The sequence below is a fragment of the Adiantum capillus-veneris genome, chromosome 14, assembly GCF_014529385.1.
Source record: "Adiantum capillus-veneris isolate H3 chromosome 14, ASM1452938v2, whole genome shotgun sequence".
Taxonomy (NCBI): Eukaryota; Viridiplantae; Streptophyta; class Polypodiopsida; order Polypodiales; family Pteridaceae; genus Adiantum; species Adiantum capillus-veneris.
In genome coordinates, this window is record NC_140944.1 from 83,412,692 (window position 1) to 83,473,639 (window position 60,948).

Sequence of the window (60,948 nt, forward strand, 5' to 3'; positions counted from 1 at the left end):
GTCCCATGAATCGACAATTATATTCGTGGTTCTCGCTATGTCTGCAATAAGATAGGACTGAGGTTAGACACCCATCCCACATGGTTGTCCCAACTTTCCAAGCCACAATCCTCTTCAACATCCACCCAGGCATGTGAGGCTTTCATAAGATTCTTCACTCTTGGCAATGCATGACACACCCTGACTTGCATCTCCTCATCCATCTCAACTTGCGGATCATCAAAGCCCCAATCAAGACTAACATCAGAATCCACATCACTCAAACCAACCTCTTGCTCACAAATAAAATGATAGCTAGTAGGAGACTCACTCCATCAATAGCATCATCAACATCACAATCTCAGCATCCCAAATGGGTCCACATGCCCACAACTTATATGGATACCACATCAACTCATAAGATGGAGGAGCATAAAAATCACGCAGAACGTCAACATGCGTGTCATTTACACCACAAGCAAGAGAACTGATAAGCATGTGATATATATATAGAGAATTATAAAAGACCTCATCTCCACAAGCATTTGTATAGGAAACGAAATCAGCCATGGCATGGCTCTCTTTTCCATACATGCACTCCAAGATATTTTCTTTCACAATATTGCTTGTATGTAAATCCTCATCAATATCTACATCATTAAGAGAGAAAACCTCATCTTCTACATCTAACTCAACCTCATCATCATTGCTACAATCATCACTAGTGACAGAGGAGCTCTTGTGTGAAATGCATGAAGAAGTAGAAGACTCATTAACATCTTCCAACCATCTTCCTTGCTTTAAGAAATCAACAATTTTCTTCACACCCAACAAGTCAATGCAAGAAACTTCAATGCCCAAACATCCTAGAAGGGTACCAATGAACAAGAAATTGTCTTCCTTTGCATCCAGAACCATATCCTTAAGAACCTCTAGCTCCTGCTTTAGAGGAGAGAAAAACGTCATGTAGTGCATGTCTAGCTCTACAATGTTGCTTAGCTTCAACTTCTTGATCATAGCATTCATCCTCAACAACGCATCGCTAAACTTGGCCATGGATGCACTTTTATGTATGAATCACCAACACTGAAGGTAACTTGAAGAAACTCCTCGATGGGGGGCACCAAAACATTGTTGGTAAACAAGCAAACTGGAACACCTCTATAGCGATGTCACCCAAGAGCATTGAAAGGGCACTACAAGAACACCAAAAGCTTTGTAAAAACCCTTTTAAACACCACAAATCCAACAAGAGTTGTCCCCTTGGGAATTTACTGGCCGTCACCCACCCAAGAGACTATGTCACATAGGAGCAAAACCCCTGTCAAAGCATGGATTTACAGCACACGCCGACCAATGCATATGAAGAATAGAGATTCCCCTTTAACAATTGAACATCACAAACCCACAAATTCAACATAAATTCCAAAATTCATAGATACATGCCTCCCAATCTCTCTACACACAATTTGCCACTTAGTCTAGGCTGCCATAGTCATAACCCTGCAGAGAACTAGTCGTAACTTGAAGAGCACAACTCCAATTGGGTCACTTTAAGCTTGAGAGAAATCTTGAAAATTGACTGACAAGAAAGCTGAAGATGACCAAAATTGAATCTACATGCCGCTATATGCAAAATTGACGCGAACAGAGAGCTGTCTCGACACGACTACACATAGAGTAAGGCGAGGGAAAAAACTGCAACAAAAACCATCAAGGAGACACAACAAGATCAAACCTGCAATTTTATAGAGCTTGGATGAACTTTTTAAAGTTTGTACATGAGTTTAAGCTATATACAAGTCTCACCTCAAAAAACTTACTCATGGGCATTTACAGTAGCCCGATAGTTGGTGCTATACTAGTGACTTGCCCTGCATATACATGTGCTTGCAAAAAAAATCATAAAAACCCAAAAGAACATGTACAAAACACTCTAATAAAAGTCTATCTTAAACCCACATGTACAATTTTTACAAAAAACGGGGTTCTCTATATGCGCGCAACAACGTACAACATTGTACTTGGACCACACTCTCTTAGAGAGAAGTACCATAAGTCACATCTTGACCCACCTACCTTGTATGTTGTCTTGACTGCACCAGAGTTACTTAAGTATGGCAGTTTTCCTGTGAATAAACATAAATAAAAAGTGTTTCTAGACATCATTAACTTATTGTATCCTTGACAGGGTAGTTGGCGTTATAGCGGAAGCGTAAACAATACTACTCATTAAAATTTTATCTACCTCACGGGTATGCGATGCATGCAGAGGTGTTGTCCTTGGCGACAATGATGGCCCTATAGATTGAGCCAATACCAGTAGTGTCTTGCACAATCCGGCATGGATACATCACAAGTGGCCGTTGTCTTACGTAAATTGTGAACTTATATCTGCACGTTGCCAAATGCCCAAAATTGTGTGCAGATGTCATTGATTTCAAGTCAACGATAGGGTCTTGGCACGGGTTAGAAGCCTTGCTTCTCATAAATGCTTTCAAAGAACTTTTCTTGGTACAATAGGCCATCTTTTCCAACCGAAAAGTTAAAATTAGAAAAACAAGAAGGCCAAAAATTGTCTAACTTGGTTGCCCAACTGTGGCGAGTTGTCTTGGGTTTTTGAAATAAAAACTTGTTTAAATCTGGCTCATAGCCACAATTGCTGCTCGAGTGAATTAGCCTATGTATCATATATGCCCTTGTGTGATTTAGTGCCCAACACAATTTTTGTAACCACTATCCTTCACACTAGAAGTCATAACATCCTGTAGAAACACAACATTTGTCTACACAAGCCTTGCTCGTGGGGTAGCCTCATAGGGAGTTGTACTCCATAGACAAAACATGATCCATGTATCTTGGTCGTACGGAGCCATGCTCCCAACATATGAACTATCATTGCTGATACACCCATATGGTACCTTTTGTTCAGACTCAAATTTGAGACAAAGGTTAAAGAAAAACCGTGCTTTACATTTTTTGATCGTGTCGAGGAGGACTCAAGATTGGAAGCATAAAATTTTGACAAGAAATAACTCGCTTAAGAACAAAGCGTACCTGTAACCACTGTCAAACACCCTTGGGCATGCAGCTTTGGTGCAAGAAAAGTTTATCCGAGCCAGGAAGGGTGACAAGCAGTGCTATGGATGCCAATAGGTGCATGGCGGTGAGCTAAAGCAGGTGGGAAACCATGGGCAAGCGAGGTGCAACTGAGGTGTATATGTGATGGGGTATTTTAGGCCAAGGATACTCCATGATGACCTATATAGGATGGAGGGTCCAAAATTGTGAAATGCTCTTTTTTTTGTTTGAGGGGGTAGAGCTCAAGATGCTGAGTCAGCTGGTCCAGACGACTCATCAAACGGAGCCCCAGTGTGAAAGATATCAAAGTTCTAATTTAGAAGCCTTTGCAGATCCCCGACGGGCAGGGCAGATGGGGACAGATGGTCAAAGTTGACATCAACATATAGGATTAAAGAGCTCAAATTGTGGAGAATGCCGGTCTTCTCGGATCGCCATTTGGGGCTCTAAAGTGCAAGTTATGGCCATTTGAAAATTTGACGGGGGTTAGTTTTGGCATGGTTTGACCGTCCCATCGGACACACCATCTGGAAGTTTCTTATCCTTGCTAAGGTTCTAGGAGCGAGTACAGTGTGTGGAGCAAGCCAAAAATGACCGTTCAACAATCGGGTTTACGATTAGTGGAATATGGCTCGACAAAGTCTGGTGCAATTTACGAGAAGGTGGGTACGAATAATGCTAGCCCAAATTCTTGGCTTTGTTCGGTGGACCGGGAATAGCCAAAGTGGGGATGGCATGTGCAGTGGAGACCAGCAACCATGGGCCGTGGCTCGGGCGGTGTCACCATGTGCAGTGGAGACAGGCAATCATGGGCCCTGACTCAGGCGGTGTCACCACTGAGGCGGACAAAGCGATAACATGGTGAGCAATTGCGCGGGTCCGTTTGCACAAGGGTATGTGGGCCCTCCCCTAAACTTTTTAAGAAAAAATGAGATACTCAAAGGGAGCAACAACGACACCTTCATCGCCCCTTGAGTATAAAGAAGAGAGAAAGAAGGGTTTGAGAAGAAAAAGGGAGAAGAAGAAAGAACGAGAGAAGGGGTGTTTTCGTCTAAGAAGAAGAGAAGGAAGAAAAGAAAGAAAAAGGAAAGGAGAAGGAAGGAAAAGAAGAGAAGAGGGAGAAGAAAGGAAGGAGTGGAAAAAAAAGGTGAAGAGGTTTTTTCCGAGAGAAGGGTGAGGGCAAAAAAAAAAAAAGATCTTTCGGCCTCTTCTTCTTCTGCAGTCAGCGAAGGGGGGAGTTCAAGTAGTTTTTTTCTTCTTTCGGAAGATGGAAGCACGATGGAGCTTGTCCAGGTGTGCAGCCACAAGGAAGGTGGGAGGAGAGGGACTCCACCATAGTGATGGCATCAGCGAGGGCTGTTGAAGTCTGTTTTTTTCGTGCTCATCGAGGTCGTGCCGACAGGGCTATTTGTACTTGGTTATCTTGAATATTAGTAAAAGCAATCATTGTCCGCTTTCTGGCATGTTTTCCTCTTTCCCCCTCTCTGTTCTGCTGCTCTTGTGCTTGTGTTCGAAGTGTCGGGTGTGTGTGTGTAGGCAAGTGTGCCCCCATCGAACCGGCGGTGTCTTGTGGCAAAGAGAGAGGAAGATGCTTTTGGGTGTGTGTGCAAAGCTAGGAAGTGTGCCATGCGGTGCGTATGTGTTCGGATCGTGATTTGATATAGGGTGATCGACTCGAGATGTGTGTAGGTAGTGGTCTGCTAGCAAGAAAGAGGATTTGAAGGTGAATCGTGTGTTTACCCTGAACTGTAGAGAGTCAAATTTTTTGTGTTCAGGGTGTGTACCCCCTTCCCCCTTTCCATCTTTTGGTGCCTCCATGGAGGAGCACGCTGAGTGCTCCTGTGTTGCAAAGTAAAAATATAGGTATTTGTACTGGTAACGATGGCATCCTGAAGCTATGGTTTGATTTTTACAGGTGAGGAGAATCCAGACAAATGGCTTGCAGATTTTGAATTATACATGTTGTCTTTGCGAATGCCTAATGAGGACAGCAAGATGTAAATGAACATCATTGGGGTGGATAAACAGGATGTCAAAGTGTTGGCCAACAAAAGAGCTAGAGCTGAAAGGGAGATAGAGATTGAGTGGGAGACTAGAGCTTGTAAGGGCAAGGAGAAAGTATACGAGGGGAAAGAGAAGCCTGAAACTAGCAAGAAAAGAAGGCATCGTAGATTAAACAAACAGATTTCCAGCTTGGGCACGGCCATCCAGAGTATGATTTGGTGAGTGATGTCCAAAGTCACCAGGCTGACAAAGGGTAAGGGCAATGTGTAGGCGGTTCAAAATATGCCACTCAAGGTTGGTAGCTCGACGGATGTTCTTCCTTTGGTGGATGTTGTCATTGAGAAAAGGATGCAAGTTCACGCCTATATAGATGGTGGAGCACATGTTTGTGCAATGATGGAAGCTGCGATGAGGGAAACATGTGTTAAACTGGTAGCCAAGTTGAATGTGCGCATGAGGATGGCTAACCATGCTAAACCTAGGTATTTGGGAGTGGCCCAGGATGTAAGAGTGAGAATGATGGGCATAGAGTGCCTGATTGTCTTCTTTGTGATGAAAGTTGGGGATAACACATATCCTATCATCTTGGGTAGGCCGTGGCTATTGACAATAGGTGCCAAATAGGATTGGGAAAGCAAAGTGTTTACCTTGCCTAATAAAGAGAAAGGAAGACAGGTGGTGTTGGATGTGAAGACCAAGGAAAGCCATTTCCATCCTATGGCGGCAAGAGGCAAAGGGGACACCACCATCTAGGAATACAAGACTGAAATGGCCTATGATGAAGTCTATACAGATACGGAGGAAGAAGAAAGCAAGGATGATATGCTCAAGATTGATGCTGACTTGTTTGGGGGCATTGTGGAGGAACCTTGTGCGAAAGAAGAGGTGCAAGCACAGGTGCATGCCATAGGTACTGAAGAGGTGATCAATATGCTAAGTGGAGACTTGACCAAGAAGGAGAAAGAAAGCTATGTATTGTTGTGTGCATCCTTTCCGAACTTATTTGCAAAGGAGTTTAAAGATTTGCGAGGAGCCAAGGGTGTTGAGCACAAAATAATCCTCAAGGAAGGATACAAGCCTAAGGTGTAGAAGTTAAGGAGATTGGGTGAAATTCAAAAGGAAGCCGTTTGGGGCAGGAGATCAATCATTTACTAGATGCAGGTATTATATACCCCGGTAGTTATCACTCTTAAAAAGAATGGGAGATGGCCGGTGTGTGTTGTTTATAAGCCATTGAATGTTGTGACCAAGAGGAATCACTACCCATTGTTGTTTCAAGATGAGATCTTAAATCAGGTGGCTAGCCATGAAAGGTATTCCATTATGGATGGATTTTTAGGTTACTTTCAAATAGATATTGCTCTTGAAGACTAGCTAAAGATGACATTCATATCTCCATGGGGCTGCTTTGCATACCGCAGGATGCCTTTTGGACGGGTAAATGCCTATGCTACATTTCAAGATTGGATGAACAAGTTTTTTGGTCCCTATTTTGGTAGGTTCATTAGGGTTTTCTTGCATGACATTGGATGTTATAACTCAAGGGTGGATCATTTGTCAAAGTTGCAACTGTGTTTTCAGAGGTTGGATGAAGAGGGAGGTCAGTTGAACCCCAAGAAGTGCAGATTAGCATAACTCCGAGCATCATTATTGGGCCATGTGGTGTCACAGAATGGGATTGAAGCGAATCCAGAAAAGTTCAAGCTCTAGTCTTGATGGAGCCTCCATCCAGTGCACAGGCTTTGGCGTCGTTCATGCACATGCTGGAGCATCTGTCAAGGTTTTTTTTTATTTTGTCACAGTATGTATACCCCATTCAAAAGAGGGTGCATCAAGTGCATGGTTTTGAATGGGATGAAGAGGCTCAAGTAGCTTTTGACAGGGTGAAAGAAATCTTGTGTCAACTGCCTATACGGTGTGTCCTCCCAATCATGAAGATGATTTTTATGTTGCTATGACGATAGACACTATAGCCATTGGGACAATACTATTGCAAAAGGTGGGAAGAAGCTATAAACCTATTTATTTTGAAAGTAGGGTGATAAGTCATGGGGAGGCAACCTACACCGAAGCAAAGCTAGTGGACCGTCAACAAGCGTCAAAATTGGCCCTACTCAAGACACTTGGAGCATCAACCTTGTAAGAAATCCACCTTTTCTTACCTCTTAAGAGTTTTTCTTCCTTATTTGTATCCTACATGGATACTCCCATTGTAAATATGCAATTCCATTTGTAAATTAATACTAACTCTACTAACACTAACCCACTATGAAAAGTCCTATCACCTCCATTTCTCTCCTCTCTCTTTCCCCACCAACTTCTTGATAATTCCAAGCAAAAGAAATTAGATAAATTGCTGAAAATCTAACCCAACCATGGTTAGAGGAGTAACCCTAGCCTTCAAAATTGCTATAAAAGGAGGGTGTAGCTAGCACAAAAAGGGAGAGCCATAAGCAAGAGCACTATGCTATAGCTTGAGAAGCCAAGCTCAACCTCTCTAGAAGGAGCTCTTGAGTGGAAGCTCATTGTCTTATGCATGTGCATGTGTTGTAATAGGAGATTAGCAAGGGAACTCTATGCCATTGTAAGAGAGAGAGTGATCACTCAATTGAGAGTAGGAAATCTATCATTTCTCCTACTAGTGTAAGCCCAACATTTGCTGAGTCAAGGAGGGTGGATTTGGACTAAGCTTGGATACTTTGTCTCTCTTCCCACGTGAAGTAATGGACAACAATGATGTGTAAGTGTCGTGGTGTTTTTTTTTTTGTTAAGTTCTTGATAGCTTGTCTCTAGTGTTGTCATCAATTTAGCCATAAATCCCACATACTGTAAGAGGGCGACAGGGTGGAGAGGACTCCCCTGGCCTTAAGACAGTGAGTGGGGTGGCTTTTCTTGTGATGTGTTGTGGTGTAATTTACTCAAGCTATGTTGAACAAATACTAATATCACTTTGATTGGTCATGACAGATTTGTAAGAAGGTATTAGTGCAACAAACACCCCCTCCCCCTTCTCTCTCTTTCTTACATATATAATTGTGTTTGCTTGATCATTGCCGATACGTTTCAAAGCAGCCCGAGCACTATCTCTCTCTCTCTCTCTCTCTCTCTCTCTCTCTCTCTCTCTCTCTCTCTCTCTCTCTCTCTCTCTCTCTCTCTCTCTCTCTCTTTACGCGTCCTAGTTCGCATCCAAAACTAGGTGGTGCCCCAAATTTGTGTAGGGTTAGGTTGCGGGTTTGTGTGTGTGTTTGTTGTTTTTCCAACCCCAACCCAATTGAGCAGCACGGGAGCCTTGAAGGGTGTCTAGAGGTTGCTCTTCTTGTTCCCCGCCCCGGACCGCTTCAATACTTAAGTGCCTATTTTCAAAGGCTAAGAGGAGTACCAACTAATGTTTTGAATTGCCAAAGCATACACTAAGTAAACACATAAGTTTAATTAACATGGCTGACAATAACCAAGAGAGTAGTTTTGCACATGAAAGTGCTAATGATGATGCCCCCATGTTTGTTAATTATCTTGTCACTAGGTTGCAACAAACTATGGGGAACCCCGCTTTGCAAGCCGAAGTTACTCAACAACTTCGTGCTTGCGGGATTTCCTTTCCTCTTCAAGAGGAGAGAGATCTTAGGAGGCCTCTTGATGAGAGCCCTTAAAGAAGACTCTCTCCCATACGAGAGGAGGAATCCAAAGATCAAGAAAGTAATGAATCCCTAAGTTCCTCCGAAGATGTGGCTCCACGAAGATGGCGCACTAAATGATCTCCAACTCCTCCCAAGAGGAAACGGTTAACCCATAGTCCTTCTCCTTGTCACTCCAAAAGGGGAGAGAGGAAACCAAGGAAGAAAAGGGCAAGAAAGAGGTCACCCTCTTCTCCTTCTTCTTCACCTTCCTCCTCTACCGATGAAAGCTATGGTTATTCTCCTAGAGAATACAAGAGGGGAGGACATCACAAATCTTATCCTGCATGGAAAAGGTCACAAAATCTAAAGAAGGTCAAAGAGGGAGAAAAGAGTATCTCTTTTCTCACCTATGATGGCACCTTTGGTGCTACCGACAAAGTATTGGCCTTCATCCAACAATTTGATGCGGCCTTTGGAGACGAGGGCTTCACGGAGTCCTCCAAGCTACGCCATGTAGCTATGCACTTCCAAAAAATCGGCCCGTCAATGGTGGGCTATCCTTCGTGGCAACGGCGAAGCCCCATAGACATGGAAAACTCTACGAGTTTTCATCATAAAGCAATTCCTTGCAAGTGACACAAAGGACAAGGTGCTTACCAAATGGTGAAGTTTAAAGCTTCTCTCTCATGAGTCTATCCACAAATATGTGGCCAAGTTTTGGGATTTACATATCAAGGCTACTATCTTTCAAAAGATATACTTTGCCGAGAAAAAGAAACAATTATGTGTGAGATTACCCAAAGAGATGGCCGAGTATGTCAACTCTCAACGGCCTGGTTCTATCACCAAAGTAATCCACCACACCATGGTTGCTTTGCGTATCAATTGCCAACAAGGGGCTAGACGGAATGTAAAGCCCATGGAAAATAAAGACAAAAGTGATGCCAAGAGAAAAAGCAATGCCCAAAATTCTTACCAAGGCTATTTCAACAACAACAACAATCGGTCCAAGGAGAAGGGAGTTTACAAAGGTAAATATAAACTCTCCCCTAAAGAGCTAGAAGCTTTTCGTAAGGACCACAACTGCTTTAAGTGTGGGGAGCAAGGCCATGGTTATCGTCCTTGCTTTTAGAGAATTGCCCGCAATGAGACTCCTAGAGCCTCTATGTTTGAAGCTCCAAAAGAGGATGCTCATTGCCAAGGATTTCTCCTTCCTATGCTTGGGGACAGATGGAAGAGCATGATGCCTTTAGTTTGTTTGACCCTGGTTAACTCACAACTTCATATCCATGGAGTTGACCACTAAGCTAGGCATAGAAGCCACGAGATGGGAGATGCATTGAAAGCCAATGGAGCTATCAAGGAACAAGACGTCTCAGCTACTTCCTTAATTGGAAAATTAAGGCTTCATGTCCAAAGCTATGTGGACAAAAAGGATTTCTTCATCTCCCCTCTCAAACATGAGAATGTTATCGTTGGGGCACCATGGTTTAACCGCATGGCTTCCAACATGAATTTCCTTGAAAGGAGAATCTACTTCACCTACAGGGAAAAGAGCATATACATAGATGCTAATGAGTCGGGGAACACCATATCCTTGCAATAAAGGGAATCAAGAGGAATTAGATTTGTTTAATTTCCTAAATGGATCCCAAGATGTTTTTCATTGATGACATCCCTAGTGAGCTACCTCTAAAATGAGGGATATGATGACCATGCAATTGAGCTCCTACCAGGGAGCTCACTTCCTAACAAGCCTCCTTATCGAGTTTCACAAGCTCAACAAGAGGAGATCATGAGGCAAGTGCATGAATTGGTGGAAAAAGGGATGGTGAGGTCTAGCTCCTCTCCATTTGGCTCACCATTGCTTTTAGTGCAAAATAAGACGGCACATATCACATGTGTGTTAACTATAGAGCACTAAATAAGATCACTATCAAAAATAGATTTCCCGTGCTGTGGGTAGAAGGTCTTATTGATAATTTACAAGTTTTGGCCTAACAAATGCTCCAGACGCATTCAAACTCATGATGGACAAAAATCTTCTGGCCATTCAAATTCTCTTGAAGAGTACAAGCGACACCTCCAGGTAATCTTTCAAGTTGTGAGAGAGAATAAACTTTTCAATAATCAAAAGCAGGGATTTGATATTCATGCAATTACGTCAAATTTTGTGTGATCACAAGGTCTTATTGACACATTTACATGATCATAGTAAACATGATCACAATAAACCCGGTTAATGGTGACTTGCAAACCCACAAAATTCCCGTCGGGCTTTTTAGTATCCCCGAGCCCGCTGGGATTCATCATTTTCCATGCGGGCCCACCGGGAATACTAAAAATCCCGACGGGCTGTCACGGCATTATATATACGCGAGCCCAATCGGGCCCGTTGGGTGTATTAGCGTCTTGCTTTCATCTCCTGAGAGAGAGAGAGAGAGAGAGAGAGAGAGAGAGAGAGAGAGAGAGAGACAGAGAGAGACAGACAGAGAGAGAGCGCTTGCGACCCCCTTTGCAGGTATGTTGAGAGGAGAGAGGGAGAGAGGGGTCGTGTGGGAGCGTGCTCTACGTCACATTGCCTGGCAGCAGCAGAATACTTGACCACACGATCCGGGTATGTGTTGTGTGTGTGTATGCGTTGTGTGGTAGCGTGCCTTTTGTTGTAGTGCACGACAATAATAAGGTACCTTACCACAATGGGAGTGTGTGTGTTAGTTGTTCTACAGAACAGTGCTTATCACGGGGGCATCACCTCGGTGACGCGAGGAAGATGGTGTCCTTGTGGTAAGTATTGGCTTACTGTCTGGGTACTACGTCGGTAACGCGGTGAATCTAGTATCCTTATGGTAAGTCAACTTCCTTTCCCCTTTCCCAAAAAACATATGGGCATCGATCGGTAACGCGGCTATATGATGTTCGTATGTAGGCCATTGTTTTTCCTTATATTCAGGCGGCACTCGATCGGCAACGCAGCTAATAGAGTATCGTTTGTTAGAAGCATATGTTTTTGCATAAATGTGGCGTTCAGGTCGTTAACCCGGGCGTACGAACGTCATATAATTTGTATGTGCATGTGCAGTTAATTTTTTTTTAAAGTATTAAGTATATGAAATACTTGGTCGGTAACGCGGCTGTGAAGAGTATTTCATATACAAAATGTATGAATTGTTTGATTTTGTTGTTTTTAACTGTTCATTTGAAATTATATACTACCTAATCATATTCAAAAGAATACTTCATTCATCAATCATCGCTATTTTGAATGTTCCATTTATATAGAATACTTTATTCATCAATCATCGCAATTTTAAATATTCCATATATATAGAATACTTTATTCATCAATCATCGCTATTTTAAATGTTCCATTTATATAAATTACGTGTAAAAACGTATTTGCACACAAATTGCATGTTTAATATTAGTTTTTAATCTTTTTAAAGGACTCTCAAGCATTATCGCTATTTTTAATGCTTCATTTACATAAATTCTCTGCAAAAAATCTAAGTGCACACAATTTGCATGTTAAATATTCTTTTGTATCTTTTTAAAGATCATCAATTATCATCGCTTTTTGATTGCTATATTTACATAAATTCTATGTAAAAAGTATGTGAACACAATTTGCTGATCCAATTTGTATACTTCCAATGTTTTAAATGTTTTTGAAGTTTTCAAGTCGGTGTGTGCTTTGTTTGAATTAGTATGTGCGCACGGAGAAAAATATAAGTTAAAAATTCAATATATGCTGAAATGTTAAAGATCGTTAACATGTATTGTTTGATCTAAGTTAAATCTTAAAAACCACTTGTTTGAACTGCTTTTTACACGTGTAATAGATTGCAATTTTAAGTGAAGATTATGTTCAATTTTTATCAATATTTCCTTGCACATTTGTTAAAGTCTTCAAGTGGTGGTTAAGAGTTTACCTGAGATAGTGTTAGAGTGTTAGTGTCATTCACAAACATGAATTTGTATTTGATATGCTGTTTTTGTATTATCCAGTGCAAATATGACGCCAGATCAAAAGAAATATATTATGCGTGCCATTCGTCAAGAATGTATTTTGGCAATCTCATCATGTGCAGCTGATCGCATACAGTAGATTAGTGAAAGTGATGTCTATATCAAAGACATCACTAGCACTATATGGGAGAACACAGAGTGTAGGTTGCAACTTGAAGGCCAATACGAGTTGTTGCGTCCAGCTGGGATACGAGAATTTGACCCCCACCACAAGGTCAGGACAGTGTTGGGCAATATGAAAGTATGTTGCAGAGACTTAAAGGAAGATATCCCACATGCTTGCGACATGTCAAAATTAGAGCTCTAGGATAAATTGTGGGAAGAACAGAAGGTAAAGATGAAGCGTGTGAAAGCGCAAGACCAAGCAGCCTTACCCAAGAGATTGAAGATGGCCCAAGATGCACAAGCAGCTTTGGGAGGTTTATCCGATGCCATCGGCACCGGCACAATCATGCGCACTGCTTTGAATGCAAAGTGCACTTATCTTGTCGGCATCCCTCATGAAGCCTTAGTAGAAGGTATGAGGATTGGAGCAGGCTCCTTCGGTGTGTGCACATTGTACACCATCAAAGGCATCTCATTTTTCCAGACCACATTACATATGTGGAAAAATGTTACAAGGGAGGGAGTGAGGTGAAATTTGACAGCTTTCAGACAGAGCAAGGAATGCAAATGCTTCACCCCTCCATTGTAAGGTACAATTGGTTTACTACAGAAGCTCCTTGGATCACGATATTCCCATACTACAATGGGGGTACCGTGGGTGACATGATGTGTAGCTTACTGTTCGCTCATGGATTGTTCAGACGACACATGCACAGGCTACAACACAGCTGGAGGTCATTGCCTGTAGCAAACAACCTTGTAAGCGAGATAGAAATGGTACAGATCAAAGCAGTGATTGAGCAAATGCCATCAATTTGTCATGCCTTAATCGACGGCGTTGCGGCTACCCACTCGGTCGGTATAGTGCACAGTGACCTGCACCCATTCAACGTAATGTTGGACTTTACTCGCGCCAATAAACCCCGCTTCGGCATCATTGATTGGGGTATGATGCTGAGAGCACCTGCTAAGCGCGTAGCAAATAATTATTTGTCTCCAAGAACACAATCGGATGAAGCAGTTTTGAATGCATAGAGAGCATGGAATGCCAAGATGGCTAAGCAACCGTGGATTGCTCCCGAACTATACGATCCACGATGCGCAGATGCATACACAAAAGCGAGCGACGTTTATGCATTGGGCTACCTATTCGACATGCTGGCAGATTTTTGGAGTGCAGCCAAAAAAATTTATTTTTCAGAAGAAGTTTTTCACCACTCGGACAAAGATGTTATGAGGGCTATTCGAATTAAAGTAGATTGTTGGATGAAGTTAAAAGAGCGGGACCAAAGAAGGAATGCTTATGACGTGTTGATAGTTTTCAAAGAGCATTTAAAGACAAACCCTAACCCTGTCCAACGTCCACTTGTTGAACTTGCACCATCATTTTATCCGATTTAAACATTTCTATGATATACATGTCTTGTCAAGTGTATTCTTTTTTTATTGAAGTGTATTATCTGGTTTGAAGTGGTTCATGTTACCATATACATGTGGTAGTGATGTCTGTGAACACACTAGGACCGCCGGGGCATTTTTTCCCTCTTTAGGATATTTTTTCCCCCGTGCATTGTATATACGCCCATCACTCTAGGGCTATCTATCTTTCCATTCCACACCAAGTAACACACTCTCTATTGTGTGCCTTGAGCTTCCTTCGTCTTCTACAAGCTGTGTGTGTTTCTCTGCAACCCTAATTCCAACAATTGGTATCATAGTAGGTCACGTCCTCCCGAGCTTAGTCGCCAGCTACTCCAGTACACGCCTACTCACTTTCTCCGATTTCAGTGAGCTTTGGAGAGCGTTCACAGGTCGACAAAAATTTTGGGAGCCGCAATGAGGCTAAAATTGCTTTGCTGCGTAAAGAGCTGGAGTCGAAGATTATGCATGAGGAAGATGATATGGACACTTTCCTTGCTAGTGTCAAGGATATCAATGAGCAGCTTATTTCTGCACGTGAAGTCATTTCTTACAGTTCCCTTGTGCAGACTGTTCTTGATGCCTTACCAAATTCCTACCAGACTTTTGCTAGTACTTGGAGACTGATGACCCAAGGAAATCCTGAAGTTGTCAAGTTTGATGCATTATGTACATTGCTCTTGCAAGAGTCACTGTCCAGAAAAAACAGGACTAGATAGCGTCCGTGCAGTTGAACAGGCTTTTATTGCTTCTCAAAGAAAGGGTGGTAACAGTAATGCAGCCACTTCTTATGGTTCTGCTGCGAGCGGCAAAAATTATGTTCCTAATGCTTCTGCTGGCAGCACTTCGTCTGGCAATTCTGGTGATAAGGGCAAAAAGAAGATGCGTTGCCATTATTGTAAATCCAATGATCACTTGATCAAGTCGTGTCCTAAGTTGAAGGCCAAAGAGGCTAAGAAGAAAGAGGGTGGTTCCACTGCAAATGCTTGTTCCACTACAAATGCAGCCATTGTTGAGTCTTTTGTGAAAGGAGACTATAATGCTGATGTTGATGCAGAATGGGCTTTTAGCACAGAGTGCACTTACAATCCTGTTGTCCATGATGCATGCTTGTCAATTGCTGCAGATTCACATGTCTGGTATTTCGACAGTGGTGCTACAAATCACATTACCTCACATTGTGAATTGTTTACCTCTCTCGAGTCTGTCCCTCATTTAAATTCAGTCACTTGTGCCAACAATGCCTCTTATCCAATTCAAGGAGTTGGAAAGATTGTGCTTACTACTGCTAATGGCAGTTCTTTCACACTTGTTGATGCACTTTATGTACCTGGGATCAAGAAGAATCTCTTGTCTGTATCCACACTTGCTAGACTTGGACTTGTAGTCAAATTTATGGATGACAAATGTACGGTTCATGATCTTAGTTTTGGTGATGAAATTGTTGCATATGGGCTTTTGTGTCGTGGGCTGTATAAGCTCACTTTGTATGACAAGTGTGGACAAAATTTTGCAAATGCTGTTGCAGATTCAAGGGCTATTTTAGATGCAAAACTTTGGCATGCAGGTTTTGGTCATCTGAATTTTGCCAGTTTGCTGCGTTTGCAGAAATCTGATATGGTTGCTTCTTTGCCGCCTCTTGAAGCACCTGTCAAACATGTTTGTCAAGGCTGTATTTTGGGTAAGATGCAACGTTCTAAATTTCCAAAGGATGGTTCAGTTCGGGCCACATGCAGGTTGCAGCTTGTGCATAGTGATGTTTGTGGGCCCATGCAAACTCCGTCCTTGGGAAATTACCTGTACTTACTTTCATTGATGATTACTCCAGGCATGCATGGGTATTTCCACTTAAAGCGAAGTCCGAAGTTTTTATGTGCTTCAAATAATTTCTGGCTAATGGCTGAAAATGTCTCGAAATGTACTATGGGCAACCTCCGTTCAGATCGAGGGGGGGAGTATATGTCTCATGAATTTAATGCATTTCTGGAGAATCGTGGGATAAAACACCAATGTACAGTGCCTTATACACCTCAGCAAAATGGTGTTGCTGAGAGGAAAAACAGGTCATTGACGGAAATGGCACGATGTATGGTCAAAAGTCAAGCTTTACCGCATTCTTTTTGGCTTGAGGCCATCATGTGTGCCACTTATGTACTTAACAGGTGTCCTACGAAAGCTTTGCAATCTATTACTCCATATGAAGCATGGCATGCTAAAAAGCCTTCTATTGAGCACATGCGTGTTTTTGGCTGTTTGGCATATGCTTTGGTGCCACAAGTGCAGCGCAGAAAATTGGATGATAAGGCTGTCAAATGTATTTTTGTTGGTTATAGTGCTGAAAGCAAAGGTTACAGGCTGTATCATCCGCAAACAAAACGTATTCTGGTTTCTCGGGATGTAGTGTTTGTGGAAGATTCTGTTCAGCCCTTGCTATCATGTACTAGAGACAGTAATGTAAGCTCACAGGACATTTATGACACTTTGTTGCCTCTTTTCAGTGGTGGAAATACGAATGTAAGTTCCAATGAGGCAAATGTACAGCCTATGGGGGTTTCTGAAAATGTTTTAGATCAGCCTATTACTGATGTAGATGTACATGATGTACTTGATGAGGAAAGGGCTGAAAATGAGCAGGCTAGAGGTATGCCAAAATGGCTGGTGCACACTTTGCGTGACAGTAAATTGGATGCACCTTTGTCTAGTCATACTCGTTCAGGCTCTCGCCATGCATCTTATGCATCAGATTGTTATGCTTTGGTTGTGTCTAGCTTACATGATGTTGAGGAGCCTCTGTCTTTTGTTGAAGAACAGAATTCAGAAAATTGGATGGCTACCATGCAATCAGAATATGATGCACTTATAGAGAATGACACATGACTTTATGTGATCTGCCTCCTGGCAAAAAGGCCATTGGTACGAAATGGGTTTACAAGTTGAAACGCAAGCCGGATGGTGAGATCAATCGCCATAAGGCTCGACTTGTTGCAAAGGGTTATGCACAGCAAAAAGGCATAGATTATGAAGAGACTTTTTCTCCCACTTGTCGTATGACTACTTTGCGTTTTCTATGTGCATTGGCAGCTCATTTTGGTTGGGATGTACATCAATCAGACATTGTTACTGCTTTCTTGAATGGTGACATATTTGAGGAAGTTTATATAACGCAGCCTCGCGGTTTTGTCATAAAAGGACAACAGGACAAAGTGTGCAAATGTAACAAGGCTTTGTATGGGTTGAAGCAATCTCCTCGTGCTTGGTATGAGAAAGCTGACACTCATCTAGTTAAACAAGGCTTTCGTAACAGTCCAACAGAAAGCACATTGTATGTAAAGCGTGAGGGTGATATACTTCTCATTGTGGTTCTTTATGTTGATAATTTGCTGATCACTGGACCAAATGAGAGACATATTGCTGAATTTAAGGCTGATTTGAATGCTACTTTCAAGATGAAAGATTTGGGATTGTTGCATCATTACTTCGGTATACAGTTTAAGCAGTGTGATGGTGGTATTGCCTTGTGTCAGAAAAGTTACATAGAGACATTGCTATGTAAGTTTGGACTTGAGGATTGCAAACCTATTGCCACTCCCATGGAAACAGGTTTGAAGTTGAGTCTACATGATGGTGGTGATCCTGCTGATGTCACTCTTTACCAAACTGTTGTTGGCTGCCTCATTTATGTATGCAACACGAGGCCAGATATTCAGTTTGGAGTCTCACAGGTCAGCAGATTTATGCATAGCCCAGGGTCTAAGCATTGGCAGGCTGTCAAGAGGATTTTCCGCTACCTTAGTGGCACTTTACATCTTGGCTTGTTGTATCCCTAGGAGGGATCATTGCCGCCAGACTTGCATGCTTTTTCGGATTCAGATTGGGCTGGTTGTTTTGACATGCGAGTGTCCACAAGTGGTTTTTGTTTCATGCTTGGCAGTTCATGTATATCATGGTTGAGCAAGAAGCAACCTACTATGGCCACTTCGAGTTGTGAGGCTGAGTACAGGGCAGTCTTCACAGCTACGGTTGAATGTGTATGGCTCAGACGCCTTATGGCTGATTTGGGTGTTGGACAGGACACTGCCAACACTATCTACACTGACAATCAGAGCGCATTGGCAGTTGCGAGGAACCCAGTTTTTCATGCTCGCACAAAGCACATTGAGGTGCATTACCACTATGTCAAGGAGAGGCTCTCAGCAGGAGAGATCAGCTTGGCTTATGTGCCAACACAGGAGAACCTTGTAGATCTTTTCACAAAGGCATTGTCTCGTGAGAAGCTTGAAGCTTTCCGCAAAGCTTTGGGCTTACTCCCCTTTGTGGGCTGATCCTGTCCTCAGGGCATGGCACTTCCCTTTACTCATGTGCCAGCTCTCGTTCACCGCATCACTCCAAGGGGGATTTGTTACCATATACATGTGGTAGTGATGTGTGTGAACACACTAGGACCGCCGGGGCATTTTTTCCCTCTTTAGGAGGTTTTTTCCCCCGTGCATCGTATATACGCCCATCACTCTAGGGCTATCTATCTTTCCATTGCACACTAAGTAACACACTCTCTATTGTGTGCCTTGAGCTTCCTTCGTCTTCTACAAGCTGTGTGTGTTTCTCTGCAACCCTAATTCCAACAGTTCACCTAATTGAGTCAATTATCTTTAGTCATTTCAAATTTTCCATTTAACTATCAGTATTTCAAATTTGCCTTGTGGTTCAATTAGTTGCATTTGTTGTGGTTTGATTTAGTGGATTCCTCACAGTGTCCCAATGAGTGAGAATATATATTTACCAATGATATTGAATATTTGCCTATTTGTTGACTGCATCTCTAAGAGAAAATGGCCGATTAAGAACAAGATATTGGCACCCAATCATTGCCTGATGATCAACAACAAGCGGCTGTTAATGCATTTCAGCATATGAAGTCTCTGGCACACGGCATGTCGACACAACAAGCGACGCGTACTGCTCGCCGACTCTCAAAGTGGGCAAATCCAAACCATATGCAATGGAAAGAGATCAATAAAGAAGTGACAAAGGACATGATCAAGACAATATGGCCATGTGAGGACGCAGAGATCAAGAAAGGAAGGTGGAAGGTTTTGAAGTGCAACCATGATGGTATCAAAGATAACGCTAAGAGGATTTATTTGGAGGTTTATGGCCATCCCCTACACAATGCAGATTGTGCGCTATATTTTGCAAAAATGTTATATGTTCACTTTGTGCAACAACGACCAGTCGACTTCTTGTCAAAGGAGACAATTGTTGCCACTCATGATTTAAGGGAGAGTTGTGTCACTTTCACCCGAGATGAGATGGCATTGACAGTGGAAGGCACCGACCTACAGTTACAGAGAGAGAAGGATATTTACACAACACAGTTGACAGAGAAAGATGCAAAAATAACACGTCTTTCTATAGCCACCCAGACACCGCAACCCTCACAAGTTCGGATGGAGAAAAGCATTCACCGCTTAAGTCAGGACGTTCAAAACCTGACACAGCGAGTGAATCCAACACCTGTACAAGGGACACACATCAGCCACCTTGTCTTGCATCCAAAGTTGGTCCCCTCGTCTACTTCAGATACATCCTCATCTTCCCAATGTCCAGTTTACTACAAGAATTTTGATGGATGGAGTGGGTACTATACATTGACATGTGGTCACTATTATCATTTAGTTTGTCTTACTCGTTTGATGCAAAACAATAGTTGATGCGCAATCTGTTCACAAGATATTCCACAAGGAATATATATTATGTTTGGCATGACAAACGAATATAAATTCAAGCAAGCCCACCCAGATACCCCTAGCAAAATTAGAAATCTGTTTGATGAGCAAGATGCTGCTTCAGGGCAACACAATTGAGATCGACAAACTATGTAATATCGCGATAAACTATGTACTATCGAGAATATGAAGCATTGTAATTACTCAAAACACATTTGAATACAAGGTCTTTTACAATGGTTTTTGACATTTACTCATTCTACTCTCAAGCTATATTGAATTAGTTGAGTTGTTATTCGGTTCTAAGTCAGCGACCAGTAGACTTCTCGTCAAAGGAGACAACTATTGCCACTCATGATTTAAGGGAGAGTTGTGTCACTTTCACCCGAGATGATGTGGCATTGATAGTGGAAGAGAGAGAAGGATATTTACACGACAAAGTTGACAGAGAAAGATGCAGAAATAACACGTCTTTCTATAGCCACCCAGACATCGCAACCCTCACAAGTCCAGATAGAGAAAAGCATTCACCGCTTAAGTCAGGAAGTTCAAAACCTGACACAGCGAGTGAATCCACCACCTGTACAAGGGACACACATCAGCCACCTTGTCTTGCATCCGAAGTTGGTCCCCTCATCTACTTCACATGCATCCTCATCTTCCCAATGTCCAGTTTGCTACAAGAATTTTTATGGATGGAGTGGGTACTATACATTGACATGTGGTCACTATTATCGTTTAGTTTGTCTTATTTGTTTGATGCAGAACAGTAGTTGATGCACAATCTGTTCACAAGATATTCCACAAGGAATATATATTATGTTTGGCATGGAAAACGAATATAAATTCAAGCAAGCACACCCAGATACCCCTAGAAAAATTATAAATCTATTTGATGAGCAAGATGCTGCTTCAGGGCAACACAATTGAGATTGACAAACTATGTACTGTCGAGAATATGAAGCATTGTAATTACTCAAAACACATTTTTACAATGGTTTTTGACATTTACTCATTCTACTCTCAAGCTATATTGAATCAGTTGAGTTGTTATCTGGTTCTAAATCTGAGTGTTGTGGTTCTCCTTGTAATTCAACCTCCACATCTATTATCAAATTCTCTTCTATTTTGTCTACAATGCATTGAGATACACCAACATTGAAATCTTCTTCATCTTCATTTTGACAATCATACAACCAGGTTGGCATTTCCTCCTCGTAGCCAGCACTTTTGATGTGATTCAGTATCTTTTCGTTGCAATACATATACACTAATTTCTCTGCTCTGTCTGCTAATAGTCTGTTGCAAATAGTGTTGTGAACATACTTATACATACTCCAGTTTCTCTCTGAACTTGAATTTGCTGCACATTGTGTGAGTACTTTCATTGCAAGGGGACGTAAGGTAGAGTAATGCTCTCCACCATTCATCATCCACCACTTCCATGCAGGTTGCTCTTTTGCCATTACATGTACAAAATCATTCGCAAAAGGACCTTCTTTTAATCTAAATGCAGTCATTTCTTTGATGCAATCAATTCAGTCCTGAACGTTGGAGTAGAACGTGTTGACCACGTGATAGAAATCGCCTACCACCTCTATATTGGACATCAGATCTAAATTCCAATACTCTGGATCAAGCATGTAAGCCACGCTATGGAGTGGACTATTAGTGCTCTTCCACCTTGCATGAAAATACTTAGCCAAAAATTTTCGTTGTTTGCCAGAGAATGGTAATCGCCACTCCTTCTCTACTACAGACTCTTTTAGCTCTTCAGAATTTTCAAGAGTCTGTTGGACTGACCACCATCTCATCCACACTCTGCCCAAGTTTGGTGCCCTTTGATCAAGATTGCGCATTGCAAACATAACGGGCATCATTACATGGTATGCATCCATTACACTCCTCCACCAAGCAACCTTATTTACATTGCCACGTAGACATGTAATTTTATCTTTCATTGTTTCTTTCTCCTCAAGTTGCCATTCATCAAGCCGCGCAATTGACTGTATCAATCACAGCACATTTATTACGGAGAAGTGATTCCAAGGTATAAAAGTGTGTGCAGAATCGAGTTTCAGCAGGAAGTTTCAGCATCACTGACATGCACATCCTATACAAATCGAGCACTCTTTGTCGTTTCAAGATAAAGTTCACAACCTGACGTGCTGTATCAATTATTTTGGCAAACCATGTGGTTTCTTCGCTAGTGTACCAATCTTTCAGCACCAAGTTCAAGTTGTGCGTATTACAACCATTGGCAAAAATGTGTGGAAGCACTTCTTTATTTATTTACTGGTGTTTTTACAATTCTTTGCGTTGTCCATGACAACTTGAACGACATGTTCAGCACCAATTTCTTTAATTACATTAATCAAGACCTCAGAAATATATTTGCCACTTTTAATTGTACAAGAACTATCAATCGCCTTTATAAACATTTCTCCCCTTGGACAAACCAACATTACATTGATCAGCGGTCTTCTCTGAACCTTTGACCAGCCATCACTCACAATCGTACATACTGAAAGCGAAATATTCCCAAGTATTATTTTTTCAATACGCTCTTTGATTTGATGTAACATTTGTCGAAGAAAATATTTCTTATCGTGTAATAAGAAGGAGCTGAAAATCCTGGACAAAACTCACTGATTTTCTTCCAAGCAGCCTTCCAATGATTGATGTCTACCATGACCAAAGCACTTCCAGTAAAGAATATTGCTTTAGCGAGTGTTGTTTGTGCTTCTTCTAGAGACTGCACTCGAAAGCTTTGATGTAATGATTTTTGACGCATTTGACAAAGTCCACCTTCATTGTGACGTTTAAAAAGAACACTGACTGGAATTTTCTCTCCTTGCGCAGGTTGTTCTCCAAGGTTAGTTGGCATCACTACAGGATCTGCGGAGTTAATATTTCGCTCTAGGAACTCTTGACTCGAAGGCATAGAGCTATATATCTGTCGTCTCTTGCCACCCTTTTTGAAGAGCTCTTCTCTTAAACGCTTTGCAACTGCAGGTGCCTGAGAATGTTCACATTTCTTACAACTGTTTTTAGCGCTACCCAAAAATTGATCTCTAATACGTGGTGCACCGCCAGATTTTGTTGTGTGACAAAATTTACATTGCCACTCCATATATCGGCCGCATATGTTGTGAGCATAATCCCACTCTTTGCCAAGAGCTTTTTTATTCTTTGGCTTCTTCGTACCACTTGTGCCCATATTTTGCTCCATTGCTTTTAATTAAAACTGAAGAGAAAAGAACAAGATGTTCAGTTTTGAAAATATTTTTTTATTTTTTAATATATATTATAATAACCATTCAATATGAAAGTAACCATGATGCACAATATGAGATTTTCAATGCACGCTAATCAATCCACATATCCATCACCTATATTGTGAGCAACCATACACATTGCAATGTAGTCTATACATGGCTTAATAACTATAACAATGCTATGAATCTCTCTATGCAATTATTATTATAATGATTATTTATATGTCCACTTTGATTTGCAAACAATAAGACACATCTAATTTCATTTGCTACAAAAAAACAAACGAAAGCAATAAAATATATGATTGGTCATTTTATTCGTAATACATAACGCACTCTCTGTGTAAACCAATGCATGAACTAATGCAAATAAATCTTCAATATAATCACCCGATTGGGGACTACTTGTACCCAGTGAAGGATTGTAGCCCACCCATGCAACCAATTCAATATATAAAATCTATTTTAGCCCAATCAAGGATTATAGCTCTTGTATTGTAAATCAACTCAAATGCAAGACCTCAAGGATCTTTATATGCCCGGTACACTAGTAGAGGATATCCGACCCTTGACTATCAACTCGTCATTTACATATGCTCATCTTCTAAAACCAATTACAGCCCTCATTTGGACCAATGGCTTCTTCGCAATGAGCATGATTCTCCAAGTTTTCAGTTGTTTTGGTTTCATACCTTTATGTCAGTAAACGAATTAAAAATTTTTAGAAGTGGTTACCGAATTAAGAATCACATTCGGCCCAAAAAAAGGACCTGTGACTCTATAACCTTAGGTCAATTCACAAGGAGATGACAATACCCAGCACTCAGATACACTCCCCAAGGATTTGCCTAGCTAAAAGACTGGGGTTAGCACACTATTTACTATATATAATTACTCCCGCCGAGCTTTTTCATTTTCCCGGCTGGCCCGTCGGGAAAATAAAAAAGCCCGGAGGGCTAACCGGCTCTATAGGTTTTGCAGGTCAAAATCAACGTCGCGTTAATAATTAACGTGATCACGTGATTTTTTTGTGTAAATACTATAGTTATTTACGTAATCACCCGATCGTGATTACTTTAATGAAATCCCTGATGAAAAGAAAAGTGAATTTTTCCTACAAGAGATTCAATATTTAGATCACATTATCTCTAAAGATGGCACCCATATAGATCCAACAAAGTTAGAGATAATAAAAGGATAGCCTAATCCAAGGAATCTATAGGAGGTACGAAGCTTCATAGGTATGTGTGCATACTAAAGATGCTTCATAGAAAAAACTCTCGCTAATAGCGGGCCCATTACATGACTTAACAAAAAGAAACGTTAAGTATTCACGGACTGTAAAATTGCAAGAAGCTTTTGAGAAGCTTAAGGAAAATCTTATCTCTCAACGTATGCTCACACTACTAGATCTCTCAAAGCCATTTGAGGTCCAATGTGATGCTTGTGGTGATTGCCTTGGAGCTATTTTGCTTCAAGAAGGACATGCCATAGCATATGAGAGTCAAAGACTAAACTTGGATAAGTGAGTATTGGGCAAATAGGAAAAAGAGCTACTAGCTATTCTATATGTCCTAAACACGTGGAAACACTATTCTTGGGGACTCCATTCATCCTACGAATGGATCACAAAGCCTCAAGAACTTCATCAACAAACCAAGCTCTCCGACAAACAAACGAGGTCGGAAAATTTTATTTTTCAATTCAAATTTCATATTGCTCACATTGCTAACAAGCACAATCAAGTGGTCGATGCACTTTCACAACGACCAAGGGTAAATGTGGTGTCTATAGTAACTCACAATGATCTATCTTTTATGATAGATGAGTATGCTACTGACCGAGACTTTAAGTATGTAATTACAGCCTTTGCAATAGGGAAGAAAAAAGAACCATTCACCTTGAAGAATGGTTATCTTCCAAATGGCAATAGGCTATGTGTTAATCACCCATACAATGAGAAATTCATGCATGAATCGTATACTTCTCCTTATGCAGGGCAAAGAGGGATTCCATAGTCTACTCTTCGAGGAATATAAATGTATTTATATTGGTCTATCATGAAAAGTAAACATACAAGTGTATGTTTCAAAATGCGTGGTATACCAAAAGTTGAAATTTGATCAAGGGAAGCAACTTGGATTGTTTCAGTCAACAGGCTTAACAAGAAAACACACTCTATGCCTATCAAAAAGACTATTAAGGCACATCAAATGGCAACCCTCTTCATATCTCAAATTTTCAAGCATCATTGCCAACATCCATAGTGTTGGACAAAGATCCTAGAATGACCATTAATTTCTAGAAGGGTCTCTTTTGGAATCTAAGAAGTAGATTAAATTTCTCTTTCAGCCTATCATCCACAAACGGGTGACCAAAGTGAAATAACTAATCTAATGATTCTTGAATCTACTAAAAGCCTATGTCATGGAAGTAGATCAACGTTCTCAATGATAAAAGTACCTCCCTCTTATAGAGTATGCGTACAATGATATTGTACATACTTCTATGGGGAAAGTACATTTCGAGGTTAAAGAAGGAAGATCCAAAAGTCCCTTACTACTTAAAGTACATGAAAAGATCTTCGTCTACTGATGAATATAGCCAAGACTCACAAGAATCTTTTCCAAAGATTAAAGAGGTTATATCCATCTCAAAGCAAAGGCAAAAAGGGCTACTGCTAATAATCATAGAAGAGCCTTAGCCTTTAAGAAAAATGATTGGGTCTTGTTAAAGTTTCTCAAGGCTCATCTAAGCATACTACGGGCAAGAATACTTCGAGCCACCAAGAGTATTATGCTAAACTAGCAAAAAGATACTATGGTCCTTTTGAAATTCTTAAGCCAATCAATGAGATGGCTTATCAATTAAAGTTGACCAACCATTAGCTCATACACAATGCTTTCCATGAGAGCCTACGCAAGCCTTAAAAAGGAGCACCATCAAAAGAAGCAATAGTTGCAGACCCTCCACAAATCAAAGATCAAGAAGAGATACTTCAATCTGAGTCCATCCTATGACATGAAGACAAGGTATTAAGAAACGGTAAGATTATCTGACGATATCTTATTAAGTTAAATAATTATCCTTTTAAAGATGCTAAATGGATGCCAGAAACCTAGCTTAAGGATAATATGAACCTTGTCAATGCTTACAAAGCTGCACTAGAGTAAGCATGAAAATGCATTTTAAATGAAAAATGTTTTTGTTTTATAAGACTAGTTCTCTTTTTATTGTGCTCAAATTTAACAAGTATGCATGCTTAGGATCGTGTTTGTGATGACGACGTCTCCCAAACACCAAGTAGAACTTGTCACCCTACTTTGGAAGTATCATATGGACTAAAGAGCATACATGCTTGTGGCAGCTACGTCTCCCAGGTACCAAATGGATTCGTCCTCCATCTTGGAATGATGTTGTAGGGTAAAACGGGGTCCTCTACCCGCTAAGAAAGATGGAATAATAACTAGGTTGTATCTTCTCTACCTCATAGTCGAGGACGACTATGATTTCAAGAGATAGGTAATCTCATAAAATCTAATATCTAGCTTACCCAAATGATTTTCTCATATTAAACTGATCATTTAATGTGGGAGAATAAATGGGAACAAGAGTTAGAATAGAGACATGTGCTTCTAAACCTATCTCAACAGGGGACCAAAAGGAGAGATGGTTGCATCTCAATACGGGTCCAAAAGGAGATGGTCTACCAAAGAGCAATGTGCAATAAGTGCTTCTAAACTTATCTCAACAGGGGACCAAGAGGAGAGATGGTTATATCTCAATACGGGTCCAAAAGGAGGTAGTCTATCAAAGAGCAACGTGCATCTAGTGGAGATTAAAAGACCTTAGGGTTAGCTTCATTAAAGACCTCCAATAGTTAGTGTTAAAAGTCCTTTGACCTTAGGCAATCTAGGGCTGAGCTTGAGGTGGGAACCCGACCTAAGATTGAGGTGCTTGTCGTGCTTGATGACTAAGGTGCATGCTTTATGACTAAGGTTCTTGAGGTGCTTGTCGTGTTTGATGACTAAGGTGCGTGCTTGATGACTAAGGTGCTTGAGGTGCTTGTCATGCTTGATGACTAAGGTGCTTGAGGTGCTTGTCATGCTTGATGACTAAGGTACTTGAGGTGCAGGTCATACTTAATGAGGAAGGTTCTTGAGAAGCTTCCCATGCATGGGGGGATACGGTGCTTGAGTCAAAAGGAGACCCTACAACTTAATGAGGAAGGTGCTTGAGAAGCTTCCTTTCCATGAAAGTCCCAAAGTTAGGGGAATCTTTGACTTAACCTTCCACTCACCCAAAGGGCACCCCTTTTCTCAAAGAGCACATGGGACACATGTCAGACTCTCCCTATGTTTGACCACATGGTGTGCTTGAATGCTATTGGTTGGGCTAAACAGGGGTCCAATGAGCTTCTAGTTCCATCCAAAAAATATCTATATATTTTCAAGCTATCTCTCTCTCTCTCTCTCTCTCTCTCTCTCTCTCTCTCTCTCTCTCTCTCTCTCTCTCTCTCTAAAGGGTAAGGAGGACACTTATCCAAAGACTACCCATGTACTTGAATGCATGTCGCATGTGATTGGCTAGGGAGGAGAGGGGTCCAATGAGCTTGAAACATGTGCAAAAGCTACAACTCGCCCCAAGAAAGCAAGAAGGGTGCTGGGGGGATGTACACCACACACACACACACTCATTTTTTGGATTCATTCTCACTTGGTGATTATTGAGGAACTCCACCTCCTTCTCCAAGATTGTGAGAAGTGAGAGCCTACACCAACACTCTTGGCTATGGAATGCAAATCCAACCAAGAGCCATGCTTCAATGCTTAAGCTTGCAATCTTCTCCATCTTCATTACTATGCTATTATGTATGCTATCAAGAAGAGTGATGATAAGTGAGGAACTAGTTCTTTCTCCTATGGAATGTTTCTTCTTCCTCTTCTCTACCCCCCGCTAGCTCTCTCCACCTTCGAAGGTGTTTGAGGCCTTGGGATAGTTAATGCTTTCTATAAATTTTATGTTATGTTTGTGATGCATGAAGCTTTCCATATTCATTGCATCACCTAGGTCACAAGGAACATAAAGATTGTATTGTACCAAGTCTCTCTTGATGGGAGAAACTATAATACAAATGCCTATTGGAGGGGGGACCGGCTCCGTAAGAATCCAGTCCTCAACTATTGTCATGTTCTCTAAACTTTCTCTCTTGCAAAAGTATTGTTCATGCCAAGTTAACTAAGTACCATGTTTATGTTGCTACCATCAAGTAAGTTCACCCGCTATGCTCAAAAAGTAATCTCACAAAAGTGCTTTATCTAATTTCCTAATTCCGCTACTCTCAAAGTTCATAAGCCATCTCCATTACATTAGGTGAGCTTTAATATTAAAAAGCAAGACACTACATCTCTCATGCATGCATAAAGCATGCCATGAGAGCACAGAAGCAAAAGTATCCATGCTTTTGCATACATAAAAGAGTAGAAACAACCTCTAGAACCCAATCCGGACAAAATCAATGCAGTGGGTGCCGCCATGTCAACCGGACTGCCACCGTACCCCCATGCACAAGAAGTTTTGGACGAATCCTCACAATAATTCCCACATTGTGACTTACCTCAACATCATGAGCTTTGGTGAGGGAGGCATTGCATACCTAGCTAGGTACGATTAGGGGCAAGGGAATACCGGCCCAGTGGGGGGGCCAGCGGTCCCTTGCCCCCAATCATACCTAGCTAGGTGTGCGGTGCCTCTCGAGCAAAAGCTCATGATGTTGTGCATTGTATGAAAAACATTGTAAAAGACTCTGTTTTCCTACAGGAGAAAATTTCTAAATCTTCTTCTGAATTCTTCTTGAAACCTGCACAACAGTCATCATCAAGGTGTCAGCTCCAAGTGTTCCCCAACAATTGGCCTCATATGCGCAAAGACACGGTCGGTGCGAGAGTAACAGTATGCGTGCCAAATTATGCTCCATATGCACACTACATCTATCTAGCACCCTACTTGCAAAGGAAGGTGGTGGGCCAAGTCGGGGGAGGTTCTCATAGAAATAAGTATAAAGGATCAGTGAGGCAACCCCAAATAGTTTTTGCGGTACCACCAGGATTTTCTCCCTTTCTTGCCTATTACCACACTCATACAAAGTGGGTGACCCTAAACCCAAGACGACTTAATGAGTCTAGCCAACTCACACATATAAATAATTAATGAGGGTTTCTCCTTCTTTCAACCATGGACATGCAATAAATGGACTTGCCATAGCAATTAGAGGGTAGTCTCTATGCCTCTTACTCTCGACGCACTAGACGGCCCACAGGGGAAGGTGCTTATCCCTTCCAAATATTAGCCATGAAACATAGACGGGCAAGGCCTCATACCATCGGTAGTTCTTACCATATACATGTGGTAGTGATGTGTGTGAACACACTAGGACCGCCGGGGCATTTTTTTCCTCTTTAGGAGGTTTTTTCCCCCGTGCATTATGCATACGCCCATCACTCTAGGGCTATCAATCTTTCCATTACACACTAAGTAACACACTCTCTATTGTGTGCCTTGAGCTTCCTTCATCTTCTCAAAGCTATGTGCGCTTCTCTGCAATCCTAATTCCAACAATTGGTATCAGACCAGGTTGCGTCCTCCCGGGCTTAGTCGCCAGCTGCTCCAGTACACGCCTGCTCACTTTCTCCGATTTCAGTGAGCTTTGGCGAGCGTTCGCAGGTCGATAAATATTTCGAGAGAGCTCGAAAACTCGATCTGCTCAGATTTTTGATTCGGGCTCATTTCAGCCTCCGTTTCCACTACAGGCAGGTCTGCACAGGCAATTTCGTCATTTTGTGCAGAAATTCTATCAATGTTGTTTTCTGCATAACAAGTGCCTTATAGTCCTCTACGGTTTCTGCTATATAGCACGTGTTGTTCCCGTTCCGTTTCTCCTATTTTCGGGCAGTTTTCACATCAGGTGCAGCATTTACCATGGCTGACAACAACAACACATATGTGTTCAAGATGTTTGCTGCTGAGGACAGGTTGGATGAGGATAATTACCCTATGTGGGCTTATGTGATGCAACACGTTCTTGTGTCAAAGGGCATCTGGAATATTGTGCAGGGCATTGATGTACGTCCTAGTTCTGAGGATGTAGGCGATGTTGAGGATGTTGCAGGTCTTGCTACAAGGATTGCTGCTATTAGAGTTGTTTTGCCTACGGCAGAACAAGCTCGTTGGGATGTTAAAGATGCGCAGGCTCATGCATTGATTGCCTTGTCTGTGAAGCGCACCATTGTTCCTCACATCCGTTCAGCAAAATCTGCAAAACAGGCTTGGGATATTCTAGCAGGTCTTTATGTAAGTCGCAATGACGGTAAAATTGCTTTGCTGCGTAAAGAGCTGGAGTCGAAGATTATGCATGAGGAAGATGATATGGACACTTTCCTTGCTAGTGTCAAGGATATCAATGAGCAACTCATTTCTGCAGATCGAGTCATTTCGGACAGTTCCCTAGTGCAGACTATTCTTGATGCCTTATCAAATTCTTACCAAACTTTTGCTAGTACTTGGAGACTTATGACCCAAGGAAATCCTGAAGTTGTCAAGTTTGATGCATTATGCACATTGCTGTTGCAAGAGTCACTTTCCAGAAAAAACAGGACTAGGCAACGTGCAGTTGAACAGGCTTTTATTGCTTCTCAAAGAAAGGGTGATAACAGTAATGTAGCCACTTCTTATGGTTCTGCTGCGAGTGGCAAAAATTCGGTTCCTAATGCTTCTGCTGGCAACAATTTGTCTGGAAATTATGGTGCTAAGGGCAAAAAGAAGATGCATTGCCATTATTTTAAAGCTAATGATCACTTGATCAAGTCGTGTCCTAAGTTGAAGGCCAAAGAGGCTAAGAAGAAAGAGGGTGGTTCCACTGCAAATGCTGGTTCCACTACAAATGCAGCCATTGTTGAGTCTTTTGTGAAAGGAGACTATAATGCTGATGTTGATGCAGAATGGGCTTTTAGCACAGAGTGCACTTACAATCCTGTTGTCCATGATGCATGCTTGTCAATTGCTGCAGATTCACATGTCTGGTATTTCGACAGTGGTGCTACAAATCACATTACCTCACATTGTGAATTGTTTACCTCTCTCGAGTCTGTCCCTCATGGAAATTCAGTCACTTGTGCCAACAATGCCTCTTATCCAATTCAAGGAGTTGGAAAGATTGTGCTTACTACTGCTAATGGCAGTTCTTTCACACTTGTTGATGCACTTTATGTACCTGGGATCAAGAAGAATCTCTTGTCTGTATCCACACTTGCTAGACTTGGACTTGTAGTCAAATTTATGGATGACAAATGTACGGTTCATGATCTTAGTTTTGGTGATGAAATTGTTGCATATGGGCTTTTGTGTCGTGGGCTGTATAAGCTCACTTTGTATGACAAGTGTGGACAAAATTTTGCAAATGCTATTGCAGATTCAAGAGCTATTTCAGATGCAAAACTTTGGCATGCACGTTTTGGTCATCTGAATTTTGCCAGTTTGTTGCGTTTGCAGAAATCTAATATGGTTGCTTCTTTGCCGCCTCTTGAAGCACCTGTCAAACATGTTTGTGAAGGGTGTATTTTGGGTAAGATGCAGCGTTCTAAGTTTCCAAAGGATGGTTCAGTTCGGGCCACATGCCGGTTGCAGCTTGTGCATAGTGATGTTTGTGGGCCCATGCAAACTCCGTCCTTGGGCAATTACCTGTACTTCATGACTTTCATTGATGATTACTCCAGGCATGCATGGGTATTTCCGCTTAAAGCGAAGTCCGAAGTTTTTATGTGCTTCAAAGAATTTCTGGCTATGGCTAAAAATGTCTCGAAATGTACTATGGGCACCCTCCGTTCTGATCGAGGGGGGGGGAGTATATGTCTCATGAATTCAATGCATTTCTGGCTAGTCGTGGGATAAAACACCAATGTACAGTGCCTTATACACCTGAGCAAAATGGTGTTTCTAAGAGGAAAAACAGGTCACTTACGAAAATGGCACGATGTATGGTCAAAAGTCAAGCTTTTCCACATTCTTTTTGGCTGGAGGCCATCATGTGTGCCACTTATGTACTAAACAGGTGTCCTACAAAAGCTTTGCAGTCTATTACTCCATATGAAGCATGGCATGATAGAAAGCCTTCTATTGAGCACATGCGTGTTTTTGGTTGTTTGGCATAAGCTTTGGTCCCACAAACACAACACAGAAAATTCGATGATAAGGCTGTCAAATGTATTTTTGTTGGTTATAGTGCTGAAAGCAAAGGTTACAAGTTGTATCATCCACAAACAAAACGTATTCTGGTTTCAAGGGATGTAGTGTTTGTGGAAGATTCTGTTCAGTCCTTGCTGTCATGTACTAGAGACAGTAATGTAAGCTCACAGGACATTTATGACACTTTGTTGCCTCTTTTTAGTGGTGGAAATACGAATGTAAGTTCCAATGAGGCAAATGTATAGCCTATAGGGGTTTCTGAAAATGTTCCAGATCAGTCTATTACTGATGCAGATGTACATGATGCACTTGATGAGGAAAGGGTTGAAAATGAGCACGCTAGAGGTATGCCAAAATGGCTGGTGCACACTTTGCATGACAGTAAATTGGATGCACCTTTGTCTAGTCTAACTCGTTCAGGCTCTCGCCATGCATCTTATGCATCAGATTGTTATGCTTTGGTTGTGTCTAGCTTACATGATGTTGAGGAGCCTCAGTCTTTTGATGAAGCACAGAATTCAGAAAATTGGATGGCTACCATGCAATCAGAATATGATGCACTTATAGAAAATGACACATGGACTTTATGTGATTTGCCTCCTGGCAAAAAGGCCATTGTTACGAAGTGGGTTTACAAGTTGAAACGTAAGCTGGATGGTGAGCCATAAGGCTCGACTTTTTGCAAACGGTTATGCAGAGCAAAAAGGCATAGATTATAAAGAGACTTTTGCTCCCACTTGTCGTATGACTACTGTGCATTGGGAGCTTTTGGTTGGGATGTACATCAATCAAACATTGTTACTGCTTTCTTGAATGGTGACATATTTGAGGAAGTTTATGTAACGCAGCGTCGCGGTTTTGTAATAAAAGGACAAAAGGACAAAGTGTGCAGACGTAAGAAGGCTTTGTATGGGTTGAAGCAATCTCCTCGTGCTTGGTATGAGAAAGCTGACACTCATTTGGTTAAACGAAGCTTTCGTAACAGTCCAACAGAAGCACATTGTATGTAAAGCGTGAGGGTGATGTACTTCTCATTGTGGTTCTTTATGTCGATGATTTGTTGATCATTGGACCAAATGAGAGACATATTGCTGAATTTAAGGCTGATTTGAATGCTACTTTCAAGATGAAAGATTTGGAACTGTTGCATCATACTTGGGTATACAGTTTAAGAAGTGTGGAGGTGGTATTGCCTTGTGTCAGAAAAGTTACATAGAGACATTGCTATGTAAGTTTGGACTTGAGGATTGCAAACCTATTGCCACTCCCATGGAAACAGGTTTGAAGTTGAGTCTACATGATGCTGGCGATCCTGCTGATGTCACCCTTTACCAAACTGTTGTTGGCTGCCTCATTTATGTATGCAACACGAGGCCAGATATTCAGTTTGCAGTCTCACAGGTCAGCAGATTTATGCATAGCCCAGGGTCTAAGCATTGGCAGGCTGTCAAGAGGATTTTCCGCTACCTTAGTGGCACTTCACATCTTGGCTTGTTTTATCCCAAGGGGGGATCATTGCCGCCAGACTTACATGCTTTTTCGGACTAAGATTGGGCTGGTTGTTTTGACACGCGAGTGTCCACAAGTGGTTTTTGTTTCATGCTTGGCAGTTCATGTATATCATGGTTGAGCAAGAAGCAACCTACTATGGCCACTTCGAGTTGTGAGGCTGAGTACAGGGCAGTCTTTACAGCTACGGTTAAGTGTGTATGGCTCAGACGCCTTATGACTGATTTGGGTGTTGGACAGAACACTGCCAACACTATCTACACTGACAATCAGAGCGCATTGGCAGTTGCGAGGAACCCAGTTTTTCATGCTCACAGAAAGCAGATTGAGGTGCATTACCACTATGTCAGGGAGAGGCTCTCAGCAGGAGAGATCAGCTTGGCTTATGTGCCAACATAGGACAACCTTACAGATCTTTTGACAAAGGCATTGTCTCGTGAGAAGCTTGAAGCTTTCCGCAAAGCTTTGGGCTTACTCCGCTTTGTGGACTGATCATGTCCTTAGGGCATGGCACTTCCCTTTACTCATGTGCCAGCTCTCGTTCACCGCATCACTCCAGGGGGGATTTGTTACCATATACATGTGGTAGTGATGTGTGAACACACTAGGACCGCCGCGGCATTTTTTCCCTCTTTAGAAGGTTTTTTCCCCCGTGCATTATATATACACCCATCACTCTAGGGCTATCAATCTTTCCATTACACACTAAGTAACACACTCTCTATTGTGTGCCTTGAGCTTCCTTCATCTTCTCCAAGCTGTGTGCGTTTCTCTACAACCCTAATTCCAACAATAGTATCTGTGCCGCTTTTAAGAGGACTTCGCCTAATACGAGTGGTGTTAAACCTTATCTTTTTTCCCTAATTTACCAAAAGTGTAAGTCCCTCGAGGGTCCACCTTCCAAAAATCACCTATAGCACATGAATTCAAGAGGTATTTTAAAAATACCTCCACATAGCATCATGAATAAATGGACCCTTTTCCTTCACAAATCTATAATATTTTTCAATATTCTATTTTTAAACGCCTTTTATAAATGTAAATCTGTAACACTTTGAAATTTAAAAAATTCCTTCCAATGAGGTCACGTACTACAGTTACACATTTGAGGTGGATCCCCTAGGTGCAAGTCTCAATGCTGCTAGTGGCTTCTCATGATACATATAAAAAGGAAAACCCCTCTTTTGTTATCCCACAATTTTTGGCCACTAAAATTGTTCCTCATACGTGGTGCATAAAATGGTCTTATAAATAGATTTGACTAGCATCAATATACTTGTGTCATGTATGACCAAATGAAAGGTGTTTGAATTGAGGCCCCTTGCTAGGGTTTTTGGAAGGCTCTTCCTATAAGCCACAAACTTGTGTGTGTGTGTGTGTGTGTGTGTGTGTGTGTGTGTGTGTGTAAACTAGGAAGCCGCTCATTTTAGCTTTTAATATAATTTAAGCCTATAAAGGGTGCACTATTCTACATAGATGGGTAGCTTGAAACTTACCACGTGCCACTTCAATATTTGTAGGAGATGTCAAGAGCTCTCAAGACCAATTATACATATCTCATTACCTGATGCATAAATTACATCACATACTAGGGTCATCTACCCAAGCACTCAAACTCATTTTGAGGCATTAACTAAGGGGCCACGCACTCTCTCTCATCATCTCATTCAATGTTTAAGAGGGTGCTTATGCAAGCCACTCTGATTCTTCACCTTGGTTGTTTTGTAACAAATTCAACCAACAGCACTACCTTAAGCCTCTTCATGCGCCTTTATCAAGCATAACAACCTGTAAGAAACCTCGATGGCGCTAGTTAATTTGATGCAACTTTGAAAGACGCAAAGCTTGGTTGAAAAGAAAACAATTACTCAACAAAATACCTTCTTTAATCTTTCTATAAGCTCCTTGCCATATATAACTATAAGATATCTGATTGTTTACTGAACATTGTGCCATACAAATCCAATAGTAGCTGTAGTAACCATCAAGAATGTCTCCAACCTTTCCAATTTGCAGTCATTCAAGACAGGCATAACTAAAAACCAGCTTGTCGTCTTCCTTAAAGGTATCCTTAGTGCTAAAATTTTGTTGTAAGATTGTTGCCGTTTACATATTTATGACATAATTCACATGCCAACCAATTTAACTTCCCAAAGAAAGCCACAAATTACATACAAGTGGCAATGAGCTGATGTGTAACCAAGAACAACACGACAATAGTAATCCACAACATTTGATCCATACATACAACTTTCAATTGTCTTTTGCACTGCTGAATTGCCACTTCCTAACTCTCAAAAATTTCAGATACTGAAAGACCTTATCAAGGTTCCCTATGTATTTGCTTTACTAAGAATTACCTGTATTTGTAGAAGCAGCTCTCTTAAATGTTAAAATGCGTGGTCAAACTTTCGATCTCGTCTAAAAGAAGATGGCCAATGTGTGGTCAAGCATTATCTTCTAGTTCTGGGTCATGCATGGAGGAGCAAATTATGCATTGAAAGCTGCCATGAAAACAACTCTTAACCATCGTCCATGAAAGTTTTAAAAGTTGCCTCCACATTACAACTCACTGAGAAAATCAGGAATTAAGATGTTTTTTTGCAATATGCAAATTTGTCCTTGACAAGTTCACCACCATAAAAATCAACCTTTCCTGGAAAAAGCTCTCCAAAGCAATCGATGGATCTACTAACAAGACAAGGAGCTCGCTCTCTCTCTCTCTCTCTCTCTCTCTCTCTCTCTCTCTTTTCAAGGATACACCACACATTCCCAGATAGCTGCTTAGCTCACATACAGGAGTGTAGGATTCTATAGTATCCCTTTTTTCAATACCTTTTATATTTTCGGTACTCAATCGGCGTAGTTGATTCACCGCGCTGTAACTGTTTGGTTGTTAATATAACATTTCATTTCATTTTATCTCCCTCTCTCTCTCTCTCTCTCTCTCTCTCTCTCTCTCTCTCTCTCTCTGGCTCTCTCAAGAAACAACCTATCAAGACAATTAAGTGCAGAACTATTGTTTTGCTCCTGTCTGAAGATTTCAGAAACCTCATTTAAAATGTACTCTTGACAGCTCTTGTTAAGACCCTTCACAGATGCCTGAGCAAATGGTGAGACTTGTAAGGTTCGTTTCTCAAATTCCTTCAAATCATTTATGCAGCTCAGCAGATTACCACCTCTTTTTGGTACGTCAAATGAAAGCTTTTCTACCCTTAACCTTTCTTATAAAAGACCCATATTTGATTCTCAGTAGGCTTCCGCAAGGGCTCAGGTGATGTGGGTCTCTATAGTTAAATGCAATGTGTGACAACCCTAGTACTTCTGCAGTTGATCAACACACTCACTTATGCGATTGCCCAACAGGCCAAATCCATCAATTTCAGCTTTGCCCAGTGCTTGAACGCCCCGACATGACCCTTTCTTATCCCATCAAGGTCATCACTCACATTGCTTGGTAAACGGCGGGAGTAACTAGGACTCTCTTAACGTAGCCAAATCCTCGGCATCTAATTAGTGACGCTGATGTCAGAAATAAATATCTGACTGGCAGAAATAAAACAAAGCAAATGGGGCCCACCCATCATGGATGTCAACTAGATTGCTTCGCTTGAAAGCGGGGGGGGGGGGGGGGGGGGGGGGGAAGAGAGAGAGAGAGAGGTTTGAAACTCTGTCCAGATCATGGCCGTACTTCACAAAATGTCAACTTAGATGAAAGCAACTGACCAATGTAAAGATGATCCACAAGGAAATTCATCCCAAATTACCACCACAACTTTGTGTCATATTTGGCAATTCTGATCATGTCAACAGGTAATAAGCCAGAGAAGCAAGTTATGAATATTTGACACCAGCACCAATTTCATTGTTGGCCAGCAGATTCTGTCCATTATACTGCACATGCATACAAGGAAAAAATCTTACACAATTCCACCTTTCAAAGAGAAGCAGATGAGGGGACCCTTATTTCTGTACAAGAACAGTCCATTGCTTACAAGAGATGTCCCCTGTTATGAGTAAGGTATACCTATATGAATCCAGGATTTAAGCTGACCTCCTAGGAAAGACACCAGCTTCAACAGACATGAGACAGAAGATGATGCTGTATATATGGGACCCCTGTTCCGAGCAATTTCCGGCAGAGGTGTAGATTATAGATAATGTTCACTGACAAATGATTTACAGCTAGCTTCTTCTTGTGTATAAAAAAAGAATTCATGTCACCCGGAAGAGAACAAGACCTGCAATCAACTTCAAGATATTATTAGCAACATAGTACGTTGCAGAACTAAAAATGCCACCAATTATGAGCAGTAATATCATTTAGCTGCACAGAGCACGTACAACAAAAAAGACAAATAAAGACATCAAACTATGCTGTTTACCTGCATTCAGACAAAATAATAGGTTCTACAAGGCGGCTTTGGGGGGGGGGGCGCTCGCTCCCCCCCCCTGCCGCAACTTGGTGTGCAAAGGTGCTGCCTCTCCCACTGGGCTTTACCCTGCCGAGTGCCGACATGGTTTTCGCGCCCCTGCTGCTTGTACAGCGGTTCGACAGCCCTCTCCCACTCTTCCTTCCTTCCCCTCCATCCCTTTCATCTGAGAGTCGCTTGTGATGTCTACGACATTTTTCATTGCTTTCCTTCGTCTTTCTTTTCTACACAGGTATGTAATTTCGGCTTGTTTTTATATGCCTGCTTGTGTGTGAGTTCTTCTACGATTGTGTATTTGCATGTGCATGAGGGCTTTGCTTGTGCATGGAGCGGGTGTGTTCTGTGTGTTTACTTACAGGTGGGGTGTGTGAGGGCGTTCTACCTGATCTGTGTGTTTCTATTGAATGTTATGTAACGGGACGGCACCATGTGCCAACTGAAAAGAACAGACCGTATCAGGCTTAGCAGTTATTCATGCTTTGACTCAATGGAGGCATTACTTGCTCCGGGCAGTGTGCACGGATCATCAAAGTTTACTATAGTTATTTCATTTCCAGATAGTATATATGAACATAAAGAAGAATGTAGTGGCAGATGCTCTGTCACGCAAGCCACAGATATCCGTTGTCACTACAATGCATCATTAGGATTTTGTAAAGGAGTAATATGCTAACAAATTGGATTTTGGTGAGATCTTCAAAAAGGTACAAAGTGGGGAGACAGTTTCAAGGCACTCCCTCAAAGAAGGGTTTTTTATGCAAAAGACCATGTTGTATGTGACACGTGATTTGAGGCCAAAGGTGTTGACGGAGTGTCACAATCCTCCTTTTGTTGGCCACATGGGCATAGAGGCGACACCGAAGGGTGTTGAGAGATATTTATATTGGCCATAGCTCAAGAACGATGAGTTTGTGCGTACTTGTTTGGTATGTTAAAAAATGAAATATGACACGCACAAAGAGCCATGACTCCTACAGCCTTTATCGATTCCAAGCTTGACCACGAGAAAGTATAGCAATGGACTTTTGTTTATCTTCCCAAGACTCAGAGGGCATGCTGATACTTGGACTATTGTTCATAGATTCAGCAAAAAAGCTCATTATGTACCAATGAAGAAGACAATGGAGGCCGATCATTGCGCAAAGCTATTTGTCTCACATAGTGTGAGATAAAAATGTGTTTCGCGGCTCTAAAACCTTGAAACCCCAAAAACGTGTGAATCGTTTTGATGAAACAGCTGAGACATGAAGCTTGTTTCAAATCATGCGTTTCACAGTCCCAAAACCACCCTGAAAGGTTTCAACCAAACAACCCAAATGCAAAATTTGTTGAAACAACTAAAACTTTCAGGTTTCAACCTTTGTAACAAGAGCTTTGTATTCAGCTGGTTTGGGCAAATTTAGCGACAGAATGATACAAAAATATAGAGTTTTAGTAGACACAAACAAAAGAATAGATTTGGGCTTTTTCTCATGCAAGAAAATTGATACAATTTTTGCTTTCTCAGGATTGCAACACACTAAGCACTTAATCTCTCTATCTCTACCTTCCTGTGTCTCTCTAATTCGTGTAGAAAGAAATAAATGTTTATGTATGTGTATCTTTATTCACTTATACGTGCACGCGCACACGTATATGTGTAAGCTCATAAATATAGATGTGGGTGTGCATTGTGTACATAAACACACATACTTATATGTGTGTGTATATACAAATAAATATAGACATAAATAAATAGAAAATTAAATAGATAAATACATACTATTACAAAACCCTTTTTTCTTTTTTCTTGCCCAAAAATGGAATGTTTCAAAACCTCAAAACCCTAAAACAGACGAAACCATGAAACATTTCATCTCACAATGTTCGCACATCTTTTGTTCGCATGGGATGCCTAAGTCTATCATGTCCGATAGAGACACCCAATTTACCAATTTGTTTTAGAGAGCAGTTTGTGAGAATGTGAGAACTATGCTCAAACTCCCTTTTTTCATTTCATCCACAAACCGATGGATAGTCAGAGATGGCCAACTCAGAGGTTTTAGACTTGAGGATGTGCTCTCTCTCTCAAAATAAGTCTTAGTGGGAGAAGTATTTGCCATTGGTGAAGTTTGCTTATGAGAACACTACTTACACTTTAATTGGGAAGGCATCATTGACATTGTCAAGGGTGACAAAAAGGTTTCACCTATTTTGTGCACCAAGGACAAGGATTTTGAAACTGATCATTTTGTACAGGATCTTGAGACTGCTTTTGCCAAGGTCGAGGAGGCTTTGCACGAATCTTGCACACGACAGGAGAAGGCAGCAGACAAGCATCGACGCGACTTGCGATTGAAGGAGAATGATTGGGTGCTTCTTTGTTTTAAGACGGCACGCCTTAGAAAGAGGAAGGGTAAGGAGAGGCTTTGCTCAAAGGTAAGTATGCAATACTATGGGTCCTTCCAGGTTTCGGAAAAAGATTAATAATGTGTCCTTCAAACTGAAGTTGCCACATACTTTAAAGATTCACAATGCTTTTCGTGTGAGTCTATTGAGAGCTCTCAAAGTGAGGTGCTAGGGGACATGTAACAAGTTGGTGACAAGGCGTGCCCAACCCAAGAGGAGGAGGCCGAGAGGACAAGGGGCTCTAACCCAGAAGAAATTCAGAGGTTATGCCAGAGGGGCCTAAAAAGGGGTTAGGAATTTAAAAACCGAACCCAACGCCAACTCGAAGGACTTATGGAGCACCGGCCGAGGGGCTAAACCCTAAAAACTACAAAAGCGTGAGGGCGGGGCAAATTTTTGCAAATTGCGTTGGAGGTGCAATGTGGCATGCTGTATGAAAATTCCGCCTTTTGAGCTGGCTGATTGCTGCCAGTTTTGGCGCATGCTTTTTGGGAACAGATGCTTTTGGAAATGAAGCTTTTGAAACATAGCTTCCGGGGCTCTACTTTTGGGCATCCCCTGTATTGTTTCTAAGTGACCCGAGGTCAGTCTCTGGAGGGCATCTGGACGCAGAGTCTCAGAGAGAGCTGGACCCTCAGGAAGTTGTAATTTTGCAACGCAATAATAAAGAAATACCAAAAGGGGCCCCAGTCTTTGGGGCCAGGGCACCTCAGGACGGAACTCCGCCATTCCATGTCGACTCTCCTCTTCTTTCTCTCTCAGTAAAGTTCATTTATTTGCAGATTTTGTTCGTGTGTTGCTATTGATTTCTCCCTTGGAGTGTCCAAGTGTCAGGTGCAACGGAAGTGTTTAAGAATTTAGCTCGAATCTAGTACTCTGCAAAAACACGAGGAACACTTTACTTCGCTTGAAAGAACTGAACTGAGTGAAAAGAGAGACACTAGAGAGAGAGAGAGAGAGAGAGAGAGAGAGAGAGAGAGAGAGAGAGAGAAGACACGGTATGCCGGATCCCAAACCCTCAAGGGCCCCCTTGCTCTGTTGCCAAAGCAAGTACTTTCTTTATTCTTGCACAATGTTGATACAATGACTAAATGTTGAGATGCTACACAGAACCCATCAGTACCTCGTCGTCGAAGTTGACGGAGAACCCATCGGTACCTCGTCGTCGTTGTCGACACAGAACCCATCAGTACCTCAGCACCCCTCAATACCCACAGTACCCATCAGTACCCCTCAGTACTTTCAATACCCGCAATACCCTCAGTAGTACCCAGCATTGGTAGCATCAGTACCCAGTAGCATCAACATCTCAGCATTTAGTCATTGTATCAGCATTTGCAAGAATAAAAAAAGTAGTTGCTCTGGCAACACAGCAAGGGGGCCCTTGAGGATTTGGGACCCGACATACCGTGTCCTCTCTCTCTCTCTCTCTCTCTCTCTCTCTCTCTCTCTCTCTCTCTCTCTCTCTCTCTCTCTCTCTCTCTCTCTCTCTTCATTCAATTCAATTCAATTCTTTCAAGTGAAGTAAAGTGTCCCTTGTGTTTGTGCGGAGTACTAAATCCGAGCTAAATCCTTAAACACTTCCGCTGCATCTGGCATTGGTATCAGATCTCTGTGTGCGTTGCACCTAACATTGGTATCAAAGCTTTGTGCGTGCTTCAGTTTCGCGAACTCAAGGGAAGAACCACTAAAAACCCAAGCAGAACCAAGAACCCAAAGAACCTCTCCTAGTTTTTTTTTCCTCCAAGAATCGTGCCCCTATCCCGAACTTATTAGCCAATCCCTCCCAATGTCAGGTGCAACGGAAGTGTTTGAGGATTTAGCTTGGGTCTAGTGCTCCGCACAAACACAAGGGACACTTTACTTGAAAGAGTTGAATTGAATTGAATGAAAAAGAGAGACGCAAGAGCAAGTGAGAAAAGAGACGACACCGAATGTCGGGTCCCAAACCCTCAAGGGCCCCCTTGCTTTGTTGCCATAGCCAGAGCAAGTACTTTTGATACAATGATGCTAAACGTTGAGATGCTGATGCCAATGAGTACTCATGCTACTCAAGCTGGGTACTACTGAGATACTGAAGGGTACTGGAGTACTACGGGTATTGAGGCTACTAATGGGTACTAAGCTACTGATGGGTGTTCAGAGGTACTGATGGGTTCTATGTCGACGACGACGACGACGACGAGGTACTGATGGGTCTACGTCAACGACGATGACGATGACGACGACGACGAGGTACTGATGGATCTATGTCGACGACGACGACGAGGTTTTGATGGGTTTTGTGGATCCTTATGCTGAGCTAGGCAAGGGCCGAGCCAAGGCACAAGGGGTACTAGGTGTTGGGGTACTATGTCGACGACGACGACGACAACGACGCCGAGGATATGGCTGAATACTTAAACTGCTAGCGATGTCGATGGCTAGGATCTGCAACCATGGCGAAGCTAGGGGCTGAAGGCTGATGGCGATCAAAGGCTGGAAACGCCGGCTGTCTTGGCCTGAAAACGCTGGCTTTCCTGGCTGAAAACGCTGGTTCTTCTCGGCTGATTCATGCTGAGGAAACCCTGGAGTTCTGCTGGGTCATGCTTGGTGCTCAGGGGTTCTTCTGCCTCCAGTGTTTTCTGCATCCTCTAGTGCCCTATAGGCTCCTTATATAGGAGCAAAAGGCTGGGTCAAGCAGGGACAAAAACAGCCCCACGACCAAGGGATAATTAGGCTGAAAATCACTTATTAAAAATACCCTGCTAAGAGGTGGTTCACGCGGCAAATTGCTTACATGCTGAAATGTTGTACTGTGCAAGAGAGGGTATGCAACTATGAACGGCCTGGGCATGCACGTCTTGCTAGAGGCTCACAAAAGTGTCAGACTAGGTCCTAAGCTAAGACTCATGCTAGACTGTAGCAGAAGCATGTCCACGTAGCGCAAGTGAAGTGCGTACGTGACACCGAGCATGTAGCAAGACAAGGAGACAAAGGAGCAACCGGGGCTAGAAGAAACTAAAGAGATTCTTATATCCGATCAAATCCTAGTGCACAAGGAACGGAAAGCGAAGGATAAGCTGGTCCACAAGTATTTGGTCAAGTTCAAATTGATCCACCCTTAATAAAAAGCGGATGGAGGAGGAAGACCTGGCACATACTCCTCAAATACTAGAGCTTCCCCTTAAGGCTTTTGGTTTAGTTGTGCCATTTCCAAAACAACAAGTCGAATCAACGGGTTGACTCTTATACGGTGTGTGCTACAGAAGAGGGGAGTCACTCCACTCCTTTGCCACAAATTGCCCAGAAGAGAACAGATTCAACCAATATCTCTCCAAGATTTTGAGGGTGCTCACACGCTGCTGATAGTACTTTGCGGAGTGACTTTAAGTGTCATGTTCGCACTGCACTTGCGCCACGTAGACAAGCAAGTCATAGTTGCCTACCCACTCTTGCAAAGTACAGCATTTAGCACCAAGCATAAGCATTGCACAACATGCAAACATCACCTTACCGCATGGGAACCACCTCTTATAAGTGCATTTAATTTTGAGTGACTTTTGGGCTTCTCATGAAATCATGGGCTGATTTTCTCATATTGCTCAACCCAGCTTGTAGAGCATACATAAGCAGCCCCTTGGCGCTACAGAAGAGACACAGGAAGCCGGAGAAGAAGTCAAAGTACCCGCAGTACACGCCAAAGCACCTCCAACGTTTTCTCTCAAGCATCCCCAACGTTTTTGGGACTCAACCCTCAACGTTTTGGGAATCCGCCATCAGCGTTTTCAGCCCCTAGTACTGGCGTTTTCAGAAACCAGCCCTAGCGTCTCGTAGGCATAGATCGGCAGCAGCATCTCAGCATTTTCAGATTCCAGCCATCATCTACATCAGCATTTTTCAGTTTTCAGCCATCGCCGCCACCGGCAATAGCGGATCAGCCCATAACCTGGTCGTCATCGCAATACCAAGCATCTCTAGCAGCAGTACCCAGTATCCACCGCAGTACCCCTTAATATCTGCACCAGTACCCCTCCGTATCTCAACAATACCAAGCATCTCCAGCAAGTGCCCTTTAGTACCTCAGCACTTCAGCATCTAAGTACTCGTCAAGCACCTCAACATTTAGGACATTGTATCGGCAATTTGTGCAAGAAATAAAGAAAGTACTTGCTCTCGCAACATAGCAAGAGGGGCCTTGAGGGTGGTTGGGACCCGACATGCGGTGTCGTCTCTCTCTCTCTCTCTCTCTCTCTCTCTCTCTCTCTCTCTCTCTCTCTCTCTCTCTCATTGTTTTCAGTTCAGTTCTCTTTTCAAGTGAAGTAAAGTAACCTTGTGTGGTATCAGCACAAATCTTGGATTGTAACGCTCATTGTTGCTGCCGTACGCGTTCGCCATCCGCCCCCCCCCCCCTCTTCCCGCTGCTCTATGGGTTGCTCTCCCGAGCTTGCCCTTGGTGGTGTTTCCCAGCGACATCAATTCAGTCTGTCGTCTCATTTCGCTCGACGCCTTCGATCCTCTTTCGTTGCCATCACAGCAGCACACACATATGGAGGGCTCAACTCAGCCTCCGAGAAACTCGACAAAAGCCCCCTCGCCCGACTCTACGGAACCCACCAGCTGACTTGCTCTTTCGCCGACAGAGCAAGTGAGATTAGAGGCAGAGGTGGCGTGCCTTCAAGCCACCTCCGTTATCTGCAAGATTATCAGCATTGGACCTAGCAGAGGGGAGGTGCGAGATCTCCTCCAAGTCCACCTTTTAGCAGAGGTGGGCAAGATCATCAACGTTCAGCTTCTCGGGCAGGGCTACTATGAGATAGAGTTTGAATCTTTCGAGATGGTGTCCAAGGTCATTGCGATGAGCCCCCTGGCCATCTGTAAGGTGCAGCAGAAGTGAACGTTGAACTTTGCTAAAGATGAGTGCTCCGAATTGTGCTCAAGGTTCCTTTTACTTACAGAAGGGAGAGCTTTCCGTTCCTTTAGTGAGAGAGTGCAAATGATCACAAACATGCAAACACTGTGAATGAAGGTGCTGAGACTGAGAGATAGAGAGAGAAGAATACGACACCAAAAAAGTTGTCAAACTGTTAAGTCCCGCTCACGGGAGAGGGGATCTAGTCCAGATATCGTAGGGATGGGCGTCCAGTGACCGGGCGGACGTAGTGTGAACTCGGCCAGTGTGGCCGGCCATTATCACAAAAGGGAGGCCAAGGCCTCATTTGCAGTTATCGACCCCCACTGGCAGAGTGCCAACGGTTAGCTCATGAGGGTAGGAGTGCACAAGGTCACCTCGAGAAGGTGAGGCCGGGTGGTATGGGACGCTCGGTCTTACAGGTGCACGCATACGTCCTCGGACGCTGGCCCAGCACGGAGGAGCTGCCGGATGGTGGCTATGGTCGGGTGGTTCGTCCGATGCGTATCTGTAGGCGGTCTGTGTGGTCGGGAGATCCAATCTCCTCGTTCGTTTCATGGTATCAGAGCCGGCTTGGCTGCACGAAGGACTATGTGCACACCTACAACGTGGTTAGACTCGGATTATTACCATTTGATGCCATTTTTGATGATATAAATGTTAAATCAATTGTTTTCTTCTCATGAGCATAATTGCAGGTGAAATTTAATGTGTGTTTTGCTGATTTTTTTATAAATTTCAGCAATTTAGCGGGCGGAAAAGCTGGGAAGTATGAGTGTTTTATTAAATTTACTGATTTTTGACAAAATTAGTGAATTTCTTATTGAATTGCTGATTTTAGTTTAAAAATCAGTATACAGTTAGAACTCTCTGTAATGTTCTCTATGCGAAGCATAGAGAGAGAGAGAGAGAGAGAGAGAGAGAGAGAGAGAGAGAGAGAGAGAGAGAGAGAGAGAGGGCTGCTTGACTCTCCTTCTCTGTTGCCTCCAGTGTGGAGCGAAGAGTGGAGCAAAGAGAGAGGGCTGCTCTCTGTATGCAGTGCAAAGGTCTTGTGCTGCAAAAGAAGAGAGAGAGAGAGAGAGAAATCGTAAGAGGAGAGAGAAAGCGCAAGAAGAGAGAGAGAATGCCAGCGTGTTATTTTTCTTGCGTGGTTTGCACAAGCGGGCACACACCTGGATTTTTCCCTCTCCTCCCACGCGTCATCTGCTGCTTGCGCTCGATTTTTTTTCCTCAGCCAGCGCTAGAGTTTATTTTACGCTGCCTTGTTTGAATACATGACCAAGGACTTTTTTAAAGTGACTTGGTCACTCGAGGTTTTTTTTTAAGTATAGTCTGGACACTTTAAATTTTTTAACTTAGAGTGTGAACCCTGCAACTTATTACAAAAATTCACTTACAGAGACTTAAAAAAGTCTGCAAAGATCTCTCTTTTCACTCCTCTGCTCGTCACCTGAGCTTTCCCTCTCTCACCTGCTCTCACTCCCGCGCTCCCACCATCACCTGCTCGCCTTCAGACGCTCACGCCAGCACGTGGAGCTCCTCGAACTTCACTTTTTCGCGATTGAAAAGTGCAGAAAAGGCTCAGTTTCGCATGAAAATTCCAGTTTTTCACACACTTTTGACATGGATTCCTCTAGCTCAGATGTGCAGCGTGACGACGCACCACGTAATATCCAAATTCCATTCACACATGCTCTCTACACATGGATTACAAGTACTTTCCAGAGTTTCGACCAGCGTGTCACCGCTCTGGAAAACGCGAATGTTCAGACGAACCTTCGCTTGGCCTCTCTCGAAGGGGTCGTACAAGGGCTGAGTTCCCGACTTTCTACTCTCGAAAATATGGCTCAATCGACGACTACATATATTTCCAAGGGGGAAACCCATCTCCAGCAATTGCGGATGCAAATTGCTGCTTTTGGGTGTTCGCACGTTGGTCAGACTGCCACAATTCCGTACAAAACTACAAATTTCTCAGGTGAAGAGAAGGAGTGTACGGAATTGGCCGTAAATAACTGGCTGTACCAGTGGACCACATACTTTTATCTCCATGGGGAGCATGATGAACAAAGAATTCAAACGATTCCTCTCTATCTGCGCAGCAAGGCGCTTACCTGGTGGTGCGACATGACAAAGAAGCCTACGACGTGGGCTGACTTTTGTGTGAAATTCAAGAGGGATTTCGCCAAAATGGACCCTTTGAAAGCTTATGCCAAACTGTAGAGTCTTTCGATGAAAACTTTATCTTTGGTAAATATACGACAGCTTTCAAAGAGGCGCTCACCTTCAGGAAGGTGGATTCTTCGCACGCTGTGCACATGTATCTGTTGGGATGTTCCATTTAATAAATGGAGCGAATTATGAGAAGAAAAGAACTGCAGACCATCAATCCAATGAGGGTGCTTCGAGGAAGCGACCCCGATTCCGGCATAAGTCCAAATCACCGCCGAGATCTTCTCAAGAGAAGAAGAAAGCCAGAAATGCTTCAGTTGTTGATGCAGTGAAGAAGGGAGCTTGCTTCGGATGTGGCCAGACGGGTCACCAAATCAAGGATTGCCCCAAGAAGAAGAAGACGCAGAAACCGCAAGGCAGTCCTTCAGTTCAGATTCACGAGCAGGTAACTCTGATGTTGTTCAAGTTGAAATCCATCATTTAGCGCATAGTTCATGCACTAATTATACTTTTAGCACCAAAGTGTTTGATAAGCACGATCTTCTCCGTTTCCCCAGGAAGATCAATGGTCACGACGTGACCGTACTCCTTGATAATGGAAGCTCACACAATTTTGTGGATGCAAAATTGGTGCAGAAACTGAGCCTGCGGATGCGGGACAGTGACCATGAGTATCGCGTGAAGAAGGCTCATGGCGTGGATACGGATGTATGAAATCGGATGGTTCCAGACTTGTCGCTCGAGCTGGCTGATTACAAAGAGAACCTGGATTTCCACATCATGCGCCTGTACAGAGCAGATGTTATTTTAGATATTCCATGGTTTTATGATAAACAAGACTCATTGTATATAGACTATGTACATCACTCTCTTGTTTTTGTTAAGCAGAACATGCCTCATGTATCTGTGTCGCTTTGTAATCAGAAGTCTGTAAATAATGGTTTTGCAATACCAGTTGTTAATGCTTTGGAAATGTATAAAGAAATAAAGTCTTCTGATGTTGACTTTTATCAATGTGTACCATCTGCTTGGTTTGATTCATTAGTGCTTGGTACTTCTGTCACTGAATTTCGTGTTTCATGTTCTTCTGTTGAACTTGGGGATTCTGACGAATCCAACCTTATCCGAGAAATCATGACTGATTTCAAGGATGTTTTTCCTGATGATCTACCTCCTGGCTTGCCACCTTCGAGAGGAGTTGATCATGGCATTGAGTTGGTGGCTGGTAGTCAACCCTTCTCAGAGCAACCCTATCGGTTTAGTAAAACCGAGGAGGACGAGATTCAACGACAGCTGAAGGATTATCTCGACAGGGGTTTTGTTCGGCCTAGCAAATCCCCCATGGGGAGTGCCAATGCTACTTTCTCGAAAGAAGGATAACACTATGCGCTTTTGCGTGGATTACAAGGGGTTGAATAAGCTCACTGTCAAGAACAAGTATTCGCTCCCGCGCATGGACGATCTGATAGATCGGCTCCATGGAGCGTTGTATTTTACGAAGATAGACCTGCGATCAGGCTATCATCAGATACGGATCAAATTGGAAGATATTCCTAAGACAGGCTTCCATACGCGTTATGGTCACCACAAGTTTTTGGTCTTGCCTTTTGGTTTGACCAATGCTCCAGCTACGTTCCAGCAGATGATGAATGATCTGCTGAGACCATTTTTAGGCAACTTCGTTGTTGTATTTCTCGATGATATCTTGATCTACAGCCGAAGTTTGTCTGCGCACCTAGTGCATATACGCACTGTTCTCGAAGTATTGAGAACTGAGAAGCTTTACGCTAAGGCTTCTAAGTGTGAATTCTTTAAGAAAGAGCTTCTGTACTTGGGTCACATCATTACTCGCGATGGAATTCGCGTCAACCCTGAAAAGTTGGATAAAGTGAGAAATTGGCCCATTCTGAAGAATGTACGCCAAGTAAAGTCCTTTTTAGGCTTTATTGGATTCTTTCGCAAGTTTATCAAGGATTACTCTAAAGTTGTTGCTCCGCTTACACAACTTTTAAAAGGAGGGGTGAAAGGGCCGAAGACTTTGGGCCCTCATCGTAAAGGTAATCCCCTTGTTGTTTGGAATGAGCGTCTCGACGAGAGCTTTCGGACACTAAAGCACTTGGTGACTACTGCGCCAATATTGCACATTGTGGATCCTAACAAACTGTTTGTGGTTGAAACGGATGCTAGTGATTACGCTATTGGTGCGGCATTATACCAGGATGGACGTCCTGTTGCGTTTGAAAGTAAGAAGCTTTCTGACACTGAGATGCATTATCCAACGTATGAAAAGGAGCTTTACATCGTAATCCACGCCCTGAGAAAATGGCGGCACTACTTGTATGGCTCTATGTTTGTTGCATGGACAGATCATCACTCCTTGCACTATATATGTGATCAGAGTGATCTCAGAGGCTGGAAGGCTAGGTGGGTTGAGCTTATGCAAGAGTTTGACTTTGAGATCCGTTATAGAAAAGGATCCAGCAATCGAGTTGCCGATGCGCTCAGCCGGATTCCTAAGGTCAATGCCTTGTCTATGGCTGAAATCTCGACGGATTTCTCTCTCTCTCTCCGAGGGCTATGTCATTCTGATGGCCATTTTGGCAAGATATGGAACGAGGTCGAGGCGGGGCATGACTCGCATACAGGCTTGGGTGATCCGGAGACCCAAGTGAGTCGTGTTGGAGAGACGAGACAGCGACAATATTCCATTAGAGGTGAACTATTGTTCAGAAATGGTAAAGTCTGCGTGCCGGAAATTGATGAGATTCGACAAAGGATTTTGTGCGAATGCCACGATGTTCCTAGCGCTGGGCACCCAGGCATCCAGAGAACTTTGGCTTTGGTCAAGCGATATTCTATTGGCCAAGAATGCGCTCTTACATAGAGAGCTATGTGAAGAGATGCGCTCAATATCAGGTCAATAAGGCAGAGCGCCTTAGGAAAGCTGGCCTGCTACACCCATTGGAAATCCCAGATGCCAAGTGGCAGAGTATTTCCATGGACTTCATCGTTGGTTTGCCTAATACTAGTCGGGGCAATGACGCTATTTGGGTTGTGGTCGATAGACTCACAAAAATGGCGAAATTTATACCAACGAAGTCGACAGTAAAAAGCCATGAGTTGGCGGTTTTATTTGTCGATCAGCTTTATAAGTTGTATGGTTTGCCAGAGGATATCGTCAGTGATTGAGATACTAAGTTCACTGGCCGATTTTGGCGAGATGTGTTCGCTCATCTTCAGACGAAGTTGAGTATGTCGTCTTCTGACCATCCTGAGTCCGACGGACAAACTGAGAGGATGAATCAGACGTTAGAGGACATGTTGAGAGCCTATGTCTCTTATAGGCAGTCTGACTGGGAAAGGTATCTTCCACAGTTAGAGTTTGCCTATAATAGTAGCAAGCATTTTGCTACTGGATTTAGCCCATTCATGCTGATGTATGGATCTGAACCTAAATCCCCAATTGCTATTGGCTTAGAGAAAATCAAGGAACGCCAAGCTCGTGATTTCCTGTATGACATGCAAGAAATGCTCGAATTGTCTCAGGATAGTATAAGAACGGCTCGTGAGCGAGTCACTACTTATGCTAATCAAAAGAGATCTCCAAGGACTCTAGATGTGGGACAATGGGTCTATCTGAAGATACCCAAGGATTCCAAGACTACGCGAACGGGAAGCATTATAAGCTCTCAGCTAGATATTGTGGTCCATTCTTGATCACAAAGAAAATTGGCCAAGTTGCCTACAAACTGGCTCTTCCTTCGGATGTTAGTGTACATCCAGTGTTTCATGTCAGCCGCCTTAAAGTGAAATTGGGTGAAGCCGACGTTGTTGTGCCTATCGAGGAAAATGTATGGCAAGATATGCAAACTGAGTATATTCCTCGAGAACCAGAAGCAGTTTTAGATCATCGTACCCATCATTCGCGCCAAAAGGCTTACGACGAATACTTAATTAAATGGAAGGGTCAATCTGAAAGGTTTGCTACTTGGGAACCTGTTAGAGCTTTGAAGGCTCGGTATCCCAACTTCATTGATGAGGACATCAATGGTTCTTAAGGGGGGAAGTATGTTATGTCTCGCTCATGGGAGAGGGGATCTAGTCCAGATATCGTCGGGATGGGCGTCCAGTGTCCAGGCGGACGTAGTGTAAACTCGACCAGTGTGGCCGGCCATTATTATAAAAGGGAGGCCGAGGCCTCATTTGCAGTTATCGACCCCCACTGGTAGAGTGCCAGTGGTTAGCTCATGAGGCTAGGAGTGCGCGAGGTCACCTCGAGGAGGTGAGGCGGGGTGGTATCGGACGCTCGGTCTTACAGGCGCACGCCTACGTCCTCGGACGCTGGCCCCAGCACGGGGAAGTTGCCGGATGGTGGCTATGGTCAGGTGGTTCGTCCGATGCGTATCTGTAGGCGGTCTGTGTGGCCGGGAGATCCAATCTCCTCGCTCGTTTCACAAACCCTCCTCCGAAGGCCCCACTCTCTATGGCGAGAGCGGTCTACTATTGATTGCACAAATCTCTACAATGCAATGGACTTGCCGAGGATGTCTAAGACGATGAGGACGGCGATGAGACGGGCTGAAATCTGAAAATGCTAATGGCTGAAATCTGCAAATCTTGTATCTGTTGAATTCTGACTCTATGTCGGTGACGACGGCGATGACGATGCGTCCACGACACACTGAAAACACATATGCTGAAATCTGCGTTTTCCGGGCTGAATTTGCAAACTTTGGCTGATCTAACCGTCCGGCAAGGATCTACTGCGGGAAGGTGAGATCTGCGAGGTTCGGGACTTGTTTTGCTGTGTCTAAATGCTCAAAACTGAAAACGCTGATGCGAATAGTATTTCTATCACGGAGAATCTGCAAAACGCTAGTCTAACGCTAGGGTTGATCTGTCGCGAGAGAAACGATGCGGTGAAGATCTGCTACCGCAAGGGCCCATGGCCTTCTTGCATTAAGACCGCACCCAAACTACGACCACAGGCATCACAATATACTTCGAATGACTTTTGCAAATCTGGCAAAGTCAATTTCTCTTTCAAAGTCTAAAAGGCAGTCACCTCTGTGGGTCCCCACGAGAAAGGGACTCCTTTCTGTGTCAAACTATGCAAAGGGGAAGCAACCTCTGCAAACTTTCTAATGAACCACCGGTAGTAAGAACATAAGCCCAAGAAGCTTCTAACTTCAAGGACATTCTTCAAATCAGGCCAATCACGTGTAGTCTCAATCTTGGCGGGGTCCATTTGCACCCCTGCTGCTGAGACGATGTGTCCCAAAAAGTGTATCTCTGATAAGAAAATTTCACTCTTCTTTGCATTGATCACCAACTTGTGATCTCGCAATACCTGAAAGACATGTAGCAGATGTTTTCTATGTTTTGTCTCATCCTTGGAGAAGACTATAATGTCATCAAAGAAAGTCACAACAAAAGATCTATACTCTCTGAAAATCATGTCCATCATTCGATTAAAGGTCGCTGGAGCATTGGTAAGGCCAAAAGGCCTCACCAAAAATTCATATAAACGGAAGCTCGTCCGAAAAGCTGTCTTGTAGACATCTCCCGACGCAATTCGGATCTGATGATATCCACTCTTTAAATCGATCCTCTTGAAACAAGAGGATCCTTGTAGTCGGTCAAGAATATCATGGTGAATTTATTGAGAGCTCTATAATCAATGCTGATTCTCCAAGATCCGTCATTCTTTAAAACCAACAACACCGGAGAGCGGTAAGGTGAAGTACTCGGCTGGATAAGACCCTTTTCCAAGAGGTCTTTCAATTGGTTCATAATCTCTTCATTCTGGGCTCACACGGTAAGGTGGCCGGATCGGTGGTGTACTTCCAGGTATCAAATCAATGGTATGATCCTCAGGACGAGCTGGTGGTAACTCGCCTAGCAGGCCCTCAGAAAAGCAATCGGCATGAGTGTGGAGAAAATCTTGGCGTTCTTTATCATGTTTAGACATATTTGTCCTATGTTCATCATTCAACTCTTTCAAAAAGATCGAGTAAACAAACAGACTGGATTTCATTGATTTCGAAACGGTCAAAGCCGATACAATAGGGACAGACTCGCCCTTCAGTTCCACATCAAGTACAATGTTTCAGCCCTTTTTATTAGTCAATGTCGCTTTCTTCGCCTAATAATCAACCATGGCGTTGTTCTTATGGTACCAAGGGACTCCCAGGAGGACATCACAACCTTTCAAGGGCATTATGTAGAAGTCCTCGTGCCCCAAATACCCCTGACAATGCAACCGAAGTTTGCCAATGACAAGTGTAATGGCCACATCCCTGCCGGGTGCCGCTAGAACTGCCTCTACTTGTGGTCCCATTAGGTCGGGTGTAATCTCGAGCCACGCCGCCAATTCAGGTGAAATGAAGTTGGCCTTGGCTTCTCCATCAAAGAAAATCAAGGCTTCTTGATCTTTCACTTTGCCCCAAGCTCGGCAAAGTTCTATACTTTCATCCATCGTGCTTGGGTTAGTACCCATGCAATCTGGAACCAGTCCTGCTTTCCTCTTGCCTTTTCGTCCACGTTTCTCAGTTGCTCTCGAACTCTCTAGCCTGCCTTCATTCTGTTCTTGCTATGCCTTTTTAGGGCACTTCGCGGAGACGTGCCCATGTTCCCCGCATCCAAAACACTTTCCCACTTTGATGTAGTTGGACCCCTCTCGAAGAGTGATCCGGGGTCGTGAATACTTATCTTTCTTTTCTTGGGGGCTATTTTTCTTTCTACTTTCATTTTTAGAAGTCTGTTTGTGTACTCTGAGTCAAGATCTCATCAGTGGGGTAAGTCAGATTGCCTGAATGTATGGCAAAACCCCGTTTCGCATGACCCATCAATTCTTGAATAGAATTTGACTTTTGTTCTAAGCACTGATCTCAGATCTCTGTAGGAAGTCAAAACCGCTCAATTTGTTCTTTAAACGAGATCTTCTTAAATGAAGAAGCTTGTAGAAAAGAGCTTAATAAATCGCTCGCAATACGTGTCTGGAGAATCTCCCTTGGTCATCCAAAGATGAATCCAAGCAATTCGTACATCTCGTTCGTACTTCCGAGTCAGCCAAGAAGAAATAAAAAGCCTTTTGGATTTCAACCATTTAGCTGAGCTTCCTTGTTCAGTAGACCACCATGTTCGAGCATTTCCCTTGAAGAAAGAGGTAGCCCTCCGAATCTTGGAGTGCTCTGAGTAATGCCCTCCAGAGAAAGCTATGTCAAACTACTGTATGAAGGCCAAAGCCCTCGGAGCATCTCGGAATCCAGAAAAAGTGTCAAACTTAATTGACTGTCCACTTTCTTTAAATTCTCTAACTTTCTTGCTTTTATCTTTGAGGAAGTCATATTGGTTGGCTTTATGGAAATGCTTCTTCTTTGCGTAAAACAGGTGATCGTCTGAGTCCGAATTATCTGAGGATGAGTCCTCTGTAGAACTGTCAAAAACTAGGCAAAACTTAGGCTTCTTTGCCTTTTTCTTGCCCTTCCCAAAGCTTTGCTTTTTGCTTCGCTTTTTCCCTTTCCTGTCTTCTTCGCTCGAGTCAGAAGAGCTAGAAGAAATGTCAGAGGAATAAGATGAAGAAGAAGAACTGGGTAGTCCTTCGGATCATACACGCTGCTTCTGCTTTCTTGCCGAAGCAAAGTAGATGGATGACCCAAATAACCCGAGAAGTCAATTCCTTTCTTCTACTTTTTGTCATGCATTTTGGCTTTGTTGTTCGCGTCCAAAAGCCGACTGATCCGTGTATCAGCCACCTCTTTTAATTCTTGTTCTGTAAACATCCTAGGAGCAGGAGGTTTCTTGAGTGCTGGTTTGATGGGTGGCTCTGTGGCCTTCTGCCATTGGGTGTGCACTTCTTCGAAGGATTGCTGAGTCAAAAATTTTGCAAATTCTGGATCCTTTGCAATGTTAATCATCGTCTTTGTTGCGTCGTCAACCACTTATCGACGTTCCATCTCTTCAATCTCAGCCACAGTAGGCCAAGGTGGGATGTACTCTTCATGCGAATCTTCTTCGTGATCTCCTCTCGCATTCCCAAATGCAAAAGAATTCGACTGCTCTCTGTCTACTCTCTGTCGGACTCCATAAGTGTCACGAGAAAAGGATCGGATTTCCCGATAGAAGAGAAATCGGCCGTGCTCTGATACCACTGTAACAAACTTGGACACCCCAAGTCAAGATTCTACCGCGACACAATAGAGATTCACTTCAAAACAGTTCACACTTCACAATTAAGTCGACACGGCCCGACGTAGTTCCGTGCCTAGAGATATTGGCCCCAAAGACTGGCACCCCTTTCGGTATTTCTTTTTGTATTAATCTGTGTTCAAAGTACAAGAGAGGGAGTAGGTGCTCACTCTCAGACTCTGCGTCCAGATGCTCTCAGAAGTGAGGCCTTGCCCACTTATTTAGTGGTACAAGCAATGCCCAAAAGCAAAGCCCCAAAAGCATTCAACTTTAAAAGCTTCTTAAAATAAAGCAATTGGCCCAAAAGCTCTGCTAAAATCAGCCAGCGTAAAATCAGTATCTTCGTACGCTGCCACGCCATCAACATCTCTGCAAAAAGCAGATTTTCATACACTGTGCCACGTCATCCTGTCATCGCGTTTTGCGCCGGAAATTCCAGTATTGCCGTACAGGCTGCCACTTGTACTGCCCGACTCAGTGTGTGTCCAGGGCCATGCCACGTCACCCATTTGTGACAATAGGCCCCTCGGCCAAGATCTACAAGTTGGCTTTGTTCTTCGGTGGCTAGACACGTCAGCAATTTGTGACAAAGACGAGCATTGTATGTTATATATACGACCACTTGATGACTTTATGAATGATGCTAACGTCGCAGTTGTATAGAAACTTGAAAGAGATGCATGACACACGAGACGGGCAATGACGGAATTCCACCCCAAGAGGGCACTGGCCCAAACCCTAGCACCCCTTTCGGTATTTCTTTATATTGCATCAACAAGGTACAACTCCCATGGCTCTGCTTTGCATCTCTCACGTGTAGATTGCCAGAGTGAGAACCCATGGGTCATATTTAAAGGCCCTTGGCCTCTAAAAGCAATTAGATGAAAAGCTTCAAGTTTTAAACGCATCTGATCCCAAAAACTAACGTCCAAAGCTGACAGCACATTTCACGGAAGTCCGTACAGCTACCACGTCATCAGCGTAAAATGCGAAATTCAGTACATCCGCCACGTCAGCAACCTATAGCACGATTCACGGGTGTCCGTACTGTCGTGTCACACCATTAGCTACTACGCAAGTCTTCTGTGTGTGTGATTGGGTCCTGCTTTATTTTACTAGTCAGTCACCTAGGCCTCATCGAACGGGGTCCCATAAGTCGATAATTGTGTTAAAATTGTCCCACTCGGCAAGGCTCTGTAAGTTGGTAAAAATTTTGTTGCTGCTTCTTCTTAGGGTTTAGGACCCTCGGCTGGGATTTGCAGGTTGGCTTTGTTCTTCAGTGGCTTGACACGTCAGCAGTTTGTGACAAAGACGAGCATTGTATGCTATATATACAACCACTTGATGACTTTATGGATGATGTTGTATGGATGCAAGCTTAATTTTTTTTCAAACACCAATCAAACGTCAAACGCTATCGAGTTCAAAAGTTTAAAACAAGTTTAATTCGACCCGTATGCCAAATCATAAATTTGGCATTTGACAACATCATTCAAGTCCAAGATAGCCATTGACATTTATATGGAGCATTTGCAAGCAAGAAATATTTTCATAATGTGATACCATTGAGCATTAAGAGTATCATAAATCAAATATCATTGTAAAAGAATAAATTTTAGGATAGTATCAACCATTTAAGCAAAGGAAAATGCATTAGTATCAAACTTCGTGAAGATATACAAACTAAAGACTTGAAAGTCGGGACTTATGGGCTTAAAAGCACAAAAAACTAACCCAAAATTGTAGCAGCCTAATTTTTCAACCCAAGTTTGGTCATGTTTGAAACCACAATTCACTCTCGAGTTTTTCAACCATCTCATAGGGATTTCAAACGCATTTGTGAGCAAACTATGGATGCAACTAATGTGGCAAATTCCCTCACCTTTTACCGCTGTAGACAACTTTATGATCAATATGTTTTTGTGGAGCTGGTTGTTTTAAGAAGCTTGCGTTTTGGACTGCTTTGAACAAGGAAGAGCTATATAAGTGTGGCCTACATGACGCAGATCAGTGTGGGCTTATCCCTTGGAGTTAGTGAACCTTCGTTTACTCTGATATATCAATGCAATAAAGAAATACTACCAGGGGTGCTACCTTAGGGCTAACGCACCTCAAGGGAAGTTTTACCTCGTCTTTCGCAGGTGTTTTATTAAGTATAGTATTTGCAGATAAAGTGTCGTTTGAAGTCTGTGAAAGTTCTCTACTGCCTGTCTTTAAAGTGTTTACTGATTTCAGAGAAAGCACCTGCAAAACCACTCTAGGTTATCCCATGCGAGCATACTCCATGATTCGGGCAGTATCAGACCACAACCACGCTCCGCCAGATGCCAGCAAAAACCTCTAGGTCAACCGTCTGTGCCTCACACGTCAGTTTTGCAAAATGGTTATGCAGAGCTCTTAAATAACTCTAATGGATATGTAATGTCGAAGCATGCAAGTCCTGTGAGCAGGCTCACAAAGGTGCTTGTACTGTGTAGACAATCCCCTGAACTTTCCTAGTCTACAGGTTGCCTCTAGGTCCAAGTAACGTGTCCGCATGGCACATCGAGCCAATGTGTATGTAACAAAGGAAAGAAAGAAAAGGAAAGAGAAGAGGAATAACGATGGCAAGAAAGGGGAGGGAGGAGATACAAATTTCTAACAAAATAATTACCAGTATTTTGGATGGCTAAGTGAAGAACATCAATCAACTCTAACATGTTTGCGAGAGACCCAAAAATCAGAATAAACAAAAACATCAAGCAATGGTGACGTTAGAGAAAATTTACCTACAACCCCTAATGTCACAAGAATCCCAAGCGCTTTATGTATAGATGGGCTCACTGCACGAGAAATAATGAAATGTTGCAAAACACTTGAAGCTTTACTCCAGTGATTGAAGAACATGATGCTGCCAATAACATTGCCTCCAACCACACATCTGTAGAGACCTTTTGAACTCTCTCCAGCAAACGAGCTTCCTTCCCCCTGTTTGAGAAAACTTTTTCAGAGTAAAGTCTCTAAAGCTCAACAAAGGCAACACATTTCAAACAAAACATCCAACAATCACTAGAATGTAGGCATAATTTATAATAAGTGTAAAGGGACCATATTGATTGTAAAAAGCACATTAGAGAAAATCTCACATTTTCAAGATCACTAGAACCATGACTATGCCATACACAGTGGTCCCTCGAGTTGGCATCTCCATCCTTCCACCTTTTGAGCCCACTTTTTGACAGTCTCAAATCAAAAGCACTCAACCTCTTGGTGAAAGGCAACCAACAAGTCAAGTTGTTTGTTGACTCCTTTTTATTTCTTGTTCTGTCAAGACTTGTACTACTAGCTTTAGAAAAGTTACAACTGCCATAAACTTGCCGCTGCAAGCTTTCTGAACCAACAGATAGCCTGCCTTTGTCTACATGTAGGTGTTTGTATGCAGGATCAGAGAAATACTTCGTGCTTTGATCAACATGAACCTCCAAATTCAAACAATCCTTAATGTTTCTATCTGTCCATCCCAGTTCATGTGGCCCAGAGTAGTGATCCAATCTCTGCAAATTATCTCTACTCAATGCCATGTCTGAGTCGAATGGCGAAGTAGAAAACCAATCAGACACGTCATTCTTGCTCTTAACTGATTCTGACGATGTACAGAAAGACTCGTCGTCACCTTTTCCATTTGAGGAAGTAGAAGATGTATACCCACTCCTTTTGAGATCTTGTTGTGTGTTTGTCTTGGATCCACACAAAAAGAGTGCCAGACTATCTTTCTCTTCTTGACACAAATGTGCAGCTGGAAGTGCCTTCAAATCTCTGATGTCACCCAATTTTAGCAAAGATGTCTCAATCAAAGTTATCTGATTTTGTAGTGCATCAACAAACTGTTTATGCCTGGCATGGGCATTGTCTGCAGCAGCGACATCTTGCTCATCAGCATCAACATAGGAGACCGCTCTCTCAAAGTCCTCCAACTTTTTAGAAATCAAACAAAGAACGGGCATTTAAGTTCTTTGAATGAAAGTAATCGACATACAAGCATCAAAATGCCGCTTCACATATTATACACCCAACAGCATGCATCTGAACACCTAAAATGAAACTATTGATGACAATGGACAGCAGGTTCACATGCCCATACATCAACAAGAACCTGGAGTGGGGGCAAACCTGCCATTTTGCTGTGCCTAGTGCAGTGTTGAGCTCCCGCCTGTGGTTCTCAAGCCCAATGCTGTCATTTGCACAAGCATCAGCAGACTTTGCATGTAACCAAGCACGGTAAACTGATTCCAACCTGTGTCAACACAACAATATTCTCTCTCTCTCTCTCTCTCTCTCTCTCTCTCTCTCTCTCTCTCTCTCTCTCTCTCTCTCTCTCTCTCTCACACACACACACACACACACACACACGTACAAACGTACAAACAAGAGGCCGAGACTAACCTGTCAGCAGAATCCTGCACCTCTTCTGCCGCTTGGAAGAATGGGTCGACCTCCCACCTGTGAAAGTTTCTCGTCATGAGGATACGTCGCGCAGGAAAAGAAGGATCTTACTCCTGCGCAGCTTCGAATGAGAAATCCTCATAGGCCTAATTGCTTTTGAGGTGGACTGAGGTTTGTTCTGCAAATTTAAAATTGAAAAACCTTTTCGCTTGATTAAGTCGTGATACTTGCAACTTGCAAGGTGTACAACGGGCCTCTCTCGGGTTGGCTTCACACTACACATCTTGCCTCAAGGCCAACTTATTGCAGTGAGTATGGGGAACCAGCTGGAGAAAATTCAAAAAATGCATCATTAACACCCTCTGAATCAGAGATTTAGTCGAAGGCTGAGAGTGAGAGGGGAGGGAGCCAAGGCACGTGGAGGCCATGCATTTTTTTTCTTTTTTTCCAATTTGGGTCTCTCTC

General features: G+C 42.8%; 1 protein-coding gene across 2 annotated transcripts; it reads right to left on the bottom strand.

The window, feature by feature from the left end:
- Positions 1-37,738: 37,738 nt before the first annotated feature.
- On the bottom strand, positions 37,739-60,671 carry LOC147442686 (uncharacterized). 2 transcript variants are annotated; one of them, XM_086528783.1, is made up of 5 exons: positions 60,484-60,671; positions 60,211-60,334; positions 59,187-60,014; positions 58,830-59,028; positions 37,739-38,228 (listed from the first exon to the last, which is right to left on the bottom strand). In XM_086528783.1, exons 1-5 carry the CDS (start codon positions 60,558-60,560, stop codon positions 38,203-38,205), a joined length of 1,254 nt encoding a protein of 417 aa, XP_086384909.1. In that variant the 5' UTR covers positions 60,561-60,671; the 3' UTR covers positions 37,739-38,202. The 2 variants fall into 2 exon arrangements, with proteins under 2 accessions (XP_086384909.1, XP_086384910.1); XM_086528784.1 differs by lacking the exon at positions 60,484-60,671 and having other exon boundaries at positions 59,187-59,950.
- Positions 60,672-60,948: the final 277 nt, after the last annotated feature.

What these genes read in the sequence shown, in the direction of transcription:
- LOC147442686 (XM_086528783.1), bottom strand. Translation starts at nt 60,560, where the DNA reads ATGACGAGAAACTTTCACAGGTGGGAGGTCGACCCATTCTTCCAAGCG. An exon ending in GTGCAGGATTCTGCTGACAG is followed by an intron (nt 60,335 to 60,483) that starts GTTAGTCTCGGC and finishes GTGTTGACACAG; the next exon opens with GTTGGAATCAGTTTACCGTG. An exon ending in TGTGACATTAGGGGTTGTAG is followed by an intron (nt 38,229 to 58,829) that starts GTAAATTTTCTC and finishes AGTTGATTGCAG; the next exon opens with GTCTTGTTCTCTTCCGGGTG.